This window comes from Syngnathus floridae, chromosome 20, assembly GCF_059516105.1.
Source record: "Syngnathus floridae isolate MCC-2025c chromosome 20, RoL_Sflo_1.0, whole genome shotgun sequence".
Taxonomy (NCBI): domain Eukaryota; kingdom Metazoa; phylum Chordata; class Actinopteri; order Syngnathiformes; family Syngnathidae; genus Syngnathus; species Syngnathus floridae.
The window spans coordinates 8251904-8306546 of record NC_142432.1 but is presented as its reverse complement, the minus strand read 5'-3'; the positions used below and the strand labels follow the sequence as shown (position 1 = coordinate 8306546).

At 45.2% G+C, this 54643-nt stretch overlaps 4 protein-coding genes across 8 annotated transcripts; 3 read left to right on the top strand and 1 right to left on the bottom strand.

Moving 5' to 3' along the window:
• Nucleotides 1-2553: 2553 nt before the first annotated feature.
• Nucleotides 2554-32440, top strand: neto1l (neuropilin (NRP) and tolloid (TLL)-like 1, like). 3 transcript variants are annotated; one of them, XM_088363591.1, is made up of 13 exons: nucleotides 2554-3062; nucleotides 12517-12746; nucleotides 12929-13014; nucleotides 13183-13239; nucleotides 13315-13449; nucleotides 13524-13772; nucleotides 23770-23811; nucleotides 23922-24049; nucleotides 26354-26436; nucleotides 26672-26817; nucleotides 28244-28357; nucleotides 28591-29209; nucleotides 31927-32440. In XM_088363591.1, the coding sequence occupies exons 3-13, from the start codon at nucleotides 12987-12989 to the stop codon at nucleotides 32006-32008; spliced, it is 1683 nt and encodes a 560-aa protein (XP_088219717.1). In that variant the 5' UTR covers nucleotides 2554-3062; nucleotides 12517-12746; nucleotides 12929-12986; the 3' UTR covers nucleotides 32009-32440. The 3 variants fall into 3 exon arrangements, with proteins under 3 accessions (XP_088219717.1, XP_088219718.1, XP_088219719.1); XM_088363592.1 differs by adding an exon at nucleotides 29704-29778 and having other exon boundaries at nucleotides 2557-3062; nucleotides 12517-13014; XM_088363593.1 differs by adding an exon at nucleotides 29704-29778 and having other exon boundaries at nucleotides 2557-3062; nucleotides 12517-13014; nucleotides 31744-32440.
• Nucleotides 32441-32544: 104 nt separating this feature from the next.
• timm21 (translocase of inner mitochondrial membrane 21) lies at nucleotides 32545-34173 on the top strand. The gene is made up of 6 exons (XM_088363594.1): nucleotides 32545-32996; nucleotides 33102-33164; nucleotides 33275-33372; nucleotides 33483-33556; nucleotides 33636-33741; nucleotides 33911-34173. The coding sequence occupies exons 1-6, from the start codon at nucleotides 32663-32665 to the stop codon at nucleotides 34001-34003; spliced, it is 768 nt and encodes a 255-aa protein (XP_088219720.1). The 5' UTR covers nucleotides 32545-32662; the 3' UTR covers nucleotides 34004-34173.
• A 149-nt stretch (nucleotides 34174-34322) lies between these two features.
• On the top strand, nucleotides 34323-38043 carry LOC148381197 (uncharacterized). 2 transcript variants are annotated; one of them, XM_088363595.1, is made up of 6 exons: nucleotides 34323-35098; nucleotides 35541-35599; nucleotides 35676-35835; nucleotides 36370-36505; nucleotides 36580-36752; nucleotides 36822-38043. In XM_088363595.1, the coding sequence occupies exons 2-6, from the start codon at nucleotides 35580-35582 to the stop codon at nucleotides 36915-36917; spliced, it is 585 nt and encodes a 194-aa protein (XP_088219721.1). In that variant the 5' UTR covers nucleotides 34323-35098; nucleotides 35541-35579; the 3' UTR covers nucleotides 36918-38043. The 2 variants fall into 2 exon arrangements, with proteins under 2 accessions (XP_088219721.1, XP_088219722.1); XM_088363596.1 differs by having other exon boundaries at nucleotides 36580-38043.
• A 391-nt stretch (nucleotides 38044-38434) lies between these two features.
• On the bottom strand, nucleotides 38435-46578 carry LOC148381196 (uncharacterized). 2 transcript variants are annotated; one of them, XM_088364100.1, is made up of 9 exons: nucleotides 46301-46566; nucleotides 46096-46223; nucleotides 45952-46027; nucleotides 45552-45890; nucleotides 45420-45486; nucleotides 43521-43690; nucleotides 39504-39634; nucleotides 38706-38876; nucleotides 38435-38633 (listed from the first exon to the last, which is right to left on the bottom strand). In XM_088364100.1, the coding sequence occupies exons 2-8, from the start codon at nucleotides 46206-46208 to the stop codon at nucleotides 38720-38722; spliced, it is 1053 nt and encodes a 350-aa protein (XP_088220226.1). In that variant the 5' UTR covers nucleotides 46209-46223; nucleotides 46301-46566; the 3' UTR covers nucleotides 38435-38633; nucleotides 38706-38719. The 2 variants fall into 2 exon arrangements, with proteins under 2 accessions (XP_088220226.1, XP_088220227.1); XM_088364101.1 differs by lacking the exon at nucleotides 39504-39634 and having other exon boundaries at nucleotides 46301-46578.
• Nucleotides 46579-54643: the final 8065 nt, after the last annotated feature.

Below are 54643 nucleotides of genomic sequence, written 5' to 3'. Positions count from 1 at the left end.
AGAAAAAGCAATCTCCAAGGTTGTTTTACCGTCAAATCTAGAACAGACGGCATTAGCTAGCATGCTACAGTATTTTCTTGACACATTCTAGATCAGTGTTTCCCAACCTTTTTTGAGCCATGGCACATATTTTATGTTACAAAAATCACACGGCACACCACCAAACAAAAATGTCACAAAACGTATATATAATGAAATATAATGAACATTTATTGTCAATTCAAAGTCAAAGTCAAAGTCAGCTTTATTGTCAATTTCTCCACATGCCAAAGACACACAAAGAAACCGAAATTTCGTTCCCCCCTATCCCACGGTGACAAGACATGGCCCACAACAGACAAACAAGTAAACAAGTATAACAAAAGCGTGCTGAATAAATAATGAATAAATAACAACAAATAAATAAATAAGAGGAGCAAAAAAAAAAAAAAGGAGCAAGTGCGTGTACAGCAGACATTCCAGACATTCCAGAAAATAGCGCAACAGTGCGGCACGCTACGCAGAAGGGGGTAGCGAGTTCAGGGCCCTAACAGCCTGGAGAAAGAAGCTGTTGGCGAGTCTGGTGGTGCGGGAGCGCAGGCTCCTGTACCTCTTCCCAGAGGGCAGAAGGTCAAACAAAGAGTGAGCCGGGTGACTCACATCTCTCGCAATCGAGGTTGCCTTGCGGGTGAGATGGGAGGTGTAAATGTCCTTCAGGGAGGGGAGCGAAGCACCAATAATCTTACCAGCCGTATTCACTATGCGCTGCAGGGCCTTCAAGTTCTGTTCAGTGCAGTTACCACCCCAGACAGCGATGCAACTGGTGAGGACGCTCTCAATGGTGCCACGGTAGAATGTAGACAGGACTGCCTGAGGAGCACATGCACATGCGCTGAGCTTTCTTTGCCAGTGACGAGGTGTTTGCGGACCAGGAGAGGTCCTCACTGATGTGCACCCCCAGGAACTTGGAACTTACTCAGTGTGAAATTTGGCCCTGTTTGGTTGAACACAACGCTGATATTCTTGCAGGAATTGAAGAAAGACAAACACCAAGATCTTCCTCAACAGCTCTGAGTCTCTCTCTTTTCTTAGTCTTTAAAGTAGTCATGCTTGAAAAGCCCAGCTCACATAGATAGGTTGTGGAGAAAGGGAGAAGAGCTGAAATTGCTTTGTTTCCCAGAATAGGGAACTCCTTGGCAGCAGTCAGCCAAAAACTGTCCAAAGGTACATCCGAAAAGCGCAGCTTAAGACCACGATCTTGTCTCAGTTCAGTTATTTCTTCCTGCTCCTGCAAAGTCATGTCCCTTCCAACTGCAGTTGAGCTATATGGGTTCCTCACCCAGTCAAGGCAATCAGTGGAAAGTGAAGGGAAATAACATGACAACTTCTGCTCCAAACTTTGCAGATGTTTACCTATTGTCTCACACAGTGCAGCTCTGTTGACACTCTGCCATTTCTGGGTGTTTGGGAACATTTCTAGGTTGGCACTTTCCACGTGTTGTTCCCAGAGCAGCACCTTTGAATGAAACCCCTGTATTTTATCTGTACTTGTGAGCAGGTTTTCGTTTCGACCTTGCATTCGCGTGTTCAAGTCATTCAGATGTTTAAATATATCTGCCAGATATGCCAGTCTTGCACACCACTCATCATTTGAGAGCAAGTTAGCGTCATCATGCTTCTCATTTGTCAAAAACACTTTGAGTTCCTCCCTTAGCTCATAAACACGACTTAAAACTTTGCCACGGGAAAGCCACCGGACCTCCGTGTGGAGCAATAACACTTTATGCTCCTGCCCCATTTCCTCACACAATGATGTAAACATGCGGCTTTTTACTGGTCTCGTCTTCACAAAGTTTATCATGCGCACAACATCTTCCATTACAGGAGCTAGGTTTGCTGGTAATGTTTTGGCAACAAGTGCTTCCCGGTGCAGAAAACAATGCGTCGCGATGACTTTTGGATTTTGCTCTTTCACTCTGTTTACAAATCCTTTGGTGCGCCCGAGCATGGCAGCTGCTCCATCGGTGCAAACACTTACGCAGTCTTGCCACTTTAGTCCTCCTTGTTCAATGTACTCTGATACAACTCGAAAAATTTCTTCTCCTGTTGTTCTTTCTGGCAATTCCTTGCAAAACAGAAAGTTTTCACTGATGGTGTCTCCGTCTACAAAGCGCACATTTGCCAGAAGCTGCGCGTGTCCACTGATATCCGTAGATTCATCAATTTGCAAAGCGAATTTCCCACTAATGTGCAACTTTTCCAAAACTGTCTTCTCAATGTCTGCAGACATGTCTTGAATACGTCTGGAAATTGTATTGTTTGATAGAGGGGCATCTCTTTCAAGATAATTTTGCAGGCGGGCATTATTAACGTCTCTCCTACGGTGTGTGCCTGTTTTGATTTGGCGATGAGTTCAGCAACTTGGTAACTAGCTCTAAGAGCTTTCTCACCAGTCTTGGTGGTTTTCCTCAGTAGCTCTGCCTGTTTCCCAGTTCGTTCACGCAGTTGAACAAAATAGTCCATACTCTTGTTTTGTAGTGACGGGTGTTTTGTATCTAAATGGCGTTTGAGTTTACTGGGAACCATGGCACTGTTGGACAACTTTTCCCCGCACACCAGCCATAGCGGAGTTGCCGCACTTTTTTCTCCGGTAAAAGTAAATCCAAAGGCAAGATAGCCTTCATTATATTGTCTTAAGCTCACCTTTTTTGCTTTCTTCTGACCAGTGCTCATGCTAGGGCCTTCATCTGGGTCAGAATTTTCTTCAGGACCCAGGTCAGATTGAGTACTTTTTCTTTTCAAATATTTATCCATTGCTATTACCTGCACTGTCTCACTCGAGGATAACTATGAACTTCCTACTGCTAGAGTAGACATATCGCGCTGATACACTGCCCTCTATTGGAAGAGCATTTAATTGCCCTGTCTATCACTACATGCTTCTCACTTTGAACCAATTAGACGAAACTGGGCGCCACACCTGATGATTCGTCACGGCACACTTGTGTGCCGCGGCACAGCGGTTGGGAAACACTGTTCTAGATGACTGGATCTGATCACGACGACAAGAATCCTCGATACAGGTATCTGCGGGAATAATGTAGATTGGCACATTTATTAATTCCTGCAGCGAGGGGAAGAATTTATTAGATGGGTGTCTCTTCAAATCGATAACGACGTGCCATTTATCTGGCATTAGCATCTGCTGACTCGGCAGGCCCGATATCAGTGGTGCTCACATCGTCATTGCCATCGTTTGTTATAGTGCGGTCCGATCAGAAGTTATCGAGAGGGATTATGCTGCATTTTAGTTTTCCATCATCACTTTCATCATAGTTATCAGTCAAAGCACCGGCGAGTATTTTCAAAGCGTCTCAAATAGCTGTGGCGGTTGCCAAGGCCACACATGATCGATGCCTGCTGCACGTCTCCCATCACAAGCGCCGCTCCGATGTAATAACCAGCGTGATCCCTTTCCGAAACACTTCCTTTTTTTTTTTTAGTGTTTTCAAACACGGCCTATTCCTGGCAGCATTTAGACATCGACTGTCCACCGACAAAACGCAACACAAAGTGCCTTTGGGCAAATCAGGACTGAGTCAGCTATTGGAAATAAGGCAATGATGGCGCTTGAAGCACTTGATATGCAGGCATCTGCTTTGTGGCTTATCTCCACTGCTCAACTGTGCCGAGCAATTGCTGCTTGGCTGGCCCAAGTGAAAGAAAAAAAACTCCCCCACACCACAGCCTCACCCACTTCCACTCATTTTGTCTCCACTTGGCTTTTATTTTATGCCTGCTTGGAAGGACATTATTGCAATTGTTTCCAATCATGTCAATTGTAATTATATGGATGATTTCCTTTCCCCCGCTAATGTGAAAGCGAGTGTGGTGCTGTTCAAGCGCAACACACCAAGCATGGAAACAAATTCATGAAGTATTGAAAATGCATTTCAGGTGTCATGTTTTGAATATTTTGTTATATTATTGTCTGATACTCCTTTCTATGTACAACCTCAAAATGTACATCACATAATGTACTTTACAAATCAAAATTGAACTATAAATATTTTAAAAAATATATAGTTAGACTAAAAAAGAATATGTAATAAAATATTTTCACATCTGGCCTTGTAAATGAATTGAAAGCAAAGGGGGGGAAATGGTTGCTAAATGTGCTTACACACTGATGGGTGATGTGATGCCATTGATTTCACTCAATGACTGACTCAGCTACCCTGCAAGAAAGCGGGACGTAAACAAAAACTCTGGTCGCGGAGAGAGCAGTAATCTATGCCAAAAACAAAATGGTGTGTTTAAAGTAGAGACACCAACCTCCGGCGTTTGTGAATAAGCCAATCAGTAGACGCACATTTTACGATGGCAGCACGGAAGATGAGAGTGGTCCAACCGCGTGCGTGCGTGCGATTGCTAATTGCTGCTACCTTCACCGCGACACACCAATTTATCAGATACCACAGGCAGATCGAACCAATGACTCATGTCTAATCCCGCTGCTGACAAATCCCCCCCCCCAAGACTCGTTCTTGCCATTGCTGCCTTCAGATAGCATACGATTTATTAGCCGGCCGACTGTCACTCAACCAACGCTTCAATCTGTCTACAGATTTTGATGCAAAGGGGGACATAAAAAGTTTGATGTTTTTATTTGAGCGTATTACTACGAGGTTCTGCTTATGCCAACAACCTGCCATCTTCTTTCTCCTCACCCCATTGCTTGGCTTAATAAGCGACGGATACGCACGCTCACTCCCCGCAGAGATAGTGTCTGTTATTAAGCAAACGAGTTGCTGCTCTGTAGCTTTGACCATCAGATAGCTGTGATTGAACGTTAATGACAGTATTGCGCAGTAGCAAACAGCAGCAACGGCGTCTATCGTAAGAGGAACCTGTCTGTAGGCACAAATGCTAGCGCGGAAGCTTCTCTGCGTCTGACGTTAGGGAGGTTCGCTTCTGTTCACCAATGAGCATAATAAGGACAAATAGAAAATTGATGTCCGTCCGTGCTGCAGTCGAGCCCAGCAGCAAATGGATGTACAGCTATGAAAACATCTGTAGTACGACTTGATGACTCAGCAAGTCTTTGTATTGTTATGTTAGTATTTGCTTTTCACTTTTCACCTCAGTGTCTGTCATTGTCTCTATATCAATTGTCTAAGGTTAACTGCTACATTTGAAGAGCTCTTTAGCCAGCCTTGATGGAAGCTGCTCTTTGTTTTTTTTAGTGTGTCAAACATGACAAGACGGAAGAAAAACAACAGGTAGAATCCTTAATACAAGGCATGCCAACAGACATTGTGCTTGGCGCACTGCCCGCTACCATGAGAAGATTCTTTCATTTGGAGCAGGGGGGAGGGGGAGTTTTTCTTTTTAGGCCAAAAAAAATCACTATTTGAATATGAAATGTGTGTATTTTAGTCCATTGTGAGTGTTGGGAATTTATTAAAGCAATTGTTGATTGCAGTGTAACAACATTAAAGCAAATGGCAGCAGTTAGCATTTTTCTGCACCCTCTGCCAGCAAACATTGATTTCTTAGCGATGAGCTATTGCTCCCCCTCCTCCCATTCACAAAAAAAGTAACCCTAACCTTTCCATCTTCTGCCATTTGCAAGATAAAATGAACTTGCTGGCGTAACATTAATACTTTCCCAAACATTTTTCATCTCCAAATAGTGAGCAAGATGAGAAAGCAATTGGTCATGTGTTAAATACGGTCCATTTTTCAGAATTGCGGTTGAATCATAACAAAACATTTTTGACTCAAACACTCCCAACTAGGACTGGGCCGGTGTGAATGAATCTTGGGAGCTGCGAGACAAAAACAGCATGTTAGCGGAAATTGGAGATGGTGGCGTGTGGGTTGGCGGTGCACACGTGTCACCCCTGCCTGAAATCCATTAAGCCCTTGGTGGGCGCCGGTCAGTGAAAATATTAGTGAGGTAGAAGCTTTGTGTTGGAGGCAGAATTGTGACTGTGAAATGCACTGATGGGAACACGCTTCAAATGTTCGCTAATTAAAATTTAGCCATGCAAAGTGTGAAAAGGCGATGAAGGTGTAGGATCTGGTGCTGAGCCAAAAATAAGTCCAATTTGATTTATGTGAGTTAAAAGTACTTGAAAACAGGAAGTGAAGCAGCCTTCCACATTTATAGCCTGCTGTCAAGCTTACCTATTGTCTCTTGTCTCTTTAGGACACTGATGTCAAACTAGAGGCTCGGGGGCCAGATACGGGCCCAAAGACAAACTGTGCAAAATAAACTTTTCAAAATATTTGAACAGTTTTTACTAGTTTATGATTTGAAAGCTAGTTATTCATCAGTTTGTTGTGAAGCCTATACTGTATATCATATGAGACGTTTATACATTTATTTGGGTTGACAGTCATAAGGAAACTATGATGCGGACCGTGACAAAAATGAGTTTGACGCCTCTGCTTTAGGCGAAACTATTGACCAAAAGGCCGCAGAAATGTCTTTTGGCTCCAGAAAGATCCAAGGTACATTTTGGGCGTGACTATGTATATTACATTCTGCCAAGTCTTGGCCTGTAATCAGCTTGCATAAATCTCTTTGATGATGGCCACTGAAACATCTGCTGGGCCAATGAAACACATCCAGTGAGGCAATAAAATGTCTGGGCCAGCATATGAGAATGGCCTTGCGAGTCTCTCGAAAAAAAAAAGTTTGCCGCAAAATAATTGCGACAGTGCCATTTATGAAATCCGGGGATTGTACCGAATGGGAGCCGCGGCGGTTTTGTTATTGCTCTCAGTAAAGTGATATAATTCTCCCTCGGAGTCTACTCAGATCACCTCTATGAGCCATTTAAGACTGATTTTTGCACAAGTCGCTTTTACGGCGGTGTAAAATGTGATGGCACTCTTCTGAGCTTTTCCAACAGTTTGTTTCCATATGTGACAATATTGAGGTAAATCTTGTCAAGGCCTGCGGAAGGCCCGCGTTACATCACTGCTTATTGTATATGATGAATGCTGGGAACTCACACCACATTCTCCCCTCCTGTGCTGTATTGACGTCTATACTAGTTAATGGCTGGTGGTTGCCGAGGTAACGCACTTGCGTCACGATCCCGCGTTTCCAATCGCATTCTCTCCTGAAGGAAGAAGGCAACTTTGCCTGAATGTTGGAGCTTTATTGCACCTAATTAAATGCAAACTGTGCGTCTATGAGTTAAGGCCAGCCATTGAAAACAATAAAGTGGTGAAAAATAAACTTGGGAGAAGGTTGCGGTTTGATCAATTTTCAGACCGAGGTAATACATCCCCAACGGTCCAATGCGCTCGCCATGTGTCCCACTGAGTTAGCAGTCTGTAAGTGGTGTGGACCAGTGTGATAATTGATCCATTCTGTTGCTGTAAAAGGCGCCCGCAGAGCATGGCCAAGATGCGGCTTCAGAAAACATCCACAAATCCACAATGCGGAAATCTGCCCCATTCTTTGTCATAGTGTTCTTCACTGTGGATGAAGATGTCCTGCTAAGGTATAATAGGGATGTCAAAATAATTGCCAGTGTATTTGAGAGGGAGGCATGCTATAAGGAATATATATACTATATGTATATATATGTGTATATATATGTAGTATATATACTGATAAAATAAAAATGAATACGTACCCGTTATTAAAATTACTCCCGCTTGAGTGCTGAGGAGATTGATTCGATTAGCAGAAGTACATCTTGTAGCAAAGTAAAAATCATTGATTTTCTAATGGGCGGAGGGTGGAAGATATTTCTGTCCTGATTTATTATTTGTCCCTTCCAATATTTTGATTATTCCAAAGGATTTGAGAAAATGGCAAGAAGAGCTTGTATAAGAGGACATCCATCACGACGATGAATGTGCACTCATAAAACGATTAAAAGATCACAGTGGGATCATTTTTGGTACTTGATGAAATACTCCAAATTTATTTATTTAGATATTTTTTTATTCACAGTCAAACCACGGTTTTCGAGCGTCCCGGTTCTCGAACAAATCGGAATTCTAACGAAAAATTCGAGATTTTTTTGCTTCGGTTGTCGAACAAAATTCGGAGGTCGAACCTCGCGAGATGAGCCGAAAGGACCCGAGAAAACCCGACTGCGCGGCCCGGATGCCGACTGACTCCGTTCGTTATTGTATTTTCGTTACTTTGAGGATTGTATTAACCCCTAATCATGCCTCCAAAGAAAGCAAGTGGGAGCAGTAAACCATCCTAAAACACAAAGACGCTCTTAAAGCAATGCGACAGTGAGCGCCCGGCGTGCTGCGGTTGCGGACCAAATTAAGCTCCCTACGCACTTAGGTCCACTTAAATTTTGGAAAGTACATCAGGACTTTAAAAATATTTTCTAAATTTCAGCGACGGCTCTGTCACAATAATGCGACCAGCGCGGTGCAGTTGCGCGGTCGGCAGCCCTCTACGGTTGCGCGATCGTACGAAAATGCGCAAATGAAAAAAATGCTTAAAAAAGGCGTTTTTTTTTTTTTTTTTAGTCTTAGAACGGATTTTTTTTTTCCCATTATATGTATAATAGGGAAAATAGATTCGGAATTTGAACGATTCAATTCTCGAACCGCCTTCTGCAACGGATTGTGGTCGAAAACCGAGGTTTGACTGTATTTATTTATTCATTTATCTTTCCCAAACTAGTAACGTTTGCATGAGGATGCATACTTGTCTGCACGCGCGCACGTGTTAAATTTGAGTTAGTACGGGGCGGTGAAAAGCCTTTTACTCCCACTGCTGGCTAAGCCTCTGTTAATTCCACTAACCACCTTGGCCATCTTTTTCTCCAGTCATCATTAATCATCTCTCAGCACTCCTCTCCCCGCCCCCCCCCCCCACACACACACACACACACACACACACAAACACACACACACCTTGTCCTCTCCTTCATTTTCTTCCTCGTCAGTACATTTGCTCTTCTCTGCAGCCACGCTGCTCTGCCATTCCTGGCAGATCCTGCAAGGAGCAGATAACAGCGACATGCCTGATGGCCATAAAGTTGACAAAGAAGCCACCACGGAAGAATTAGACAAAAAAACGTCAGCGGCTATATTCCTGTTCACAGTGTCAGCTACAAAGCACTATGAAGCGTACACACACCATGAAAATTATTAAGCAGATTGTTTTCTTAATGGCCTCACCTTTGAAGCACAATATCCTCAATTTGCACTGAATATACAATGACCGTGGGTAAGAAAATGTATTCATTCAGATAGTGGATACACTTTTTTAACTGTACATGTATAGCGTGTTTATGGTATAAGGGAGAGGCAATATGTCAGGGGCCATCTGTTGAATGAATTATTGAATTAAGTGCCATATGCAGGCCTATATTTCTGCTAGGAATCCATATGTCGCTTTATTCTTGCTTCATGTCATTTTTTTCAAAAGTTATATTGCAACTTGAGTCTTGTCACTTAACACGTTTTAGCATTTTTTTCCCCTACCGCTTCAGCACCGTGTGCACTTGCTCATATTCTCCTCTGGATGAAGCATTATTTACCTGTGACATTTTCTAAAGTGACATCCTTGAGTGCTGTCAAATTGCAATTGTTTAAGTTGAAAAACATTCCCAGTCATATAGTGTAAAAGGTCAACCTGTTATTTGACTCCAATGCATCTGACTGCCACTTACTTCCCCCTGGCGTGCTTAAACATATGACAGTAAAAAAAAATTCCATTCACGTATCAAAAATGTTCGCCGCGACATTTTCACGCATCACGCCAGAGGCGGACCATTTAGTATTCTGGCTTCACTCATATCTGAACAAAACTGGGTCTCAGCGGTTGACCCCCCATCAGTAGTGTCATGTCATCCCACAGTGGCTTCTCCACCCACTGCCAAGTCGCTAATGAGGTCAAATCACCAATAACACAGTCAGTTTAGTCCAAGAGTGTAGGACATGGATCAGATCACAAGAGGGCACGCCATTCCAAATCCAGGACACCCATGAAGTGACATATCACATCTTCTGTCCATTAGGGCTTAGCTTGGAGAGACCAGCAGACATGTTGCTTTAGCCACCTCTGCTGGGCTCAGATGGGGCACCACAGTGCTTTCAAGATCACACTCAGTTGTTAACAAGGACACCTGAGTACAGAAGTTAAATTGCTTATAGTCCACTGGATCCAGGTGCAGAGCCAGAATAAAAGCTGCCCTGCTGCCAAAATACTCAGCCAGCTATTGTAGCACATCAAAAAGCTCATATTCCAACCGAGTCGGTGGTCACATTGACCGCTAATGCAACAATAGTGAACGACAAGATACTGTGAGCAGCTCATCATAAAGTTTTGTATTGTAAGGTGTTCGTTTTGCAGTCACAAAGCTTGCCAAATTTCTATTGTTGACTTTGCCTTTCAAATACAAAACCTTTGTGACATTACAGTGGAAGCAAAGTGAATATGCATCATGGTAGTTAATTGCAAAGATGGAGTTGGACCAAATCCCAAATCCATTAAATCACTCTTTGCAGCAGATTAGCCAGAGCTATATTAGCGGCAAATAGTTGTGGGATTTCCGACTCCCTCACGTGTTCACAAAGTGACCGCTGCACCTGTGCTGGTTCCCTCAAGCCAAACAATTGAGGGAGTGTTAAAGGCCTAGAGACATCCCCTTTTTTTTTTCAGTTAGAACGGAATTTGATAGAATGTATAAAGAAAACACATTTGCCGCATTGGAAATTAAAAACGGACACCGATTACTAAGAATAAAGCTAAAATTAAATGCCAGTTTATCGATCGGGTTCCGCACGCAGCCACACTGGTGGCGCCATTACTGTGACGTCACAAGTTGTACATCCGGATCTCAACAAACCCAAACAACATGGCAGATGATAGAGACAGCTCCGTTTCTAGCGGCAATATTAGCATCATTTTATCCGATTCAGAAACCTCTTTTGACGCAGAATATGATGAATCTAGCGGTTCACTTGGGCTGAGCTGAGCGCGTTTTCTGAATTGTGCCCCTCCCGTGACTCTGGTTAGGTTGGCATAGTAAAAAGTGCTCTTGGGGGCTTTAGAGTGCCGAGTTGATCTCGGCACATGAAGAAATGACCACCTGCAGAGTCCGGAAAGATGACAGTCAACCAGGCCACTGTGAACACGAGCACACAGCAGGCACGCACTGTCCGGTTCGTGGATCCTATCAGGCGAACGCAACCCATGTTGTCGTCCCGCGAACGAACGTACGCCAGGAGAATGGAAGGCACGGCTGGGCGAGCTGGGTTGGCCGCAAGCCTGGCCCGACGTCTCCGCGCTGGCCCCTCTTCTCTTTTTGTTTACATTCACTGAAGCTAAACGTGTACAACTTGACACGTCACTTCCGGCTGGTGGCTCGGTGCAGTCAAACTAAATTTAAATTATATTTTTCAGAGCAACAGCTTCCTTTTTGTTGTTTCGATCATCAATTTATATTTATAAGCCCATAAGCTAACTAAAACCGATTTATACATATACTGGTGTCTCTGGGCCTTTAAGAGGGCCACCTCAGGGACGGCATTTAATTATGACCATGAATTGAAAAAATAATAGGAGGTGGTAATTGGCAGCATTGTTGTTATTTTGCCTTTCCTGGACGTTACTTTTTTCTGATGGTCTATAAAATCAAAATTTTTCCCAAATTATCTTTAACAAGCTTTTTAGTTGCTTCTTCTTCTTTTTTATCGTCAAAAGGAGGAGGGGGGGATCATCCACGTGGTCGTAGCTTGAGGCCAGTTCATTTAATGGTGTTATTTTTAAGTCGATCCAAAGTGGGCTGTGAATGCTAACCAGTAACATTAGCATACATGAAGTGAGACGTAGAAAGCCAGACTTTGCAGTCCCCGTGAATATTTCTGAAGATGGATATTGTCTGCTAGATGCCAAAACTATTTCTGGAGCCTCTGCCCCCTCTGATCAGCTTTGTCATCTGGTGGGAGAGCCGCTGCACTCAGGGCTGCGTTCCAAAAGTAACACAATAAATACAAAATCAAAGTTACTCTAAGAAAACGGTAAATGTTTTTATGCAAAGATTAATCTTTTTTTTTCTTTGAGGGCCATCTGATAAGCTTGTCATTTTTTATTGTACACTTTCTTCCATCGTTTGGGCTCCCTTGTTTTTTTTGCTTACCTCGTAATTCTGCTTCAGCTCGAGATGACTTCTGCAGTTTATGCGGATGCGCGCACATGTACGCGCGACTCCCCCAACCTCAGCTTCTTCAATCGTGTATTTGATTTGCGATTTGTGAGTTGGTAGTGCGCGCGCGTGAGGATTGTGGCGCATTGGTCCGATGTGAATGAACGTGCGCGCTGGAGGAGACGGAGGAGGAGGAATTACAAAATAGGAAAGGGAGGGGGCGGGGTGGGGGGGGGGGGTCTACGAGAACTCCACTCGGCTGCAGAGACTCACTTGCCACAGTGCACGGCAGCAGACAGATGCACATTCTCCACATCGTCGGATTTTTCTGCAGCGGCACCAAATCCACCAAGAAAAACCAACTTGTCCTCTCCCCCCTTCCTTGCAGGATCTTTGCGCACAGCGGTGGCGACATGCTGAGGATGCGAAGATGAGCCTCGCGCGGTTCTCCGTGCTGCTGAAGCATCTCCTCTTCCTCTCTTCCTCCTGATGAGGGGAGCAAAGAGGACGAAAACAAGGCTGACTCATGTGTTCTTTCCCAAAAAGAAGCTCGCAAAGGTGGAGCGATTAGAGCTGGGCTCATGACGGAACTATTAATCCTTTCAGTGCACCAAAGAGGTTTGGAAACGTTTGGATGGAATTTGGACGAGTGTCTGCTACTAGAACTGTTTTTGGTCTTGTATGAAACCGGTGATTAGTTGTTATTCCCTGATGACTGCATTGAGGAGTTTTTGGTTTTTTTGGGGGGGGGGGGATGAGCATGTTTCCCTGAAACTCACGTCTTGTTTTCTCTCCTAAAGTACTCGCACATCTAAATGGAATTAGTTGAGTCTGCAGCCATTTGTGAAAGGAACAGACATGGTACATGGGCACAGCTTCCATCACGGTAAGCCAACCTCTTTTGTAAAAAAATGTTTGGCAACAATTTACACTGTTCATATAGCAAAATTGCAACATTAAAAAAAAAAAAATTGGGGGACATTTGGCCTTCTAATAGTTCAAATTTGGGGAAAGTGATTATTAAAAAAATGCAAGCTATTATTTCTCCTTCCAGTTGTTGCAAGTCTTCTTCTCCTTGGCTTGTCTGGTGCAACAAAAAGAGAAACATCAGGTAACCACCATAAACGTTTTATTTGCAGTAACAAATGACCAAAATAATAAGTGAGCCTTCCAATTTGTGTTTCAGTGAAAAACAATTCTGGCGTGAAGCCAGCTGGTGAGTGCGGAACGTGGGTGAAACAACCACAAGGAGGTCTCTTCACTTCTCCCAATTACCCCAACAAATACCCACCAGATACAGAGTGCGTGTACATCCTTGAAGGTAAAGCTCCTCTCCGCTCTTACGGAGATGACTAAGTGCCAAAAAAAGCTAAAAGAAGTTTCTGGTCATTTCAGCCCCGCCGAGGCAGTGCATCGAGCTGCACTTTGAAGATCACTATTCCATCGAGTCCTCTTGGGAATGTAAATTTGACAACATCGAGGTTCGTGATGGACCTTTCGGCTTCTCTCCCATGCTCGGACGCTATTGTGGTCAGCACAGCCCGCCAGATATCAGGAGTAGCGGCCGCTACCTGTGGTTAAAATTTGTGACGGACGGCGAATTGGAGGCGGTGGGATTTTCAGCCAATTACAACTTCACTGCAGGTAGCGTCAATTAGTTTGTTGCTCTTACTCAACACCTCAAAGTCTGTTTTCATAAACGTTGGTTTGATAATGACTTGTGTCCGAAGCCTTTAAGAGACTTAATTGTCATTTGCTAGCTTTGCTGTTTTTCACTGCTCTGCATCCTGACACATTGTCCTCAAAATCAGAGATGGAGAACATTTCCATAGTTTTTTCTTGGGTTCTACTTTTCTCGTCATGCTCTTGGCTTTATTGGTGTCAAAGCGAGCTCCGTCTGGACTGGGGATCGTTATGGCATCAAATGAATGGAATTACGTTTAGGATTACAGATGGATGAGACTATCATAAAGTGGCTAGGACCGTAAGATTGGAACTTGATAGGCTCAGGCCGGAAAATTGAAAAAGTGAATCGAAGAAATTGACTCTTCACTCTGTGGTGTGGCGGTGCTAACCTCGGCAAAGTCAAGTTTGGGCTCACTTTTGCTTGAATTCCCAAAGTATGGGGATCAAAATGGAGTCCATATGCATTGTCGTTTAAGTTACAGTATAAATGAAACAGATCTTTCTTAGCAAACATTGTCCTACATTGATGTGGCATATGTGAAAGGAGCGGTCACCCCAGACCAGACCAGACCAGAGCAGATAGTAAGCAAACACGAGTTCTTTTCTTCTCCGCTGGTTCCTGCAGCTCGGTGACTGCAGGTCACATCCACGAGACTTGCATCGAATTATTTGGCTGTTTATCGTCATATCTAGAAGCGTCTCGATTAATCGGCATCTAATCGATGATCAAATGAATCGATTAATCCACATCTAATGATCAAATTAATCGATAATCATTTTTGATCATCGAATAATCGTTTAGATACCTTTTTTCATTTTCAGTTGTCCAAATCCTCAAAATTTCAGCTTTTTGGCAGTTAATATTAATCCGATTTCTATAGTACTCACACAAGTAATTATTGATGCATCGTCAAAATAATTGAGAAATAATCGTAAGTGTGAGCCCTAAAGATTCCCTCAACATCACAGATTTTTTATTTTTTTTACTAATCCCCGCTTTTACTTCATGTGACTCCTTAGCCATCACACTCCCGTGTCACATTTTATTGGTTTGCTCGCAGCAGTTAAAACGCAGCCCGGAATGTTGGCCGCTTTATCAGATGACGAGCCTTCACTCCGGACACAACCAGTCAGTGTTTATCACCCTGGTGGAATCTACTCGCCGTTCAGCATGAGAGGCCTAATATTTATTTCCTTTGGCCCTTTGGGTCGCTCGCCGCCAATTACCTCGCAGATCAATCGGAGGCTGAGCCTGCCATCTTCCTCTGTGGTTGGTTTGTTAGCCAGGCCTGCTGTTCAGCCACAGATGTTGCGTGTTTTTTTTTTTTTCAGTGTTGGCCGGACATTGCTGATGTAGCTTCATGTAATGCAAATCAATGTGGCTTATTTGTTGTTTGTTTGGAAAAAAAAAAAAACGTCACCGATTTTGGCTGCCATCCATCCTTTGCTAACCCAGATGGCCACAATGGAGCTACCTACTATGTATTCACGCAGCGTTTACAACACACCACGCGTTGGCTCTTTGCTCTCGCAACCGCATTGGAAATTAGCTCGCTGATGTGTTTAGCTTTTTTTTTTTTTTCCCAGCCGCTCTGAGCAAACTGTTTGTGTGTTTTCACGAACCTATCAGCATGGTGGATCTTTGCGCTCTCACGCTGCGAAGCCTCTCTTGCTACATTGTGCCTTATTAAGTCAACAGTGAGACGTGTGTGTTTGTGTGTGTGTAACTTCTCAAACATTCGACTAACTTTTTGATTGCCTTCCAAGATAAATAACTTCCAGGAAAAGTAGCAGAGTTGACGAATGTTTCCTTTTCATTATCCACACTTTGCTCCTCGATTTTCTTCCATCACAGTTTTGGCAGCGACGCAAACTCGGCTCTGCCAGCTTATCATCTAAGAGCAAATGTCCGATTCTTTGGGGACCTTAATCACATTTGGCATCCGGCTAATCCAATGGCCAGTAACGGACAGTTTTTTTTGTCTCTCGGCAGGAAGAACGATGCCAGTATTTGTGGTCACGCTGTGATGGGATTATGATTATTAAATGCAAGTCATCGACCACATTTCAGCAGGAAGCGGAAGCTCGTTGATAGATTTGGCTTTCCGAGTCCAAGCTCCAGTCCGCCTCTCAACTGACTAGCTTGGATTGTTTATAGCTCACCCCTGACCTGAAAATGGATGGAGGTCCACGTAGTATTATCTCGCTTGGTAATTGATGAAAGAGCTGGCAGGAAAACAAGTAAACATGTTTGTTGTCAGCTGTCAAGACTAAACAGTCCGCAAATCCTTTTGAATCTTGAAGCCCGAAGCGACTTTATTTTTCAACCAATGAGTGTACATAGTCAATTAAGAATGTCTCCCCTGTTTAAAAAAAGGTGGCAAAGTCAAGTTGTTTTTCTTTGGCCAACCGCTGCTCCGAGCCGCGCAGCCTCGCTGGATTTTTCATTTTCCATTTGGCAAGCACGGTTAATCATAGCACCACCATACAATGCACGTGGTCACACAGTCACTGCCGCTGCCTCTTATTATTCCCCCATGCTGGAAAATGTACATTGAGGAGCATCGCTGAAGGAAACGAAAAAAAAATAAATAAACATGCCACAGTGCCGCAATGTGCCCATGCGGGCCGCAGGCATAAGAGATCAAAATGGAAAAAAAAATACAGTCAAACCTCGGTTTTCCACCACAATGCGTTCCAGAAGGTGGTTCGAGAAGCGAATCGGTCGAATTCCGAATCTATTTTTCTTATTACAAATAATGGAAACATTTTTAATCCGTTCCAAGACAAAAAAAAACCCGCCTTTTTTAAGCATTTTTTTTCATTTGCGCATTTTTGTCCGATCGCGCAACTGCAGCGCACCTCCGAACGCGCAACCGTAGCGCGTCGCCGACCGCGCTGGTCGCATTATTGTGACAGAACCTTTGCTGAAATTTAGAAAATATGTTTAAAGTCCTGATGTATTTTCCAAAATTTAAGTGGACCTAAGTGCACAGGGATCTTAATTTTGTCCGATCGCGCAACTGCAGCGCACCGCCGAACGCGCAACCGTAGCGCGTCGCCGACTGCGCAACTGCACCGCGCTGGTCGCATTATTGTGACAGAGCCGTCACTGAAATTTAGAAAATATTTTTAAAGTCCTGATGTACTTTCCAAAATTTAAGTTCACCGCAGTGCGCAGGGAGCTTAATCTGGTCCGATCGCGCAACCGCAGCGCGCCGGGCGCTCACTGTCGCATTGCTTTAAGAGTGTCTTTGTGTTTTAGGATGGCTTTACTGCTCCCACTTGCTTTCTTTGGAGGCATGATTAATACAATCCTTAAAGTAACGAAAATACAATAACAACGGAGTCAATCGGCATCCGGGTCGCGCGGTCGGGTTTTCTCGGGTCCTCCCGGCTCATTTCGCGAGGTTCGACCTCCAAATTTTGTTCGACAACTGAAGCAAAAAAATCTCGAATTTTTTGTTCGAATTCCGATTTGTTCGAGAACCGGGACGTTCGAAAACCGAGGTTTGACTGTAATACAAATGGCAGGATTGCTGTGCTGATCGCCGATAAAAAGATGTGGCTGCTCCTCAAGTCTTTTATTTGAATATTCATCAAGCTGACACTGGCTTTTCTCACCACCAAGTGTCTGATTAGTTTGCGTCTCCTTCCCTGACCACAGAGCGTTGTATTCAAAACAACCTTGCATCAAAGACACATTCCTGGAAAGTGCTTTGAAAAAGGGAACCTACTCACGATCAGTTAAAGTATTGACTTTTTTTTTTGTTTTGTTTTCTTTCATTACCCAGCACGAACCAAAGTGCAGGGTTTCATTCCCTCAAAGTGAATCGACCTCTTTTTTTCCCCCCTTCTGATATCTGATTAAAATTCTCACAGCAATGTAGTCGAGTCACATTCACACCAAGCCAATTTGAGAAAATTAAAAATCCCTTTAAAAGACGTGCTTATCTCCTTTCCGGCCGACATCTTTATGTAAGCCAAGTGACGCATGACTGCTTCAATGAAGGGCCGATCCCTGGGTTGGTATAAATACGCTTTTCAATTTAGATAGTAGCGATCGCTGAATGGGCCCTTGTGTCGGAGGAGCGACATCTTGTTCATTTAGGACTCGCTGCAGCTTTGACCACACATTGCAAAGAGTCACCTGCTTCCGCTTATGCCAAGATACGCATCACTCGATTTAATGGTGTCTAAAATCGGAATGTTTGTAAATCCAAGATGTTTTGTTATCTTCTCCACCCACTCATTTGCTTGTTTACCTGAGGCAGTGTTAAGCAACCTTGTAATTATGCCGCCACTCTCCTCTCATCTATACCCAAAAATATGCCACCATTTTGTGGATTGAAAGATTCCTATTCCACTTTTCGGACACACATCAATCGTATTGTCTGGCACGATGTGCTTTTACCCTCGAAAATTGTAATAATATTGATGTAGTGTCTTCTAATATGGAGAATTGCATATGTCTCATTGCCATGGCAACACCTACTTGTGTAGCCCATCATTTTAGTGTGTTAGCACTAGCATTAGCCGTGCATAATAAGCATCATATAAGCTTGGATTCAAATTGGAGGCTTGAAAAAAACATTCTATGACATTGATGTCTCACAACATAATTCATTTTATGTACTTTTAAAACTTTGAGTCATTAATGTCAGATACAGAGTGCCCATTAATTTCCATCACCTGAGTTGTTTGTAGCTACTCACTGTCTCGAATTTGATCATCTCACTGAGCTACTTGTGATGTATTTTGTGTCATGTCACGTGAAGGAGCGGGCTGAAACATTCCCTCGAGCTCTCACTTCTTGTCATCTCTCTTTGCCAAAACAAATTTAATACCTCATTGTGTTATGCCATGCATCCCTGACTACAATTTGTGCTGATTTTATTTTTTTTGCAGCTGACAGCTTAATACACACAGTTTACGACGTTATAAAAATATGAAGAACAGCTTATCTAGTAAACGTACGCCGACAACCTACTCACGCTGGCATCGCAGCAGTTTTATTATTAGAACTGTTATTACTTGACACAATGTAACATGTCAGTAGTCTATAATTAGTTAAAATCTTAAATGAGTCATAAACACAGCTATAAATAAATTACTGGATTTTTTTACAACTAAAATGGAGGTTAGTCAGAGAATAAGGACTTACCATGAGATAAATAAATACAATTTAATTAAAGGTGACTCACAAAAGACATAAAAGTCTTCTGACAAAAAGTAGTTTATGATATAATTTCAACATTTTCTTGTTTTCTAGCGAGTGGTGCGACCTGTTGCGTAACGCGCTAGCCGCGTGAGAGCTTAGCCACCATTAATCTCGTCATTTGGCTCCTCGGCGTGCCGTGTCAAACGTAAATTGTACTTATTTCACTTACTTCCACGGAAGCGCTATATTTAAACTGTGAAATAATATAAACGATAAAGACTGAGCATAGTGGGGAAAATGTGTTAGCGTCCTTTGGGGGGAAATTTGATGTCTCTTTTTTTCTGTTTTTATATGGCGGTGCTCGACTGTTACGGACTTGTATGTCGCGGTGCCCTTGCGGCGAAATGCCAAGGGCTCGCATTTGGCCAGCATTTGTTTGGTGTTTGTGGCAGGCGAGCGTCCTCCTGCCAAGTAGGTCTGAGCCGCGCTTAAAACTGCAAAGGCAAAAAAGGGCTTCCGATTGGTTTGAGATAAATGAGGACACGTTAACACTTTTGCTCTGCAGTCATCCCTTTGCTCTTTTTTATTTCGGCTAGGAAGTGAAGAGATTGAAAAACTATGATCAAGTAGAATACAAATAAGCTTTTTGTTATTATTTGATAAAAAAAAAAAGGTCACCATGTCAACTCTTGATAAAGTTTGGCTGCATGTCCCTCAAATGAACTCCGATTTTAATTAAATAATATGACATCAAAAACCAAATGACTTCATACAGTAGACTTGGCAGATAGGTTTGGATTTTTTTTATTCTTTTTTTTTGAGAGGGGATTGAAGCAACCAAATCTTACTGTAATCATCCGGATTATAAAGACAAATCAGTTTTGTGTTGTGCCGTGTTTAGGAACACAAGTTGACACATTTTTGCATTCCGCTGGAAAATGAATGGAGGGAGGAAATCCTGATTTGAGCAAAAAAACAAAAAAAAAACAGAGATAGTGGTGGTTAGCCGTTCTGCTCCAGGTGACAAATGTTTAAGCAGTGGCGGAGGTTTGTTTTTCCTCGGCTGTTGCTTATCATGTTGGAACAAATATTGCCTTTCCACAATGATTATAATCCATTTTATTAAAAAAAAAAAAAAAAAGTTCAGCAGCACACAAGGGTTAGCTACATTATAGTTTTGCAGTTTTACAATAAAGATTAAATCCAGTTGATATCACACAAGTTAGACAAAAAAAAAAAAAGAACTTTCCCTGTCACCTCCAAGAATCCAGACTTGGCTTTGCTATATTTTATGACCATCCCAAACACAAGGTACACATATAGATGAGCCCTCAAGGACACTTGCACAGTGAGCCCATTGCTTGAGATTGATTATGGATTCAGTTTAGTGGGCAGCTTCGACTTCAACTCAGGGTACCAGAAAAAAGAGGTAGGAGGGGTGACAAAGATGCTGTATTTGTGCATTTATAAGAACAGTCATGATGAAGGTGTGCCAAAATGCAACATCTGGAAATTTTTCACACTGGTCGCACATTGATGTCTTGATATAGCGTGCTATTGATTTTTGCCTGCTGCAGTCAAGTGAGATGTCAATCCAAGTAGATGAAAGCAGAGTGATGGTAGCTCAAATATCAAAAGATTACAGAACAGTTGGAATCAACATATTCCGAATTTTTCATATAGATTTTCATAGGAAAAAAATGTTTTGTTTATTGTTTATGTTGCTTGTCTTGGCACTGCATTCACAATCCATCTTGGTCCAAAAATAATTTGCTGACTGGCGCGCGATTCCTCAATCTACCAATCGTGACAATTTGGCAAAATAAAACTGTTTGGCCTGGAAACAGCAATGTTTGAAAAATCCTTTGAAAAAAAAAAAGTAGGTGGCCAACCTTTATTTTAAATGACCAAATTTCCTGCCCCCGCTTTTTCTAGTATTGATTGGCACATATCGTGTTAATCGTTTATGTTGGCAACCAACAATTAAGTTGCATCTTGAAATCAACGCAGCCTTAAGTGTCTTTAAGCGTCATATTTGGCTTTGGCGCCTGATTGTATTGGCTGCTGACGAAAGTGTCTTGGGCTGCAGTTGATCACTCCAGCTGGTCAAATGGAACCAGATTTTTGACATGTTTGAGCCTCCGTTCTGCCCCCTGCGGGTCGTGGAAAATATGCAATGCTGAGTCTGTTGCCCCGTCTTCTTTTGCTGACAATCAGATGAAACGCAATCTTGAAGAAGCAATCGAGAGTCTCAAACTCGGTTTGCGCAAATGTCCCTTAATGTCGCTTTGTCTCCCTCGGTTATGCGGCGTAATAAGTGATGTGTTGATTTATCGCACGACACTTTCAATCCTAATGGACGTTGGATTGAATATGTCTCACTTAGACAGAAGCAACTGTGATGCTAAGTGCTCCTCCAGGAGGTTGCTCCCCAGGACCCATTTTGTCTTCTCCACTGAAAAACGTGTGTAACCGTGCTTACATTGGTTCTCTGCTTCCACGCGCATGCTAGCGCTCACGCACACACACCTAAGGCAGTCTTCAAATCAGGATCAATAATGCATCACCCCAAGCACGAGTTCACTCGCAAGGGCGACGATCAAATTCCGTGCCCTCCAAGCTGATAATTCTGACGACTCAGAACTCCCCCAGTGGTGCATTTGGAGCTCAAGGGTGTGTTTGTGTTATGATCCTTTCAAAGCAAGCCAAGGTCAAGCTTTGTGTCCACGTAAGTGTGAAGAACAATGGCTCCAACTCCCTGTGGTGAGAATAGATCAAGTCAAATAATTAAATAAATAAAATAAAATAAAAATAAATAAATAAGGAAAGAATAATAGTTATATAATGGAAATATAATAATAATAATAATAATAATCAATAAATCTTTTTTAAAAGCTGGCATTGTGCAGATGTTCCTAACACAAGGTCTCTGTAGTCTCTCTTAGCACCGCCCCCATTTTCCTCCTTATTCTCTCATATTTTCTCGATGCCTGTTGACTCGCGGTTCTACCTGCCGTGATTAATGACATCACTTCATTAGTTTGATCAACCACTTAAGTGGACATTATTAATCAGACGCTTATTCAAATGTCACAGCGGAGTCACTGAGAGGAAATGTGGCCCACTGGGAAATTGACTTGTGTGTGAGTGTGTGTGTGTGTGTGTGTCTGTGTGTGTGTGTGTGTGTGTGTGCGTGCGTGCGTGCGTGCGTGCGTGCGTGCGTGCGTGTGTGCGTGTGTGCGTGTGTGTGTGTGTGTGTGTGTGTGTGTGTGTGTGTGTGTGTGTGTGTGTGTGTGTGCGTGTGCGTGTGCGTGTGCGTGTGCGTGTGCGTGTGCGTGTGCGTGTGTGTGTGTGCGTGTGTGTGTTTGTACAAGAGAGATTGCCGGGATATTGCAACATGCTGCCAACCCCGAGACTCATTCACATTTTTTATTTTTGGCTTTCATTCATTCACATGTAGAGAGAGCATTGGCACTTACTTTTCAATTCCCAGTTAGAGTGACTCATTAATAAAACGTTGTGTTTTGCCTCTGATAGCGCAGCACCACCAGAAAGTCATGCTTATTAGGAATTTACATTGTTGGCTGCTTACTTAAAAATATGAACACGTCGCAAAGCAAGTTAATCAGCGCCTAATAAAAATTTGAACGTCTGGCTGCTGACATGAATCAACTTCGCAATGCTGTGAGCGTTGTAAACATGATGTTAAGCGACGGGTGATTTGTTTTGATCATTCAGCCTTTGAATATTTCCTCACTTGTCGTATTTCCCCGCGTTAGCCTCTGCTTACATGTTTGAATTTGTATAGCAACATGGAAATCTGTGTCCCCGGTTCTAAAGAGAGCATTTTCCACTGTTGCAAAAGGGTAAATACAGTAAGCTCCAGAAGATTACACTCTTAGCTGAGCTTTATGAAGAGAGCAGAGGGTGTGGCGATGCGTGGATGTGCTCTGAATGCCATGCCACGCAAGACGAGGGAGGGAGCTGCATGCAAGGGAGCATGAATAGAATTGTATAGTACACACACCTCCACACAAACCCACCCACCCACACACACACACACACACACACACACACACACACACACACACACACACACACACACACAGGCCAGATGTCAGCGAATGCAGTCGAGTGAAAGAGAAACATCTTGCTGACCCTGCTGTTTTACTACTGGGAAGACGGTGTCGCGACGTATCCTGCGGCGTCGCAAAATGCGGGTTAACTCGTTCAGTACTGTTGACGAGAATAGACGTCAAATATCACTTTGTATTGGTCGGGCAGCGAATGAGTTCAACAAAGTACCGATAGATGAAATGGCGGCCTCCTGATTGAAATTCAACAGTCCTCGTTTTAAGAGGTCAAAGGTCACACGAGAGACATTTATAAACGCAGCAGCCTCTTTAGGGGCACCTGTGTTGCCATGTTGGGATAGCGGCGCACCACTTCATGTTGCGTGTATCTCGCCGAGGTGGCTCGGCCTTGTGACAGCGGCCGGTTAAGTGATACCGGGAACCAATCATAAATCTCCTGCGCGGGCAGCACGCAAGACCTGAAGGTCGCTGATTCATTAAATGTTCTTCCTCTTTGACTTTCGTCTTCCTCCCTGCCGCATACACCCACATATCTTGGAGGAGGCTAATGGACTTGGAGAAGAGCACCTTTGCAATATAGTCGTTAAAACTTATTTACAGCTTTTACATACGAGCAGCATCACAGTGGTCCACTTCCTGCTGAAATGAGACTTTGGGGATATTGCGTTCCAGTTGACTCCATCCCCTGCTTTCTCCTCAGATCCAGACTTTGCAGATTTGGGAATACCGCCACCTCTGCCCTGTAGGTACCCCCCCTCTCTCTCATTTTCAATTATAAAAACAAGTATTTAATTGAGTTGCCCTGACAACACTGCCGTGTTTGTTTGCGTGTCGTCGGTGTGTGTGTTTCAGCATGTCAGTACAACATGGTCGGTCCGGAAGGTATCGTGGAGTCTCATCAGATCACCAGAGACGGGAAGGCTGGCGCCAACGAGGCCGTCGACTGCAAATGGTACATCCAGGCGCCACCGCACTCCAAGGTGAGTCGGCAGGAGTCGTATCGACAAAAACGCTTGTGGTCTACAAGGTTGAGCAATCATTCCATCTGTCCATTTATAAGTCTTAAAGTGAAATTTTCGCTCATTTATTCATCAGGAAAGGGTTATTGTCGGATTCTGTGGGTTTTTTTTCCGTCTTATTCATTTCCATTCAGCCTCCCAGCGCATCAACTAAGAAGAGGGTCAGAGGGTTGCATCAGCAAACCTTGATATTACATGTGAGCTGTCTGCAGCTGTCAGCACTTTCCCAAAGTGGGTATTCATGGCTGCAGGGCGGGGGAGGGCGGCTGCCTCGTTGAGGGTCAGACACTTCGTCATGTAAGGTCACTACATTTTTTTCAGTTGCCAGGAAAAACAGACGGCAAGAGTATGAAGCGTTTAGGCTTATTAAATAGCTGTTCTCCTAAGAGGACACGAGGACATTTGCTTCCCTGCTTCCCTGGGGCTTGCCCTATCTAAATATCCATCACTCGCAGATTTACGGTTTATGGCTCAACAGGATAGGTTTAAATAAATACATGAAATAAATTAAAAAATGCATGGCTATGACTAGTAGGCTACTTTGCTCTTATGACTATCTCTGGGTCACATATCTGCCCAATGCCCTTGTTTCCTCGCATGCATGTGCTTTTTGACTCTCTTCTATACAATTCCACAAAGTCTATGGAACATCGGCGTAAAGTAGTGCATTTTTGTACAAAACAATATACAATTAATTCCTTTGTCAAACAAGGGTTCCAAGATATACCTGTTGAATAACATCATGGAAATACTATGTTTTCTTAAGATGGAACCCAAGAAAAAAAACATGCAATGAAAACAGCAGAGGCCCCAGTATTGAACCCTTTGGAACACCACATGACAGTGCGGGACTCAGAGCAACCAAGGCTAACACAGAAAGTTTTGTTAGCCAAATAGGGCGCTGCCATTAATGCCCACAGAATACTGTGGTCCACCGTATCAAAGGCTGCAGTTCGATCCAACCAGACATCCATAGTCTCCAGTTTCACTAGCCTGTAGGATGTCATTAAAAATCTGTAACCGGGCTGACTCTCCCATGTATCAAAAACAAAAACAGTATCGTTTTTAGTGTTGTAGACCTATACAGCATCACGCTGAGAGTTGTTTATAATTTCTCCTCTGGGGTTGCTAATACTGCACTGACATACAAGCGTAGTGTGCCAGGAAAAAACAGCTCGGGTAGATAATGACGTCCTATACCAGAGGCTCTAATTAACTGCATCGAAGCGCTCCAGAAAGAGTAAGGGACCCCCAGAGTCAACATGGGAATAGAAGGGATGAACAAAATGTATACGGTTTAATGACACAATTTTTTTTTTTTTTCGAGGAAACACAAAGTGTGAGGCAAAGGGATTTATTGTAGTCTTCCTCTAAACACATGCACTGTGCAGTCATCAGATAAAGTTGGCTACTATTAAATTCTTGCTCATTGATTAAAAATGAAATACATTTCCCCCTTAGGACCAACTAAATGTAAGAGTAGATTTTTTAGCAGCTGTAATGGGTTCCAGCTCACCTGCAAAACTGTGGACAAGCAAGACAGAAAAGGTTAGCGACTTTTTCTCCAGCTGGTTTTAGCTAGCAATTTACTTTGGTCATCTCGACATGCATGTCATTCATCTGAAATCTAGATGTCAATTGTGACTGAACTCAGCATTACTGAGGCCTTTTAGCAAAAAAGTGTGAATGTATTCCTTCAGCAGTCAGTGATGGATTCTGCTTCATTACTGGCTGCAGTGGAATCAATAAGCAGGCAGCCTATTTTCCTGCTGGAACCAATCTCTCACCTTACAAATTGGTGATTGTATCTATTTGATCCATTGCCGTCATTTGGGTTTGTGGTGCAATCTGAACCTAATTTTTCCTCGTCTATGGATCTTTCTGTCCACTGGCGTCCGCCATCTTGAAAAATAACAGTTTTGATATTTTCTTATTTTTATTAACACTAACACTGTGATGTCTTGATGGCTTTTTTTTTATTTATTTTTTTTTTTTTTGAGTTCGTCTCATCACGTTAGCAAAGCCTTGCTGAATTGCAGGCTTTCATCTTTGGGCATTTAAAGTGTCACGTTCTCCTGTCACACTCAGTGAGTGGCCCTCCTCATTAACCGTAATGATGGCCAGTTCGGCGCGCTGCCGAATGGAATGGCAGATGTGAGCAAGCCATCGCGTCTTGATGAACAAGTCACACTGGCTGATGGAAGAAGGTGTTGTCGACGGTGGGTTTACTTTCTGTATCATGTTTGCCCCCTGATGTCAATCTAGATCTACCTACGTTTCCTCGACTATGAGATGGCTAACTCCAACGAGTGCAAGCGCAACTTTGTGGCAGTGTACGACGGCGGCAGGTAGGACTATTTTTTAAATATGGTTTTGTAAGTGCTGCCTATTGAGATGTGATATTATTTGATGTCAAGATAAGATAAGTAGCTCTTATCTTTTTCCCGCACCACTGATAAAACTTTGATTGGTCAAAGTCCTTCATAACACTTTCCTACCTGTCTTAAATTGTCATTGGGCTGATCATTTATTACATACAGTATGTATGTATTTTTTCTTTTTTTTTTTTCTATCTCACCCAAGTTCGGTGGAGGACCTGAAAAGCAAGTTCTGTTCCACGGTGGCCAATGACCTCATGTTGGTGTCGACCCTCGGCGTCATCCGGATGTGGGCAGATGAAGCTAGCCGAAAAAGCCGCTTCCGCATCCTTTTCACCACCTACCAAGAACGTAAGTTTTTTATAACATGACATAAGCCACCTTCTATTTGATCAATCGTTCATTCTTAAAGTCTCTAAAAAAAAGTTTCAGAAGTTGGACAATGTGTGTGTCATTCAGTTAAGGCAGAAATAGACTCTCTGATATCATCTCTGAGGTTTTGTGAAGTCAGTGTCACCATTTTAGGAGACCTTTTTACCAGGATGCGCTGTTGTCACGGCAACGCCTCTGCCTGAAGGCCACAAGCATCCCCAACACCGGCGGGGCTAGAGGAATTGCCGCAGGGGCAGTGCCCCGCCATCCCCCCACCCTTAATATATGTCATTTTTGTATGTAGAACTTCTCCCATTTATTCAGTGACTTGTCATCATGGTATATGATGTAGGCTTGAATATGTTCATACAGATAGGATCAAAACTCATGAATAATAAGTGGACATATTTTGACAAGTTGATCAAAATGAAGCAAAATGGGATTTAGCCTCACATTGCTGGACTTTGCTGCATAAACCTTGTTTTTGTTCCCGCAAGCGCTTTCTGCAGACACACTAATTATTTTCACCAGCGACTAATTTGGCAGATTAATTTGCGCCTCTGGTATCGACTGGGACACTACGTGCGGACAAAAGGGCACTTTTATTACCGTACGTGTTGGTATTAATTTTATGGAAGATCTTTGAGGATCACTCAACGGTTTACGAGAGGAGCCTTCATTGGTGAAAATCAAAGAGATTGGGCCGCGTCTTGCTGGTTGTTAGCAGCAAGCTAGCTGGATTTTTGCTAGAGACACAGAGTTCAAATCTGAATTTAAAAAAACACAATAGGAATTGATTAAATGTTTTGGTTGTTTAAGTCTTGGTGGGGCAAAATGAGAAAAAGGTCACCTTTCTATGACTTCATGATGATGTCGCCTGAAACATCAGCGCACTAATTTTATGACCACGTCAACGTGATGGGTTGCGCCGCCCTTGCACTGACATCATCCACAGGCAGAGAGGCGGGATGGCCGTTTTAGGAGCAAGGCCATGCTAAAGGGGGAGGTGAGGGTGGGCCATTTTCGGAGAATAGGATGGGTGGTGATGAGATAGATGGGAGCACCAAATGAAAATTTTATTGACGACCAAAGATCTCATTCCACACATCAAGTAAAAGTGATTTTGAAGACGAGAGTGAAGGGGAAATACAAACAACAGATGGGTTTTGGAGGAACAGTCCCAAAAAGAAATCTAAATGACTTCCCTTGAACTGATTTTCACGTTTTTAAGCAGCTTACAGATTTGGTGCTGTTAATAATGATGGGATTCAAGTGGGACGTGTGTGTGTGTGTGTTAATATTTTGGGATAGCGTGAGCAAAATTGTTTCATTTGAGCTTTCTAATGTCTTCACTTTGGCCACAAAAAACTGTTCCGAATGAGTTCCATCGATTTCTCTGTTCCAGCTCCGTGTGATCCAGATGCCTTCTTCTGTCACAGTAACATGTGCATAAACAACACGCTGGTGTGCAATGGCCAGCAGAACTGTGTGTACCCCTGGGATGAGAATCAATGTAAAGGTGAGATGTGTTAATACATCATCGAAAAATTTACATCAGGAATAAATGATAACTCTTGTCAGGCGAACTTAATATCCTTTATTTTCTCCAAAATCTTGTCGAGATGAAGTTAAATGAAGTTTGACCAGTTCAAATCTATCTTTGATGTCTATAGACGTCAATGGTAGTGAATGATTTATTCTGCGGAGAGTAAAACTTTCAGCCATGATCTCACACGATCTCTTGGTGCACAGAGATGACGAAAGCCAACATCCTGGACAACCTGAACAACACAAACGGGACCATCATCGGTGTCACGTGCTGTATCGTCCTTCTCCTCCTCATCATCTCCGTTATCGTTCAAATCAAGCAGCCTCGCAAAAAGTACATCCTCCGGCGCGAGGACTTTGACCCCACCATGTTTCAAGAGGTCTTCGAGCCGCCTCACTACGAGCTGTGCACTTTGCGCAGCGCCACCGCCACCACCTCGGCGGACTTGGTGGACCTAGCGGAGGACTTTGAGAACTATCACGCCCTCCACCGTGCCTCCTCACGCTGCATCCACGACCACCACTGTGGCTCCTCCTCCAACCCGGGCTCGGCCCACATATCCCAGCTGTCCCTCAGCGGGCGAGGGAGCCGCGGCAACCTGAGCGCGCGGGATGCGGCGGCCGGCCTTCTGGCCGACCTCCCGCAGCCCCACATGTCTGTGCGGCCCCTGCTGCCCAGCTCGGCCAACCGTCGGAGCATCTTGGTCATGAAGCACAGCTACTCACAAGAGGGAGCCGACAATGGTTGTGACCTAGACGACGACCTGGATGAAGTTCCAACCACCAGCCACCGACTTTCACGTCACGAAAAGGCAGTACAGCGGTCAGTATCCATCGATTTTTGATGAGGGGAGACTCTGGAATATTCCCCTTTCAGTTTGGATTATCCTCCTTAGTTGAATATTTTTTGTTTTCTGGTTCTCGAGGGCTGCTGTGTTCTAGATTTTTGCCTCCTCCGACACATTCAAACCATCTGGATTGTTATCAGGCTTCTTCTGAGCAGCAGCAGGGGAAACACGCAAAAATGGTGGCCCTCGAGTACCGGATTTGGAAACAAATCATTTTTTAATTCAATGATTAGTTTAAAATTCAGTGCCTCCAAAATCCAATCGCAATCCAGTTATTTTTCTAGCAATAGAAAATCTGACGTTGTTTGGCATTTAGCATAAAATAATATATTTATGTTAAAGCAACTACGTGATTTATTCTTGCATGCACTGCTTCTGACACTCGCTATTATTACTAGTCAAGGTTGCATGCGGAGTGTGAGCCTGCCGACGCAAAGTAACATTAAAGTACAGAGGCGTGACATTTCAGGTTCTGCCTCATTGGCTCTTTGAGCAAACACGAATCAGAGTACAACACAACTAGGGTCTAAGAGACAATCTCAAGGTAAGCCCCCTTTGATTCGTCCAACACTTTTGATGATGTATCTTGTGTTGTCGCCTTTTGCTTTGATGAATGTTTTTTCCCTCTTTGTGCGTGTGTTTTTTACAATTTTTTTCTTCTAAGATGGTTTTCTTGCTTGCAGCCATCTTGGAATTTGTGTGTTTGTTTGAACATAGAATGCTCAATTTTACTGCATTGTTGTTTTTTCCCTGGTAGACAAACTGTAGATGCATTGGATGTTTGATCTGCATGGACTTGCTCGATTTATATTTGTTACCGGTCTTAATGTGTTAATCTTTTTGTCCCCATCCCCACAGCACAAATGAGCAGCAGTTAGTAAAAAAAAAAAAAGATCTGATGTGGGATTTGATACTAAACCATGTTACGGTTAAAGTAATACATCCTTGTCAATGACCATATATTGTTAAGCCCACTGCCAATTTTGTACATAAATAAATGATTTACAATTGATAGTTAAAGCCATTGAAACGTTGTGGCGCGGTTCCCTCGGATACCGCTAGAGGAAGCCAATACACAACAATAAGGATCATCACACTGCGCTAATTCTCAGTTTTTAACTTGTGTTCGGTTATGTCATATTTTACATGTCTAATATTTACTGAGGTTGATCCCAGTGGATTTTATAGTCACTGGACACTTAAATACATTTTTAGCATAAAAATCAATGTTCTGTTTAAAATACATGTGTGTCTGTGTATGTATGTGCGCACTCATGTTCTACATTGTGTGGCATTGTCTCCATCATGTAGACATCTTGAAAGTAGTGCAATCCGGGATGAGCCCGAGCAGGCATGAACTGACGGGTGACAAAGCGGACTCGGCGCGATGTGATGCGATGCTGAGGCTCGAATGTACGCTTTGACGCAATGATATCCAAAGGATGTGATCGTGTGCAAAGATGAGCACAAAGAACTAGATGAAAATAATTCATGACGTCATTCATTGAATGACGTTTGATGTTCATCCCATTTTGGTTCTTGTCTCCATAGAAAACAACAACAATCCATCTTATATAGGTTCTGGCTAAAATTAGGGTGATATTTCTTCAACTGTCACTGAGGACAAACTATTTATGATCCAAAAGTATAGCATGTGTCATGGAGCGGATGGAGTAGGGCAACCAAGTGCAGCTTGGACCAGGGTTTATTGGAGAAAACAAAACTAACAGACTCGGCAAACTGACATAACGCAACAAAACAACAAGAGGACTGACCAACAGGGATGTGAAACAAAAGACGTGAAAACATTACGACAACAGGAACCAAAAAGACATCAATACAACAATTACCCAACGGGTCGTGAGGGGCAGACAGGACTTACATACACGACAGGCAGGTGAGAATAATCAAACTAATCATGGGCACACAGGAGGGGAGGGGCGAGCACACAGACAGAAACCATGACTACAGACACATAGTGGAACGGCTGGGGACGAGACGTGACAGCATGTTATCCAAATGAGTAGATTTATAGTTTTCTTATTAAAAAATTGGAGTATTACTAACACACCATCAAGCTGCACTTTTGCATGCTTTTTAATAGTCATTGAAATAGAGCAGATAGACTATCGGAGACCAACCTCCCCCTCCCATGCCCAGTCAGTCCAAAAATGAAAAATTGCATTGCATGCTAATAGTTGAAAATAATTTAATGCAAACCCAAAGCTAATTCAATTTATTTTTTATTTTTATTTTTTTATTTTTTGTCTTTGACTCTCACTCATATATCTAAATTTGCTTGTCCCTTAATGATTGCCATAGGAATCTGTATGGCTTTGTATCAAACCAGACTTTTTTACTTGAGCAAAAAACGAATGTTTTTTAAAGTTATTCTAACGATCCTTCAGGGCCGGTTTTAACGATTCTTTGTAACAGTCTTTTGAAATTGTATGCACACACTTACACTCTCTTCTTTTTTGTTTGACTTTCCCTCTGTCTTCACACAAAGTCAAACACTGGTCTGCAAGTAAATAGATGGAAACAGATATCTCGGTTCAAATAAGTAAGTCTGGACCAATTTATCAGAAGCAGGCCAGCTGGCAAATTAATAAAAAAAAAAAAAAAAAGGAAAAAGCTTGCAAGGCCCAGGAAAGAAGGGAGTCGGAGTAATGGTGTTTTTATTTCTCTACAGATACATCAGATGCATCATTTTTCTGCATCTTGCCAAGCTTGACAGCATTTGGAGATCACTCTCCCTTGTGAAGCTTCAGTGAACTAATATGCCTGAGTGATGTGAGGGGGGGGGGGGAGTTCTGCGGTATACAAATGTTTTCTTTGCTTCAGACCGCACAGGTTGCCGTATCTGTGGACCACATCTGGCAAGGAAGAACTAGCCATGGAACATTGATAAAAGACTGAAACCAGAGAATACCTTTAATGTAAAGTCGTTCATCATTTTCATGCTTCAGTTAAACCTTTCATATTTATTGAAAGGGCGAGTGCTGTGTCATGTCTTAACAGTACATGTGTCGAAATGAAATTTATTTATTAATGACCCTTTATTTACTTGGCATTATAATTCCTTAGTTTGTCACTCTTTGTCATTACATGGTGCATTTATTTAAGAGAGGCTTTTACATACTGATTTCATAATATAAAGAAAATGCTGGAAATAATATTTCAATAAACAAATGTTTACTGGTTAATTGTGATGAGTCGTCAATTTAGTCAATACGCAATAGATATATTTCCCCCCCAAGTTGTTTTACGGAGAACAAAAGATCACCGTATTTGTCCATTAGGACTCAACTTCACATGATTCTTAGCGTGTGACGTATAATGTATGAGCCCGGATTAGTTCGGCAGTAGTTCCCTGCCCACTCGTGTATTTTAATACGTTCAATACGAGCGTTTTATGCACATCGTGTATGTTAAGAAACCAAATAGTAATGGCGTACATGCAGATATTAAAAATCCTGCATCGAAATTTAAAGCCAACCGCGACGCAGACGTGCAGATTGACATCGGGCAATTTGTTCCCACATACGCACAGAGCGGAATCAGCCTTTTCGAGATTGACCTTCCACGGGAGGCTCGAACCTCTTGCGTGTAGCTGTCACGCTCTGTGCTGTACTCGGCAATCGCGCAGAGGTATTACTCTTGACTTCAGATCGAGAAATAAAAAGGAGGAGCGAGACGATGGACACAAATCGCTCTACAAATACCAGAGTGGCAGCCCAAAGCTATCAGCCACACGCAAAGGTAAACAGTGCATTTTTGACACATTCTCTAGAAACTGAGAAGCGAAGGTTGTTGCAACTCTAAATTGCATTTTTAATGAAGTATTTGTTTTAAAATGTTTTACAGTGAAAGAGGTTGGCCGAGATTTCACCTATTTGATTGTTGTTCTCATTGGGCTTGGAGTGACAGGTAGAACAAACAACGCAACACATTCTTGAGAATCTGTCACATACAAACGCTTAGCAGCTCATTTTGCTATTCGGACATATTTAATGAGCCCCTTATTGCGCGTGGTACAGGGGGTCTTCTGTACGTGGTCTTCCAAGAACTATTTTCTTCCTCCAGTCCAAATAAAGTCTATGGAAAAGCATTCAACAAAGTCAGATTAGACCCAGAGGTAGGGAGCACTTTAATTCACAAAGACGGGACATTTGTGGTCCTTTACACGTAAAGGCATGCTTCATGGATCCTGGAGCGTTGCTTTATTGTTGCTGTTTTGAAATACAGGTCATTGGTGCATTCGGGGAACCAATCAAGTGTTATGGTGAGACAACTCGTCGGGGAAGAAGGCAACAGATCAGGTTGGGAATATGAAAGCAGAACCATGTGCCAGACAAAAGATGTGAATGACTCAAGCCAGTTTATGTTTTTCTGCTGTAGTCATATGGAGTATCTGAAGGATGGACTCAAGCACATGAGACTCAAGTTTTACATTGAGGGATCCGAACCGGGGCTTAAAGGCATAGTGCACTCTGAGTCAAAAGAGGTTTGTATTACTCATTTGGTCAACAAGATTATGAGTGATACATTTCAATGTCATGCATGAATCCATTATATCAGCAGGCTAAATTATAAATACTGCTATAGTATTTGTAAGGCCACATTTGAATTTTGAAATCAATTATGTCATACAAAAAGAAAATCTTCTTTTGCAGAATCCTGAAACTGGGAAATATGAGTTTCGCTACATATTTGTGGATGTAGACACATACCCAAGGCGGACCATCACCATAGAAGATAACAGATAAAAACAAAATCAAACAACAAAATGACCGCACGATTTAGTGAAGCTATTTGACTGGCTTACAATTGATCTTGTCTTTGTGTATTTTGTATGTGATAAAAATGTGAAAACAGCTGAGGATACAGATCTGATATTGCTTTACTGATTAAAAGTGTTTGCAGTGAACATCAACAATTACATGATTTAAACTTAGGGAAAAGCAATATCTTTCTTTTGGGGGTACACTTTTTCGATGTCAACAAAGCCTGAGATTGTTGTTTTCCCAATAATGGCCACAGAACGGCGACAAAGTGTCGACTAAAAACCTGATCGTCTGCTATAATTGTAAAGGCTTAAATCGGTGTTGAATCGATTACTGGAGTGCAATTCCGTCCAAATCATTGCTGTAATTTAATTGAAGTTTTATGCAATTTATTATTGGCATCTGTACATTATTTCTTTATCCGTCGACCATATGTGGCATTCTGAGACCCTCGTGAATGTTAAAACCACTTTTGAGATCATGCTTGAGAAAGTCTTTCCGCCTCCCGTGATTCTATCGCCTTGGCGTGAGTTTGAACAATTATTACTGACAAAACACAACAAGTTATTTGTAAATTTAGAAGAAAAGAGCGAGTTTATTTTCATCTTAAAACCTAATTATTCACACGCATGACGGTGGTTGAGTCCAGCAATTTCCGATTATCTCTGAAGGCAACAAATGAAACCCCGCCCACTGGAGTGGGAGGTGTCGAAAGTAGGCACTGGGATGTGCTGGGTTAACACAATGCTAAACCAAACTACGAGACGCGTTACATTTTTCATGTTATTGTAAGTCATACATATTTTACCGAGTAAGTCCCAAGTGCTCTCGCGGAATTACATTGGAAACGCTCGCATATTAGACGGTTTCCAGTTGCTTTTTTCGGTGGAATGGTTTGGTAAACGGAAGCGGTTGTTAGTGTTTGTGGCCTGCTTTCTGAGCTTCGGCTCCTCTCTGGAGCTTCCCTGGCTCCTCTCTGGAGCTACCCTGGCATCTCATCAGCGCATAAGAAGCAGGCAATGATCGACCTCGGCGGCTAACTAACGAAGTAGTGTACGTTCATGGCGCTGCATTAAAGTAAGTCCTTCATATTTGTTGGTTTGGGGAAAAGTTTGATGTCAGATAGCTTAGGCTGCTATGTCGTTTCCAACAGCTGTGTTTAGTGATTCGTGTCAACGCTTAATATCGTTTCTTTATTATTTTTATTGAAAAGTAATGCGTGTGATGAATATAAATGACTATAGAGCGCGTGGTGTGTTCGAGAGCAATTGGCTGTGATCCCGTTTTTTTGTGCGTTGGTGAATCAGTGGTGTCCAAAACTGCGGTCCGAGTCCGTCCCGAAGAATAATTTCCAATAACACGTCTCTAAACCAACATTTCTTTTTCCTTTTTTTCATATGCAATCACCATTTTAATTATTACATGACTATTTGTTGTTTTTGATTTTGTAAGACTGACAAATTAGAATCTTTGATGTTTTATTTGTTCTAACTTGGATTTCTATTTACAACAAAATCAGCGATGAATGCCGGCACCCAGTGATTGAAGTCCCACCAAAATGGAGCTGTACTGGTATATGTGCGTATAATTATTAATATCAACATAAATAAGTATGAACAATTTTGAGTTTTTGTGACCCTACTTATCATTCCAGAGTGGTCATAGTGTTCATCATCATCAAGATCTTCTTCTATGTGTGCTGGTACCGCTCGAGACAGAGGCAGCTGGCTGCATACCTGAGCAACCCCCGCAATGCCCAGATAGTCATCGTTGGAGGGAGGGCGTACCTCCATCAAATGTGCGAGCGACAGAGTGTAAGTCCCAACTTTTGTGCCTCTGAGCTATATTTTGTATCATTTTTTTGGCCTAAAGTTTATGAACAGTGGTTTATGGACGTGTTTCTCTGCACAATCACTGTGTCTGAAGAACAACGGCAAATAGCAACCGTTATGTGTGACTCATTGAAGGCATTTCCTGTTTGTCTTAACGTTTCGCCCACATTGCATTTATGACTAAAGATCCCAGTCAGTGATATTTTCAGCATTTATATTTGCTGTATTTTACAAATGCAAATCTTTGTCAATCAAATAGGTTCTCGACGACATGCTGACATTTGTTACTTTTCTTTCCTTCATAACCATCAGAGCAAAAATGTAATGCTAACATGTCAAGTTTGCTAACGTGTGGCCTGAAGCAAAGTAAAAAAAAAAAGAACACAATGTTTGCAGTAAAACCAGCACATCCCCTGTTAGTATTCTCATTGTATATGCATGCGTTGGGTGATGTGGAACTTATGAATAGTAAAATAGATGTCATTGACTTTTTAGTTGTCTTCTCTCCCTCCGCAGCAAACCTCACTCTGGCCAAGTTGGTACAGCGTTCCTGATGACCTGTCACAAGAAGAGCCCTCCACGGCGCTGCCACCTGCTGCATCCTTCTCCCATCTGGACATGCCACCGCCATATGATGCCGCCGTGTCCCAAGGTAGCGCGCTCAACCGATGACACAATATGTACCTGGCTTTTCATCTCAATTGCTCCCCTGCTTTTGTTTTTCAGAGGCCGATCTGAAACCGCCTCCCTACAGTGAGTGTGCTCACGCCGTCGAGACCGATGCGCCTCAACCCTCCAATCGCACGCCTCTCATCTCCGAAGGAGGCGACTCCAGTAGCTCCAGCGAGGCCCCGCCCCCTTATTCGCAGTCTCCCCAGCCCCGTCCACGAGAAGGCCTTGTGAGCTGCACAGAGGCGCATTCTGAGAACATGCCTGTCTAATTGAATACCAGTTATCTTTTCCTCCAGATAAACCTTTGCCCACTGCCGGAGCTAGAGAGAGGACTGCGGGTGGCATTGGGCTCCCCTGAAGTATGCTTGGACCCACAAGTGAACACAAGATGATGTGTGTGTTCATTAGTTTCTGGAAACCCACTTTGGTTGGTCTTTTTCTTTCTACTTTGTCGCCATGTGATATTTTTGGTTCTAACAAATGACACTAGCAAGCCCGTGTGCCTCAAAACCTGCCCTGTAGCAACCATGAGCGTGACAGCTCGGATGTCCAGCAAAGTCAAGACGCATGAAGAGAAATACTGTTCACTTTTTCAAATGTAGCCTGAGCGTTGCTGCGTTTTACGCCTCTTACAAGCTCATTTGGGAAAATTAGCAAACACAAGCACACATTCTTCAGTTCTATTGTGTTTTTTTTTTTTCAAAAGTGTGAAGAGAAGACAGAATTTTATTTTATGGTAAATTACTACATCAAAGAGCATCCAAATATGTGTTCTGAATTATTGGTCACAATCATGATTTTGCCTTCATAAATGTATTTGAACTAATAGTGTTTCTAATATTTTGTCCATTCTTGCAAGAACTGGACTGGCTCCTCTACATATTCCAAACCCTGCTGCAACATACTCTGATGACTGATATTGTGACATTTGAGCTCAAGACTGTAACGGGAAAAAAAAATAATCGTGTGTATGAGGTTTAAGTGTGAGTGGTTAAGGGCTTCAACTTTTTTGTTATAATACTGCAAAAATGATAACTTACCAAAAATAGTTTAGCATGTTTTTATAACCTACATGAATCTACCACAGGTTGGTCAGATCAATTTCTGTTATCATTACCATAAGATTTGGATTTCGTTTAACTGCATTTCAAAGTAAACTTTGCTTGAAGTTTTGCCTCTTATTTTTTATACACATTTTCAGTTTAAATGTATTTGACGTTGGTGAAATTGTCATCGTTTTGTATTGTGGTGACAAATCAATCGTGGTCTTTTAAAAATGTAAAGGGAGGCAATGTGCAAAAATGTAGCTTAGAATGCAGACGCATGATGTCTGAATCTATATCCAAGCGTCGGTGATCTCGTGTCTCTTCATCCTGTTTACCTTCCTGCTTATTTGGAACACATCTCAGTTCAAATTACTCACCAGGTTGGGATTTTTCGACAGAGTTGCTTCTTATTTCTTTTCACCATATTTTTTTTGTGGTGGGGTCAACTTGTGCATTAAACTTGTTGATATTACTGTATGTGTCATTTATTTGTTTTGACTACTTTATAAGTAGTATTTGGGGAACTGAACTGCCACAACATTAAGTTGTTGTAGCCCTCATGCTCGCTAACTGGTTTTGCAGTTCATCAGCAAGCTTTGTAAACGCCTGATAACCTTCGTGATTTGAAACAGACGTGTAGAATGAGGGATAATATCTAAAAATTTTGTTATCCAGCATTTAATGGAAGTACCTAAGTTACTATTGTATTTATAGAGATCGTGTCGCTCTACTGTTAATTATATTTATGCCTTGAACCAGTTTGGAATAAAAACAAAACAATGGCACGGAGATTGGTGCTAAAATAACATACATTTATTAACCTCATCGGAATAGTTGGAGAGGAAAAACAACAGCCAGACTAATATGTTTTTCCTTTTTTATTGTTCAAGACGGAAAAAACAGACATTAGGTCTTTAAATCAAGTTAATTTGTTTAGTAACTGAAAAAACGAAAACAGCTCTATGATACCCACTTATATAATACAATAAGAGTAAACGATATCCTTTTATGGCAACTCCAGCACAGCTTCTGGATTTACTGCGTTGTCATAGTCACCATCCACTGAGATGAACACGAAGAAGAAATTCATTAATGATGATTAACCAATAAGGATCATTGCGCATGTTTACTCACACATGGATGCTCATCTAAGACGCTGATTCGTCACGTGAGGTCTTGAGCAGCCATCGGTCCTTGTGCTGAGTGTATCCGAAGCCCTCGTCGTAATTCCCTTTCTTTTGGAACAGTTGTCGGTAATGGAACACGCAGTAGAATTCTCCGTGTAAAGGAGCGTAATTGATCATGCTGGGGATTGAGCACACGTGGCCGGTTATGGGACGAAATTAACATGGCTGGCCCTAGCGATGATTTCGTCAAATTAAGACCATTCTAAAAGCTAGTTATGGAATATAATGGAGCGATTGTTACACACAGAACATAAACATACTGGTTGATATTTGTGAGGTAAAACTACAACGGCTGTATGACTAGCAAACAGCGAGTAGAATTTCATTTGTTTTTCTTTTATAGGTTAATAATTTAGTAATTTAGACGGCTGCAATGGTTGTTTAAAAGCGCTCTATCAATAAAGTTGTGTTGAGTTGTGTTATAATATATCACGATATAATTCTGTCAGTTTTTGTGTGGTACTGCTGAAGAGGTTTTACTTTTTTGTGTGTGTAGTTGTTGCATTGCCATGTTAGGCCATTGAATTGCAAAACTTTTATCTGATTGCATGTGTACAATAATCAATTGATTTTAGTGTTGAAGAAGTTCTGATCATTATAAGAAAACATTCATCCCATAATAATTTAAGATAATTAAATCAACATCCATCCCTCATTGTAAAATCATTTTTATAGTCATTATAAAGATCTTGCATAATCTTTTTTTGCTTGAAATTGATTTTTGCAATCATTCTGGATGTCTCACCTCAGTGTTTTCTTGCACTTTTTACAGCAGAAGCAATGTTTGTGAAAAACATATTTGTCCGTGCTCATTTTTTCCATGGGATAAACTGGCTTCAAACAGGCCGAGCATATCTCTTGGTGACTCAGGTGGAACTGATGAGACAAGTGAGACAGTTGAAAACCAATCCCGTGTATTTTTCCAAAACCAAAACCAAATCCAAATAAAATTCAGCAACTAAAATCGCATCTTGTAGTTTTCTGTCTTGGTTCCTAAGACTGTGCTCCACTCCAGGTCCTTGTTTGCACCTGGAGTACGCTAATCTGTCTCTGAGGACTGTTGCATTGAAGCACTTTGGTTGAGCTGAATTTCTCCGGGCTGTGCTGACAAGTTGGACAGCTTGTAGCCTCTGCTTGATCTGACTTTCTAGCAGCTGACTGGATGGAGATAAAAGCAGGACCTTCTCTGTGCTTTGGAGCTATTGCAGCATCTTGGCCACCTGGTGAAGCTGTGGGGTCTTCTTTCTCCTGCACGGATTCTGTTTTGCTTATTTTGTTCCCAGACGCCGGAGATCCTTGCACACTTCCCAACGACTCCTTGAACAGACACGATAGACCGGCGATATCCGAGTCTGATCTTAAAGTCGAGACAGAATAAAGGGACTTCTTGATGGCTTCCTCAATGTCAACAAGCCGTGCTAGTGTTTGTTCCTTGAGAGTCATGATGTCCTCACTGGCTCTTTCAAGATCTCCAAAAACGTTTGCCAATGAGGACTTAGTCTCGGTTGCTAATGTTCTGGTCTCCTCTTTGCGTTCTGCTTTCTCTTGCTTCAGTTTGTTTTTGTTTGTGGGGACAACCCTGTTGGGGACATTCTCAAATACTTTCCTGAGGGACCTCACGTCAACCTCGATGGTGTCCTCTTGGATCTTTTCCACTTTACTGAGGATGCCCCGCAGCACCTCCTGCTTTCGCAAGTTGTCGAAAATCTCCATGGCGGTCCCCATGTTGCCTCGCATGATCTCATCCATGTGGACGGACAGACGCTGACGCCGTTCGTGGTCCGTCTCCGGCCTTCCCTTCTTTGCTCTCAACTCAACCTGTGCTGAAATTTTGTTGTAAGGTTGCGGTATTTTCATTTGTTTTGGTTTCACGGGCGTTGGCTTTTTGGGGCGGTCGTTCGGATGACCGAATTTTTTGCACGCCTCTTTGAAATTGATATGGGCTTCCTCTCTTTCATTTTTCTCTCCTCCTTGGTACTTTTTGTCAAATTTTCCCACTGCAGTATGTGATTCATGGATTATGTGATTTTCGAGGATTTCCTGAGGCGTTTGTGTTCCTACATCATGTTCTGACTCTGTAGCAGGATTTATTTTCGATCCGTCAATTTCTGTTGAGGAGTTTTCAATGTTTGCTGATTGGTTATTTTGCTGTTTCAAATGTTGTGGTTTTGGAGGGATGGCTGGTTTTGGTCCAACAGGCCTTGGAATTTTTTGTTGGGCTGATGTTTTATTCGCAGTACTTGTTTGCGCTTCTATGACCGTATTTGGACTCACTTGAGTCTGGGATGCCGTGACACAAAGATGTTGGTTGATGGCCTCGCCATGGGAAACTTGAGCTGTATTTTTCACCCTTTCTTTGGGAGGTTTGGAGGAGTTACGGTAGATCATGGCTGCTTTGAAATCTCCTTTACTGACATTAATGTTAGAGCGCTCTAAGGACTCCAATGCTGCTTTGAGCTTACCCTGAAAAACAATTTCCTCTTCTTCATGCTGTGTTTGTGCACTAGCTGGAGAATCCACAGCGGCTTGGAAGTGTTGCACCGGGAGCTCCTCTGTCATATTTTTGTTTTTACTGCCTGCAGCTGTGTGGGTTTCCTCGTAAACAATTTGGTTGGAGCACTTTGTTTCTTGTTTCGTATCTGGTACTGACTGGATCCTCAAACCTGTTTCTTCGTTGTCAGATTGGACGACTTGGTCACCGCACTGTTTCTGCAATTGATCCAATGATTCTTCTTGAACTTGGTTTTCCTTATGTCTTTCAGTTTGAATGTCATTCTTTGGGGTCACATTTTGTCTTGGACAAGATTCTGACATGTTTGAACGGGGATGATCTTTATGGACAATTGGATTGGACTGGTTTTGCGTTTGATCCTCAGAGAAAATGGTTCTCAATCGCTTTACATCTACTGGTACCCACTCCTCTCCATGATAAACTTTCTCTTCAGGAGCAATGTCCGACTTCTGGTCTTCAACTGTCGACTTCTCTTGAAGAGTTTTCAAATACTCCAGTTCGCCCTTTTCAATACAACTCATAAATAGTTTCACATTCCCCTTCATTCTCACTTCCGGGTTGTCAGATCCTTGACAGGAGCTGTCTGGAGAATTTAAAGGTGATTTTCTTTCTACGAGAAGCTCTTGAGGACAATATCGTCGGACGTCTTTGTTATCTGAATATTTGTGGAGGGAGTACACGACAATGTCTGCGGATTTTCCAGCGATCTCCTGCATGATTACTCCTCTCCTCAGGGAGTGGTCTTGATTCAAAATGTCTTCCAAAACTTGAACCACATTAGCCGTGTTACATTCTGTGTCCTGGGTGGCTGTGAACTGATTCGGATGCACGGGTACCTTGACCAATGTGCTCCTAATGCCTCCATTGCAATCCTCCGTTAGGTAAGTGATCTGAGGTTTAAGGTTTGCTCGCGGTAGCACACGAAGTATGAAGTTTTGGAAATTACCCTCAGACACCTCGTCGATCTGGACTCCGTTGGCTGATTTTGTGTATTTGGCCCTTTTGGCTCGCATGGTTTCATTCACCTCGATGATCAAGCCATCAGCATGAATGACATCTAAGCGATGAAGAGAGCTTAGGGATTCCTTGAGTGTGTCCACCATTGTCTCCACTTCATCCTTGTTCTGATGTCTGATTTTGTCAAATGGCATTGATTCAAACAAATGGGTTCTATTCTTAACCTTGGCCGCATTGTCTTCTTCTGTTATTAGGTTGCGTTTTGCCATATGAGCATAGGAATGTTGAATGTTTTTAGCTAGGAATGGGTTGTTTTGCATTAGAGATTCCCTTGTTTTGATATTATCCTTGTGTTCGTGACTGGATAAGTCATCATCGTCCTTCCATGTGCTATGACCAGGATCACATGACCCTTTGGGTTGTTCTGTCCAATTATTAGGACTGGGTCTATCCTGGTACTGAATATTCTGCTGGTCACATGTCTCCCTTCCTTGTTCTTGGACAAAGTCAGTCGAAACAGCAGAAGAAACTATATCCTGCTGAACCTTTTCTGGGCAAGACTGGGAAGTATCCCTATATGGACTTTCAAATATCCTTATGGTTCCCTGGACATCTATAGTCTTAACATTCTCCCACCCGCTGGGATTGGGATTAGAAGACATTATTTGGTCAAGCTCTAATATTTCACCGACATTGCCTTGTTTGACTAATTCTTCAGTTGTGTACATCTTTGGGGCGGAAGGTGACACTTGGCCACTCTGGGAATAATTCTCAAATATCAGACATCTGGAATGGACCTCTCCCTCGTACCCGGTTTTATCGACCGTCACCTCAGTCACGGAACTCAACACCTCAGCGAGCTCCTCGTCTACGAGCTCATCCAGCATCTTCAGCTCGGGATGCGTGTGCTTCAACAGTCTTCTCAGCTCACATTTCTGACGCTGTTGGTGAAGGTTTTGTTTGGACATTTGGGAGGGGAAGAATTGTTGTGACTGTGTCTCTAGTCCTGGCTGAAGGTGGTCTTCTCTCTTCACCTGGCTGTCTTCCGCCATCTTATAAGGACAAAGCGATGGTGTCAACTTTTGGGACATAATTGGTTTTTAGGGTGGCATGCTTCAACGTGGGCCAACATGCTTCAGTTAATGAGATGCTTCCAAATTCCACTCGATCATCTGTTAGTTCGGTGAACCTCAAAGCTTCCAAAAACTCTCGTCCGCCACTCCAAATTGCTGAAGTGTTTAGTCAACAAACAACATGCAGTCTGTTTCAAACCCAAGCGCAACGACAACTTACCTTCACTTGTTTTACTGGTTTCTGTATTACTTCTTGAATTGCTTCCTGAGTTGCCACCTTTGACTGAGTGTCAAAGAGTGCAGACAAAGCTTTGACGGAGACGTACAGTTTCTCCTTCTCTTGAGCCGAGGAGTTTTCTTTGAAGTCCGCAACTGACTTCCTCTTAACATCTGCGGACAGACATAAGATGTCCGGATTTCAGTGCTGTCATGTTTTTTCAAAGTCAAAGTCAAAGTCAAAGTCAGCTTTATTGTCAATTTCTCCACATGCCAAAGACACACAAAGAAACCGAAATTTTGTTCCCCCCTATCCCATGGTGACAAGACATGGCTCACAACAGACAAACAGTAAACAAGTATAACAAAAGCGTGCTGAATAAATAATGAATAAATAACACAACAATAAATAAATAAATAATTAATTAAGAGGAGCGTAAAAACGCGTACAGCAGACATTCCCGAAAATAGCGCAACAGTGCCGCACGCTACGCAGAAGGGGGTAGCGAGTTCAGGGCCCTAACAGCCTGGAGAAAGAAGCTGTTGGCGAGTCTGGTGGTGCGGGAGCGCAGGCTCCTGTACCTCTTCCCAGAGGGCAGAAGGTCAAACAAGGAGTGAGCCGGGTGACTCACATCTCTGGCAATCGAGGCTGCCTTGCGGGCGAGATGGGAGGTGTAAATGTCCTTCAGGGAGGGAAGCGAAGCACCAATAATCTTACCAGCCGTATTCACTATGCGCTGCAGGGCCTTCAAGTTCTGTTCAGTGCAGTTACCACCCCAGACAGCGATGCAACTGGTGAGGACGCTCTCAATGGTGCCACGGTAGAATGTAGACAGGACTGTCTGAGGAGCACACGCACGCCTGAGCTTCCGCAGGAAATACAGGCGGCGCTGAGCTTTCTTTGCCAGTGACGAGGTGTTCGCGGACCAGGAGAGGTCCTCACTGATGTGCACCCCCAGGAACTTGGTGCAGCTCACCCTCTCCACCACAGCACCGTCGATGATCAGCGGCAGGTGTGTCGTGTGACCCTTCCCTTTATTGGCTACCTCATGCTTTTTCGTAGCAACTGGTGTGCATCAGAGTTAAAAATATCCCACTTGTGAGGGGATACCTGACTCCACTGACACACATACAAACCAAGAACTGTCACTGTTGACTAAGCACAGACAAGCGAGAAAATTTTTGTTTTTTTTCCGATATCCATAACGGAACATACGGAACATTTATACAATTGACATTTATCTATCACTTTTAGTATTTATGCTAATATTATTACATCAGCATTCATAATTACAGTCACATGCTAGCAAGATCTAGTCGATGATTCTGGTTACAAGAGAAACTAATCACGCTACTCACCAGGTGCTCCTTAAAAATCAGCCAGCCTTTCCTCAAGTAATTTCCTCGTAGTGTCGGTGCTGTGATCACGAGCTATCTGGTGCTCTCGCTCGCCCTAGTGATAGCTGACCGTCGCATACGCCCCCTTGCACTTATTCAGAGGCTCGGAGGCCAACTATTTCTGTCCCGTGTTGGAGGGCTCTGCCATGGTCGCATCACTGCTCTCCCTTATTTTCATTCATACCACCCACTACAGTGTCAGCTTTCGAGGAAATGCGCACCAGGCTACTTCTCCATAAAAATCAGACCAAACCAGATATTATGCTGGCTCGTCAGTGTTAACCTACTACAGTGCCTAATATGACAAGGCAGCAATTCAAAAGGGTGTGCAATTAATTTAGTGCTTTTTTAATCAGGCTTTATCAGTGCAAAGGTTAACTGAGGGCAAAGTCTGGGTGGAGATGTTTGTGTTGTTTATGGTTCTATAGTTCTGTAAAAGAAATATGCTCATTCAAGTTCCGTTTGCTTTCATCTATGCGAAAAGAGAATTTAGTCTTATACTCACTGGTTTTGAAGACGGCAGTCTTCTCAATGTTGTTTTTGTCTTTCTTTGTCAGAGTTTGGGTCGCTACCTTGAATGGACACAGTGCGTAAGTAGTTTGTTGAAATTTCCCCATTCCAATTTTTGTTTCTTTACCTTACGTGTCGCAATTCTTTCCTTTGCGTCACTCTTGCCGGGACGCAGCGGATCATGGCGAGCCTTCTGCTCGTTCGCGGACTTATTGATATCTCTGTTGTTCACCGCCTTGACATTTTTGGAAGTCTCATCTGCTGGCTTATTTCTCATCTCAAATTGTGCCTTCAAGGCCTCAATGGAAACCTTGGCGTCTTTTTGAAGGCTCCCCGTCGACTTGCTGAGGCTCAAATTAGTCTCGGGCAAAGAGCATCCCCGTTTGTCTTCTCTGCTCTTCCGATGCTCCTGCTGAGGTGTTTTCCTTTGCTGTGGGCCATTCTTGGGTGGAGTGGCTGCTGTTTTCTTAAATCAGGAAAATTCTGCATTTATTTCACCTGTTTCAAAGCGAAGTTGCAAAAGTTACCTTTTGAACTGCTGCTGATGCCTTTGCTTTTGTGTCAGCGTTCTCTTTTGAATCATCTTCAGTTGAAGCTTGATATCTGTAGACGTCATAATTATGTTTATATTAACCATTTATATGAACCGATCAGGACAGGGATTCTCGTACATTTCGACCAACTCGGACACGGACACCGTCCTACTAAGAATCTCGGCATCTCTCCGGACCGGCTTGTCGTACGACGAGTGGACGCTATGTAGGGAGCGGCTCCGTGTCAGCATATTTTTCCACTCGCCCTTTTAAAAACACAATCAAAGCTTTTTAATTCGCAGAATACATGAAGCAAACTTGTCAGTTAATAAATCATCTTTACCTTTTGCTAATGTCACTCCGCTCCCCAAATCAATCCGAAGCACTTCCGCAGCAAGACTTTAGAAGCAAGACCAAAGTCCTCGCAAGCTGTGTGAGGTCATTCAGAACTCACACGAGAACAATTTTCAGCTTCTTCCTCGGTTATAAAATCTGAAGATTCTTGGAAGCTTTGGCTTGACCTATTCGACCAACACCAAGGGCACATTTGTACTTGAATGTTTCATGCTCACTCGGTTATATATTGACTAATTTACAACACACAGTGTGTCTGGAACCTAAAAGTGGGCTGAAACAAATGATACCTTGATATTACGCCGCTCATATTTGCATGTTTACTTTTTCGCCACAAGGGCGCAATAAAACTCAGCGCAATGACACTTGATTGCTGACGCTGTTTTTTTTTGTTTTTTTTTTTACAATACTGTATATTTGAACATCTCTGTTCAGGATCACACATTAATTTGATTATGTAACCATTTTGGTTCTGTTGGTCTTTGTCCACTTCTTTCCACCACTTCACACATCTACGTGAAATGCAGTGGCGCCGTGCATGGGAGACAATGCTAGCTATTGTCAGCACATACAATTCCTTCTCTCTCTCTCTCTCTCTCTCTCTCGCTCTCTCTCTCTCTCTCTCTCTCTCTCTCTCTCTCTCTCTCTCTCTCTCTCTCTCTCTCTCTCTCTCTCTTCTCTCTTTCTCTTTCTCTCTCTCTCTCTCTCTCTCTCTCTCTCCCTCTTCCTCTCCCTCTTCCTCTCCCCCTCCCTCCCTCGTCTTGCCTTGCCTTGCCTTGCCTTGCCTTGCCTTGCCTTGCCTTGCCTTGCCTTGCCTTGCCTTGCCTTGCCTTGCCTTGCCTTGCCTTGCCTTGCCTTGCCTTGCCTTGCCTTGCCTTGCCTTGCCTTGCCTTGCCTTGCCTTGCCTTGCCTTGCCTTGCCTTGCCTTGCCTTGCCTTGCCTTGCCTTGCCTTGCCTTGCCTTGCCTTGCCTTGCCTTGCCTTGCCTTGCCTTGCCTTGCCTTGCCTTGCCTTGCCTTGCCTTGCCTTGCCTTGCCTTGCCTTGCCTTGCCTTGCCTTGCCTTGCCTTGCCTTGCCTTGCCTTGCCTTGCCTTGCCTTGCCTTGCCTTGCCTTGCCTTGCCTTGCCTTGCCTTGCCTTGCCTTGCCTTGCCTTGCCTTGCCTTGCCTTGCCTTGCCTTGCCTTGCCTTGCCTTGCCTTGCCTTGCCTTGCCTTGCCTTGCCTTGCCTTGCCTTGCCTTGCCTTGCCTTGCCTTGCCTTGCCTTGCCTTGCCTTGCCTTGCCTTGCCTTGCCTTGCCTTGCCTTGCCTTGCCTTGCCTTGCCTTGCCTTGCCTTGCCTTGCCTTGCCTTGCCTTGCCTTGCCTTGCCTTGCCTTGCCTTGCCTTGCCTTGCCTTGCCTTGCCTTGCCTTGCCTTGCCTTGCCTTGCCTTGCCTTGCCTTGCCTTGCCTTGCCTTGCCTTGCCTTGCCTTGCCTTGCCTTGCCTTGCCTTGCCTTGCCTTGCCTTGCCTTGCCTTGCCTTGCCTTGCCTTGCCTTGCCTTGCCTTGCCTTGCCTTGCCTTGCCTTGCCTTGCCTTGCCTTGCCTTGCCTTGCCTTGCCTTGCCTTGCCTTGCCTTGCCTTGCCTTGCCTTGCCTTGCCTTGCCTTGCCTTGCCTTGCCTTGCCTTGCCTTGCCTTGCCTTGCCTTGCCTTGCCTTGCCTTGCCTTGCCTTGCCTTGCCTTGCCTTGCCTTGCCTTGCCTTGCCTTGCCTTGCCTTGCCTTGCCTTGCCTTGCCTTGCCTTGCCTTGCCTTGCCTTGCCTTGCCTTGCCTTGCCTTGCCTTGCCTTGCCTTGCCTTGCCTTGCCTTGCCTTGCCTTGCCTTGCCTTGCCTTGCCTTGCCTTGCCTTGCCTTGCCTTGCCTTGCCTTGCCTTGCCTTGCCTTGCCTTGCCTTGCCTTGCCTTGCCTTGCCTTGCCTTGCCTTGCCTTGCCTTGCCTTGCCTTGCCTTGCCTTGCCTTGCCTTGCCTTGCCTTGCCTTGCCTTGCCTTGCCTTGCCTTGCCTTGCCTTGCCTTGCCTTGCCTTGCCTTGCCTTGCCTTGCCTTGCCTTGCCTTGCCTTGCCTTGCCTTGCCTTGCCTTGCCTTGCCTTGCCTTGCCTTGCCTTGCCTTGCCTTGCCTTGCCTTGCCTTGCCTTGCCTTGCCTTGCCTTGCCTTGCCTTGCCTTGCCTTGCCTTGCCTTGCCTTGCCTTGCCTTGCCTTGCCTTGCCTTGCCTTGCCTTGCCTTGCCTTGCCTTGCCTTGCCTTGCCTTGCCTTGCCTTGCCTTGCCTTGCCTTGCCTTGCCTTGCCTTGCCTTGCCTTGCCTTGCCTTGCCTTGCCTTGCCTTGCCTTGCCTTGCCTTGCCTTGCCTTGCCTTGCCTTGCCTTGCCTTGCCTTGCCTTGCCTTGCCTTGCCTTGCCTTGCCTTGCCTTGCCTTGCCTTGCCTTGCCTTGCCTTGCCTTGCCTTGCCTTGCCTTGCCTTGCCTTGCCTTGCCTTGCCTTGCCTTGCCTTGCCTTGCCTTGCCTTGCCTTGCCTTGCCTTGCCTTGCCTTGCCTTGCCTTGCCTTGCCTTGCCTTGCCTTGCCTTGCCTTGCCTTGCCTTGCCTTGCCTTGCCTTGCCTTGCCTTGCCTTGCCTTGCCTTGCCTTGCCTTGCCTTGCCTTGCCTTGCCTTGCCTTGCCTTGCCTTGCCTTGCCTTGCCTTGCCTTGCCTTGCCTTGCCTTGCCTTGCCTTGCCTTGCCTTGCCTTGCCTTGCCTTGCCTTGCCTTGCCTTGCCTTGCCTTGCCTTGCCTTGCCTTGCCTTGCCTTGCCTTGCCTTGCCTTGCCTTGCCTTGCCTTGCCTTGCCTTGCCTTGCCTTGCCTTGCCTTGCCTTGCCTTGCCTTGCCTTGCCTTGCCTTGCCTTGCCTTGCCTTGCCTTGCCTTGCCTTGCCTTGCCTTGCCTTGCCTTGCCTTGCCTTGCCTTGCCTTGCCTTGCCTTGCCTTGCCTTGCCTTGCCTTGCCTTGCCTTGCCTTGCCTTGCCTTGCCTTGCCTTGCCTTGCCTTGCCTTGCCTTGCCTTGCCTTGCCTTGCCTTGCCTTGCCTTGCCTTGCCTTGCCTTGCCTTGCCTTGCCTTGCCTTGCCTTGCCTTGCCTTGCCTTGCCTTGCCTTGCCTTGCCTTGCCTTGCCTTGCCTTGCCTTGCCTTGCCTTGCCTTGCCTTGCCTTGCCTTGCCTTGCCTTGCCTTGCCTTGCCTTGCCTTGCCTTGCCTTGCCTTGCCTTGCCTTGCCTTGCCTTGCCTTGCCTTGCCTTGCCTTGCCTTGCCTTGCCTTGCCTTGCCTTGCCTTGCCTTGCCTTGCCTTGCCTTGCCTTGCCTTGCCTTGCCTTGCCTTGCCTTGCCTTGCCTTGCCTTGCCTTGCCTTGCCTTGCCTTGCCTTGCCTTGCCTTGCCTTGCCTTGCCTTGCCTTGCCTTGCCTTGCCTTGCCTTGCCTTGCCTTGCCTTGCCTTGCCTTGCCTTGCCTTGCCTTGCCTTGCCTTGCCTTGCCTTGCCTTGCCTTGCCTTGCCTTGCCTTGCCTTGCCTTGCCTTGCCTTGCCTTGCCTTGCCTTGCCTTGCCTTGCCTTGCCTTGCCTTGCCTTGCCTTGCCTTGCCTTGCCTTGCCTTGCCTTGCCTTGCCTTGCCTTGCCTTGCCTTGCCTTGCCTTGCCTTGCCTTGCCTTGCCTTGCCTTGCCTTGCCTTGCCTTGCCTTGCCTTGCCTTGCCTTGCCTTGCCTTGCCTTGCCTTGCCTTGCCTTGCCTTGCCTTGCCTTGCCTTGCCTTGCCTTGCCTTGCCTTGCCTTGCCTTGCCTTGCCTTGCCTTGCCTTGCCTTGCCTTGCCTTGCCTTGCCTTGCCTTGCCTTGCCTTGCCTTGCCTTGCCTTGCCTTGCCTTGCCTTGCCTTGCCTTGCCTTGCCTTGCCTTGCCTTGCCTTGCCTTGCCTTGCCTTGCCTTGCCTTGCCTTGCCTTGCCTTGCCTTGCCTTGCCTTGCCTTGCCTTGCCTTGCCTTGCCTTGCCTTGCCTTGCCTTGCCTTGCCTTGCCTTGCCTTGCCTTGCCTTGCCTTGCCTTGCCTTGCCTTGCCTTGCCTTGCCTTGCCTTGCCTTGCCTTGCCTTGCCTTGCCTTGCCTTGCCTTGCCTTGCCTTGCCTTGCCTTGCCTTGCCTTGCCTTGCCTTGCCTTGCCTTGCCTTGCCTTGCCTTGCCTTGCCTTGCCTTGCCTTGCCTTGCCTTGCCTTGCCTTGCCTTGCCTTGCCTTGCCTTGCCTTGCCTTGCCTTGCCTTGCCTTGCCTTGCCTTGCCTTGCCTTGCCTTGCCTTGCCTTGCCTTGCCTTGCCTTGCCTTGCCTTGCCTTGCCTTGCCTTGCCTTGCCTTGCCTTGCCTTGCCTTGCCTTGCCTTGCCTTGCCTTGCCTTGCCTTGCCTTGCCTTGCCTTGCCTTGCCTTGCCTTGCCTTGCCTTGCCTTGCCTTGCCTTGCCTTGCCTTGCCTTGCCTTGCCTTGCCTTGCCTTGCCTTGCCTTGCCTTGCCTTGCCTTGCCTTGCCTTGCCTTGCCTTGCCTTGCCTTGCCTTGCCTTGCCTTGCCTTGCCTTGCCTTGCCTTGCCTTGCCTTGCCTTGCCTTGCCTTGCCTTGCCTTGCCTTGCCTTGCCTTGCCTTGCCTTGCCTTGCCTTGCCTTGCCTTGCCTTGCCTTGCCTTGCCTTGCCTTGCCTTGCCTTGCCTTGCCTTGCCTTGCCTTGCCTTGCCTTGCCTTGCCTTGCCTTGCCTTGCCTTGCCTTGCCTTGCCTTGCCTTGCCTTGCCTTGCCTTGCCTTGCCTTGCCTTGCCTTGCCTTGCCTTGCCTTGCCTTGCCTTGCCTTGCCTTGCCTTGCCTTGCCTTGCCTTGCCTTGCCTTGCCTTGCCTTGCCTTGCCTTGCCTTGCCTTGCCTTGCCTTGCCTTGCCTTGCCTTGCCTTGCCTTGCCTTGCCTTGCCTTGCCTTGCCTTGCCTTGCCTTGCCTTGCCTTGCCTTGCCTTGCCTTGCCTTGCCTTGCCTTGCCTTGCCTTGCCTTGCCTTGCCTTGCCTTGCCTTGCCTTGCCTTGCCTTGCCTTGCCTTGCCTTGCCTTGCCTTGCCTTGCCTTGCCTTGCCTTGCCTTGCCTTGCCTTGCCTTGCCTTGCCTTGCCTTGCCTTGCCTTGCCTTGCCTTGCCTTGCCTTGCCTTGCCTTGCCTTGCCTTGCCTTGCCTTGCCTTGCCTTGCCTTGCCTTGCCTTGCCTTGCCTTGCCTTGCCTTGCCTTGCCTTGCCTTGCCTTGCCTTGCCTTGCCTTGCCTTGCCTTGCCTTGCCTTGCCTTGCCTTGCCTTGCCTTGCCTTGCCTTGCCTTGCCTTGCCTTGCCTTGCCTTGCCTTGCCTTGCCTTGCCTTGCCTTGCCTTGCCTTGCCTTGCCTTGCCTTGCCTTGCCTTGCCTTGCCTTGCCTTGCCTTGCCTTGCCTTGCCTTGCCTTGCCTTGCCTTGCCTTGCCTTGCCTTGCCTTGCCTTGCCTTGCCTTGCCTTGCCTTGCCTTGCCTTGCCTTGCCTTGCCTTGCCTTGCCTTGCCTTGCCTTGCCTTGCCTTGCCTTGCCTTGCCTTGCCTTGCCTTGCCTTGCCTTGCCTTGCCTTGCCTTGCCTTGCCTTGCCTTGCCTTGCCTTGCCTTGCCTTGCCTTGCCTTGCCTTGCCTTGCCTTGCCTTGCCTTGCCTTGCCTTGCCTTGCCTTGCCTTGCCTTGCCTTGCCTTGCCTTGCCTTGCCTTGCCTTGCCTTGCCTTGCCTTGCCTTGCCTTGCCTTGCCTTGCCTTGCCTTGCCTTGCCTTGCCTTGCCTTGCCTTGCCTTGCCTTGCCTTGCCTTGCCTTGCCTTGCCTTGCCTTGCCTTGCCTTGCCTTGCCTTGCCTTGCCTTGCCTTGCCTTGCCTTGCCTTGCCTTGCCTTGCCTTGCCTTGCCTTGCCTTGCCTTGCCTTGCCTTGCCTTGCCTTGCCTTGCCTTGCCTTGCCTTGCCTTGCCTTGCCTTGCCTTGCCTTGCCTTGCCTTGCCTTGCCTTGCCTTGCCTTGCCTTGCCTTGCCTTGCCTTGCCTTGCCTTGCCTTGCCTTGCCTTGCCTTGCCTTGCCTTGCCTTGCCTTGCCTTGCCTTGCCTTGCCTTGCCTTGCCTTGCCTTGCCTTGCCTTGCCTTGCCTTGCCTTGCCTTGCCTTGCCTTGCCTTGCCTTGCCTTGCCTTGCCTTGCCTTGCCTTGCCTTGCCTTGCCTTGCCTTGCCTTGCCTTGCCTTGCCTTGCCTTGCCTTGCCTTGCCTTGCCTTGCCTTGCCTTGCCTTGCCTTGCCTTGCCTTGCCTTGCCTTGCCTTGCCTTGCCTTGCCTTGCCTTGCCTTGCCTTGCCTTGCCTTGCCTTGCCTTGCCTTGCCTTGCCTTGCCTTGCCTTGCCTTGCCTTGCCTTGCCTTGCCTTGCCTTGCCTTGCCTTGCCTTGCCTTGCCTTGCCTTGCCTTGCCTTGCCTTGCCTTGCCTTGCCTTGCCTTGCCTTGCCTTGCCTTGCCTTGCCTTGCCTTGCCTTGCCTTGCCTTGCCTTGCCTTGCCTTGCCTTGCCTTGCCTTGCCTTGCCTTGCCTTGCCTTGCCTTGCCTTGCCTTGCCTTGCCTTGCCTTGCCTTGCCTTGCCTTGCCTTGCCTTGCCTTGCCTTGCCTTGCCTTGCCTTGCCTTGCCTTGCCTTGCCTTGCCTTGCCTTGCCTTGCCTTGCCTTGCCTTGCCTTGCCTTGCCTTGCCTTGCCTTGCCTTGCCTTGCCTTGCCTTGCCTTGCCTTGCCTTGCCTTGCCTTGCCTTGCCTTGCCTTGCCTTGCCTTGCCTTGCCTTGCCTTGCCTTGCCTTGCCTTGCCTTGCCTTGCCTTGCCTTGCCTTGCCTTGCCTTGCCTTGCCTTGCCTTGCCTTGCCTTGCCTTGCCTTGCCTTGCCTTGCCTTGCCTTGCCTTGCCTTGCCTTGCCTTGCCTTGCCTTGCCTTGCCTTGCCTTGCCTTGCCTTGCCTTGCCTTGCCTTGCCTTGCCTTGCCTTGCCTTGCCTTGCCTTGCCTTGCCTTGCCTTGCCTTGCCTTGCCTTGCCTTGCCTTGCCTTGCCTTGCCTTGCCTTGCCTTGCCTTGCCTTGCCTTGCCTTGCCTTGCCTTGCCTTGCCTTGCCTTGCCTTGCCTTGCCTTGCCTTGCCTTGCCTTGCCTTGCCTTGCCTTGCCTTGCCTTGCCTTGCCTTGCCTTGCCTTGCCTTGCCTTGCCTTGCCTTGCCTTGCCTTGCCTTGCCTTGCCTTGCCTTGCCTTGCCTTGCCTTGCCTTGCCTTGCCTTGCCTTGCCTTGCCTTGCCTTGCCTTGCCTTGCCTTGCCTTGCCTTGCCTTGCCTTGCCTTGCCTTGCCTTGCCTTGCCTTGCCTTGCCTTGCCTTGCCTTGCCTTGCCTTGCCTTGCCTTGCCTTGCCTTGCCTTGCCTTGCCTTGCCTTGCCTTGCCTTGCCTTGCCTTGCCTTGCCTTGCCTTGCCTTGCCTTGCCTTGCCTTGCCTTGCCTTGCCTTGCCTTGCCTTGCCTTGCCTTGCCTTGCCTTGCCTTGCCTTGCCTTGCCTTGCCTTGCCTTGCCTTGCCTTGCCTTGCCTTGCCTTGCCTTGCCTTGCCTTGCCTTGCCTTGCCTTGCCTTGCCTTGCCTTGCCTTGCCTTGCCTTGCCTTGCCTTGCCTTGCCTTGCCTTGCCTTGCCTTGCCTTGCCTTGCCTTGCCTTGCCTTGCCTTGCCTTGCCTTGCCTTGCCTTGCCTTGCCTTGCCTTGCCTTGCCTTGCCTTGCCTTGCCTTGCCTTGCCTTGCCTTGCCTTGCCTTGCCTTGCCTTGCCTTGCCTTGCCTTGCCTTGCCTTGCCTTGCCTTGCCTTGCCTTGCCTTGCCTTGCCTTGCCTTGCCTTGCCTTGCCTTGCCTTGCCTTGCCTTGCCTTGCCTTGCCTTGCCTTGCCTTGCCTTGCCTTGCCTTGCCTTGCCTTGCCTTGCCTTGCCTTGCCTTGCCTTGCCTTGCCTTGCCTTGCCTTGCCTTGCCTTGCCTTGCCTTGCCTTGCCTTGCCTTGCCTTGCCTTGCCTTGCCTTGCCTTGCCTTGCCTTGCCTTGCCTTGCCTTGCCTTGCCTTGCCTTGCCTTGCCTTGCCTTGCCTTGCCTTGCCTTGCCTTGCCTTGCCTTGCCTTGCCTTGCCTTGCCTTGCCTTGCCTTGCCTTGCCTTGCCTTGCCTTGCCTTGCCTTGCCTTGCCTTGCCTTGCCTTGCCTTGCCTTGCCTTGCCTTGCCTTGCCTTGCCTTGCCTTGCCTTGCCTTGCCTTGCCT

Excerpts from the sequence above, each read along its gene's own strand:
- LOC148381197 (XM_088363595.1), top strand. The coding sequence starts at position 35,580 with ATGGAGCTGTACTGGTATAT. Across the intron at positions 35,836-36,369 it reads AAATGTGCGAGCGACAGAGT|CAAACCTCACTCTGGCCAAG; the intron begins GTAAGTCCCAAC and ends CTCCCTCCGCAG. Across the intron at positions 36,506-36,579 it reads TGATGCCGCCGTGTCCCAAG|AGGCCGATCTGAAACCGCCT; the intron begins GTAGCGCGCTCA and ends TTTGTTTTTCAG.
- LOC148381196 (XM_088364100.1), bottom strand. The coding sequence starts at position 46,208 with ATGCTGACACGGAGCCGCTCCCTACATAGCGTCCACTCGTCGTACGAC. Across the intron at positions 46,028-46,095 it reads GTGTCCGAGTTGGTCGAAAT|ATATCAAGCTTCAACTGAAG; the intron begins GTACGAGAATCC and ends TGACGTCTACAG. Across the intron at positions 39,635-43,520 it reads AACCAGTAAAACAAGTGAAG|TTCCACCTGAGTCACCAAGA; the intron begins GTAAGTTGTCGT and ends TTGTCTCATCAG.
- timm21 (XM_088363594.1), top strand. The coding sequence starts at position 32,663 with ATGTTAAGAAACCAAATAGTAATGGCGTACATGCAGATATTAAAAATC. Across the intron at positions 32,997-33,101 it reads GCTATCAGCCACACGCAAAG|TGAAAGAGGTTGGCCGAGAT; the intron begins GTAAACAGTGCA and ends AATGTTTTACAG. Across the intron at positions 33,373-33,482 it reads AAGTCAGATTAGACCCAGAG|GTCATTGGTGCATTCGGGGA; the intron begins GTAGGGAGCACT and ends TTTGAAATACAG.
- neto1l (XM_088363591.1), top strand. The coding sequence starts at position 12,987 with ATGGTACATGGGCACAGCTTCCATCACG. Across the intron at positions 26,818-28,243 it reads TTTCACCACCTACCAAGAAC|CTCCGTGTGATCCAGATGCC; the intron begins GTAAGTTTTTTA and ends TCTCTGTTCCAG. Across the intron at positions 28,358-28,590 it reads GGATGAGAATCAATGTAAAG|AGATGACGAAAGCCAACATC; the intron begins GTGAGATGTGTT and ends CTTGGTGCACAG.